At 46.7% G+C, this 72,089-nt stretch overlaps 1 protein-coding gene and 2 pseudogenes across 1 annotated transcript; all 3 read right to left on the bottom strand.

Moving 5' to 3' along the window:
- Positions 1-2,705: 2,705 nt before the first annotated feature.
- Positions 2,706-4,022, bottom strand: LOC144113273 (innexin shaking-B-like; annotated as a pseudogene).
- An 8,592-nt stretch (positions 4,023-12,614) lies between these two features.
- LOC144113272 (uncharacterized) lies at positions 12,615-49,259 on the bottom strand. Its single transcript, XM_077646258.1, has 16 exons — positions 49,142-49,259; positions 45,973-46,127; positions 44,546-44,592; positions 42,640-42,770; positions 42,267-42,370; positions 41,832-41,937; positions 39,396-39,463; positions 36,216-36,297; positions 22,425-22,469; positions 22,293-22,337; positions 21,353-21,550; positions 20,756-20,962; positions 18,130-18,231; positions 17,605-17,742; positions 15,765-15,812; positions 12,615-12,813 (listed from the first exon to the last, which is right to left on the bottom strand). The coding sequence occupies exons 3-16, from the start codon at positions 44,556-44,558 to the stop codon at positions 12,751-12,753; spliced, it is 1,350 nt and encodes a 449-aa protein (XP_077502384.1). The 5' UTR covers positions 44,559-44,592; positions 45,973-46,127; positions 49,142-49,259; the 3' UTR covers positions 12,615-12,750.
- LOC144113270 (uncharacterized) lies at positions 47,476-49,313 on the bottom strand (annotated as a pseudogene).
- Positions 49,314-72,089: the final 22,776 nt, after the last annotated feature.

Genomic DNA, 72,089 nt, shown 5'->3' on the forward strand with positions numbered 1-72,089 from the left:
TATTCTTTCGTTCTGTGCGAGCGCAAAGGGATTCCCGTTAAGCAGTGTCTGCGGCTACCTTCATGATTACATAAGTGCAACTGATCGATTACCTTGTTAGCTGTATACAAAATTTTGTCGCTTGTCCAAAAATGCTTGATTCAATTGCCAGTAATTCATATTTCTTTAATTCATTTGACTGTTCCAATTTTTCTATTGATTTAGCCTTCTCACGCTATTTTCCCCGCGCAAATACGGATCATGAATACCTTCTTCCGCAAACAAAAAAACAGGAAGTGGGCCTGGAAGAGCCCCAATGGTGAAACTAAAAATGAAATCGACTTCATACCATGCACTAAACCTGGCATCATTCAGGATGTGGGCGTCCTCGGAAAGGTGCGCTGTAGCGACCACAGAATGGTAAAGTCTAGAATTAGCTTAGACTTGAAGAGGGAACGGAAGAAGCTAGTGAAGAAGACCATTAACGAGTTAGCCGTAAGAGGGAAAGCTCAGGAGTTTAGGATAGCGCTGCAAAACAGATATTCGGCTTTAACTGAAGAAGACGCTCTTGATGTTCATACAATGCACGATAATCTGACATCAATAATTACGGAGTGCGCAGTAAAAGTAGGCGGTAGGACAGTGCGACAGGATACCGGGAAGCTATCCCAGGTGACGAAAGATCTGATTAAGAAGCGCCAAAGCATGAGGGCATCTAACCCTACCGACAGAATAGAACTAACAGAGCTATCAAAGTTAATAAATAGCGCAAGGTAGGCGACATAAGGAAGTTTAATACGGAGAGAATTGAGCATGCTCTAAAGAACGGAGGTAGCCTAGAAGCAGTGAAGAGGGAACTAGGCATAGGTAAAAACCAGATGTATGCATTAAGAGACAAGCAGGGCAATGTCATTAGCAATATGGATAAGATAGTTAACGTAGCCGAAGAGTTCTACACAGACCTGTACAGTAGCCAATGTAATCAGAACGTTAATGAGAAAGACAGCAGTGCACAGCAATGCGTCATCCCGCCAGTAACGAAAGATGTAGTAAAGAAAGCCTTAGAAGCAATGAAAAGGGGAATAACAGCTGGGGAGGGTCAGGTAACAGCCGATCTGTTGAAGGATGGAGGGGACATCGTGCTAGAAAAACTAGCCACCCTGTATACGCAATGCCTTATGACCTGGACTGTACCAGAAGCTTGGAAGAATGCAAACATTACCTTAATTCATAAGAAGGGAGACGCCAAGGACTTGAAAAATTACAGGCCGATCAGCTTACTATCCGTTGCCCACAAAGTATTTACTAAGGTAATCGCTAATAGAGTCAGGGCAACGTTACACTTTAATCAACCAAATGATCAGGCAGGCTTTCGTAAAGGATATTCCACAATAGATCACATTCACACTATCAATCATGTGATAGAGAAATGCGCAGAATATAACCAACCTCTATATATAGCTTTCATTGATTACGAGAAGGCATTCGACTCAGTGGAAACCTCAGCAGTCATACAGGCATAGCGTAATCAGGGGGTAGAAGAGCCTTATGTCAAAATACTGGAAGATATATATATATAGCAACTTCACAGCTACTATAGTCCTCCATAAAGTCAGCAATAAAGTTCCAATAAGGAAGGGCGTCAGGCAAGGAGACACGATATCGCCAATGCTGTTCACCGCATGTTTACAGTAGGGATTTCGCGGCCTGAATTGGGAACAGTTGGGAATAAGAATAAATGGAGAATACCTAAATAATCTGCGATTCGCTGATGACATTGCCTTGCTGAGTCACTCAGGAGGTGAACTGCAAATCATGATCAATGCGTTAGACGGGCAGAGCAGATCGAGGGGTCTAAAAATTAACATGCAGAAAACCGAGGTAATGTTCAACAGCTTAGCAAGGAAACAGCAGTTCACAATTGGCAGCGAGAGCCTGGAAGTTGTGAAGGAACGAGTCTACTTAGGGCAGGTAGTGACAGCTGATCCGGATCATGAGAGGGAGATAACTAGAAGGATAAGAATGGGGTGGAGCGCATATGGCAAATTCTTGCAGATCATGAGTGGCAGTTTACCAATTTCCCTCAAGAGGAAAGTGTACAACAGCTTTATCTTACCGGTACTCACCTACGAGACAGAAACGTGGAGGCTAACGAAAAGAGTTCAGCTTAAGTTAAGGACCACGCAGCGAGCCATGGAAAGAAAAATGATAGGTGTAACGTTAAGAATCCGGAAGCGGGCAGAGTGGGTGAGGGAACAAATACGGGTTAATGACATCCTAGTCGAAATCAAGAGAAAGAAATGGGCTCGGGCAGGGCATGTAATGCGAAGGCAAGATAACCGCTGGTCCCTAAGGGTAACGGAGTGGATTCCAAGAGAAAGTAAGCGTAGCAGGGGGCGGCAGAAGGTTAGGTGGGCGGATGAGATTAGGAAGTTTGCAGGCAAAGGGTGGATGCAGCTGGCAAAGGACAGGGTTAATTGGAGAGACGTGGGAGAGGCCTTTGCCCTGCGGTGGGTGTAGTAAGGCTGATGATGATGATGAAGTACCTCATTGGGATTATCTACTGAACCTTGGCCAATCCCCCTGCGTGGGTATGTGCCATGCTTACTAAGGAGAAGAAGAAGAATTTCGAGTGATGCCTGTGCGTGTGTCCGTCGTGTCGCCGTTCGACCAACGCCAACCGACCTGCGCTTCGAATAAGCACCTTTACAAGAGCATTATTTTTTTCAGATTGGCGGTGGGGCTGAATGCACAGCCAGCGGCGCCTTCATCAGCCTTCGCGAAAGTTCGTTCACTACCTGGCTGAAGACTATCGAGTCCACGTTGGCCTACAAGGCCGAGGAGGAAGACGTCGCCAGCCGACATATGGCTGACACGACGGCCGAGATGCGCGCGTTGTCCGGGTAAAGCCAGCCCAGCAGCCGACGCCCGAGGGGCGCGCTCAGCAGTAGCAGTACACCGTAGATCACCGCCAGTGCGCCGGCGACCAGCAGGAGCGCGTACCAGAACCATAGGAAGGCGACCAGCTTCTTGTTGAAGATGTTCAGCGGCAGGACGCAGATGGTCTCGCGGTTCTCGAGCGCGCCAGAGTCGCCGTACTTGAGGAACGAGCACATAGCGATCCGCGGGAAGGCAATCACCGCTGGGTTAACGAACTCACGGCCCTCACGGCGTTGCCAGCGGAAAAGGTCCCAGCCGTAGGTAAGGAGCGATCCTCCCAGCACGTAGTCCGTGAAGCCGACCTGAGCTACGACGTTGAAGATGCTAAGCGCCTTGCAGATGGGGTACTACACCAGGCAGAAACGGTTAATTGTGATTCATGTTGACCACCAGGAAGTCGACCATCTGCGACCGAAGGTCTGCTCGGTCGTGCGTGATCGCCTAGCGGATGTTGAGGGCGTCCAAAATGGCGGGCACCTTGCCGCCTTCCCAGACCTTCCAAAGCCAGCGCTGCGCGTAGAAGCAGAGCGCCTGGGCGAACATCAGAAAGCAGACCCACTGGTAGTAGGTGCGGTACTTGCGGCCGCCCCTGCCGGGTCCCGCTCCAAGATAGGCGACGCTGCCGTTGTACGAGACGTTGAACAGACTGCGCAGGCTGAACGTAGACTCGACCCAGCAGAAGTTCACTACGCTCTCGGGCAGCGTCGGGCAGTAGCACTCAATGGGGGTGCCAACGTATTCAATGGCAGTGAGGAGCATGCAAAATGCCATCAGGAAGGCCACTGTGATACCCCTGTGCGGACGGAAGACTTTGCCATCGATGTGCACCGTGCGCAACTTGAAAAGCTTGCTCAAGTGGCCCAGAAGGTTGAACATGACTGGTTGAATTTAGACTTTGGTGAACGGTCTCGAAAATACGAGCTTCCATCAGAGTTTATTTTTCTTCTCTGGTATTAACCAGAACTTACAGAACGTAGCATTTAAATCATACTAATTCTAATGCATCAAGAAAAATTAACAGACACGAAAATACCTTCAGTATCTTTGTAGATCGGCAATTCTTCTCATGGATATTGCAGAGGGCACTGGAGTGGGGCATGTAAGGATGAGCAAAGGTTTCCTGGCAGTATAAGGTGAGTGGAGAGTTTGTATTTTCTAATGTTTCGTGTGCTTGCATGCATAACTGTGGAGGCCTTTATTAAGCAGTACATATGAATCTTGCCTAGTTGTGACGACATATCTTGTGGGAGCACTAGCTGAGCTAGAAGATAGCTACAAGATCTATCAAGATGTCTAAAAATTTCTTGCAAGCAGCCGACAAGCAATCAACACATCTATAAACGTTTAATAAGAGTATCAGAGGCCAGTTGACATGTTTACAAGACGGTTCATCTTGAAGATTACAAGAAGCCTGACAAACTTTTTTGGGTGTCTATAAGTTATCTTTGGGTCAGCTACGAAACATCCTCTAAAAACATCTTGTAACTCAAATAGGTGGAGTATTAGCTGAGCTAGAAGACAATTACAGAATGTCTGAAAGGTATCTGGAAATTTCTTGAAAGCCATTAATTCGATGTCTTCCCAACACAATTTTCAAACGTTCACAAACTGTTCGAAGATTCACTCAGGGCATCTTCAAGACGGGTTGGACATCTTGCCAAGATTACTACTTGTAGCCTGAAAGATGACAGCGTTCAGTGGAGTGGGTGGAGTAATGCCGAGGTCAAGATGGCCTACACGTTTCGAAGGAAGACGTTGTGGACCCGAGTATACATGTCCCGATGAAGTATATTTTGCGTCTGGCCCTGAAAACCTCCTGTGCGTCGTCTGTCATGTAGACAGCACCTGAGTAGGTACGTGCAAACATCCGGTGTTCAACGTATATGTAGTATTCCTAACTCTGCCCATGGTCTGCCGGGGCACTTAGCTCACAACCCTGAAAGTCCCGTTGATTCTGCAGGACTACCTTACCTGCTAAGATGCGATACTCGAACCACAACCATTTAGTCCTCGTCGTATATTCTTTCTTATTGCTATAAAGAAGTCCATATGCAAATACTTGCCACAATCCCAGCAGCTTTGGCCGTCATGGATAAGTCAGCAGCCCTTTGTGTCCTCTGAAAATACGATGGACCAGGGCAATCGCCCTCCCGCTTGACCCAAGAAAGTGGGCTAAGAAGTTGAACAAGCAGTTTTCAAACATGGATATTCCCACAAGCAGTCGCTTTGCTGCTCTTGCAAGAGGCGTTATCGACTTTCCTGAACGAACTCGCACGCCCCATTCCAGCTGCAGTGTACATAGTGTTGTGCGCGTGTGCTTTCTCTTCTTTTATGGACTCGAAACGCGTGCAACCTGTATATATCTATTATTGTGTAAGTGTATTTGTATATGTCCCCTCTCCCCCTATCCTTTCTTACTGGCCCCCGTCTCTTATTTCATTTCTCAATTCTGCCTGCTATCCTTTCTTTCCGCTGCCTCAGCTCAGGTGCCTCCGTAATGATGGCGGATGCCAACTAGGCTAGCAAAATTTTTTTCCTTCCTTTTGATTTTTATATTGCTAACGCGACAGCGTTAAGGAGCTCGTGTCACAGAAAAGTCGGTGTCGGCATAGGCGGCGTTGGCCGTCCACGAAAAATCCTCCTCCTCGCAATGTTTCTTCCCTTACGGCGCAGTACGGGTGTCCTGCGAGAATTGTGAGAGAGGCGTCATCTACTTTCCTTAAAACCAATTTTCATTTCATTTTCCTTCCCTTACGGCCCGGTTCGTGTGTCCTTTCCTCAAATTGTCCAACGGGCCACGCGTCGCGCCGAACGGACGATGGCGTTCCGTGCACCCCTTGGCAACGCTGCAACACGCTGTCGCGTCTCAATCTTACACCAAATTTTTGGTTGGCGTGTTCTTTGTTTCAAACTTTTCGTATTACCCCAGGACGCGTGATACACGCTGCGCAGTTCATATAAGTGCAGTAAATAATTTATTATCGCATTATTTATACTGAGCGATTTCGGTTTCTGAGCGCCGGGTGCGCTGCGACGTCACGATCAGGGAAGAGCAGCAACCCTGGTCACATGGGCCCCAAAAGTTGTGACGCATGTGTCGTCTGCTCTCGTACACATGCTGTGCATTGCAGCGCCTTTCGAAATCATAGGCCGACAGACTTGGTCGATCGGTACTGCGATGTGCTGAGAAAAGCCAAGCGAGCGAGGAGCCGAGTCCTGAAACCATGCGGCTCGCTTCGGCCCATCTCAGTCGCCATACCGCGTATGCCAACGCGGTTTTTGTGTTGTATTTCGCTTTGCCACGCCGACGCTCGACGGACGTCTGTGTCGGTGGCCCGTAGCTGACACATTACAGCGACACGATGCCTCACTTTTCCTACCGACCAATACCCGTCCCTGTATTCACTTCGCGCAGCCGCGCTGCGAGACATGTTCAGGGTCCCGTGGCTGCTGATTACGATTTCTGCTGCTAGTTTAGCATACAGTGCATGTATTCGCTAAATGAATGCTTCCAGACAATTGTACAGGGTTCAGAATTAACCGCAAGGAGACGTAACTCCTCCTGGAATGCGCCCATGACGACTGCACCTCGGCGCTACTTTTGTTCACATATCTGCATCTGTATACATGCTCTAATTGCGCGTTAGTTCGACAAGAATTGCAAACTGCGTTCCACTTAGGTTAATCAAGCTCATCTCTTTTGCACCGGTTTCGGGTTTACTTGTTTGCGCAGTGCGATAACTTTGCAAGGATCGCCGACTAATGCGGGCGCCAGCCTGGGGAATGCTTCATAGCCCTGCAGGTGAGCCGAAGGGTGAACATATGAAACGTAGTCGCTCGTTTCACTTATTCGTATTGCAGATCTCGAAGGTCCAAACCAGAGAGTCATCCTCTCATCGACGGGAAGGTTTCGCTTGGCCGCCGATATGAGATGCCGGCTGGTGCGTCAGCGACGGCAGACGTATATGCCGATCAACACACCGATCGCTTAGTCGCCGCGGAGCAGCGCCTCGCCGATGTCGCCGCTCATAGGACGTCACGTTACTGTGTTGTGATGTCACTGCTATTCACCGATATCGTCCAGGGCTCTACGTCACCACCCATAGCGCTAGCGATGGGCATCGATCGTCAGAAGGAGCACTTAGGGACTGTTTGGAGCTCAATTCAAATATATTTTAAGCGCTTGTTGCATCCAATACATTGCCGTGGGTGACCTTACATACAGAGGAAGCCCATAACAAGCTTAAGCTATAGCCTCAAAATTTGATGTCCCAACCCCTTTAAGCGTCCTCCAATTTTTTTTTTACTTTTGAATAATCTGCTACCACTACTAGTTTAGCTGACCACCCTGCTCACCGTGTCTTCACTCAGCTCCCAGACAACGCAGAGACGTCCTAAGTATGACCTCAGGATGCCCACATCAGGATGTTCAGACGTACTCAGGTTGTCCCGAACTGGTCCTCAAGCAGTCGAACTGGGATCCATTTGTCCGCCCGTCGCGCATACTCGGATGTCTTGAGGATCATATATGGGAACATTTTCGATGCTACTACAGGATGTTTTGAGCCTTTTTTTTCATAGCAGTGCTGTATGCATGGCTAATGTAAGAGAAGCCGACCTGAACAAGCGAAAAGAGGCACAACACTGGCTTACCATGCCCAGGACTGCAGAAAACTATAGCTCTATCTGGAGTTGAATTCTGCTGCCTAAATGGCAAAGACGAGTGGCGCAAAATTTTATCTACACAGTCCAACACCATCCCAAACATGTGGTACATAAGGCCAGGTTTAAAAGCAAATTAAACTATCTTTTTGAGTCACAGGGGTTTCCGGTAGTGAGAGCAGAGTGCGACAGATGATTGGTTTGGTTTATGGGGTTTAACGTCCCAAAGCGGATCAGGCTATGAGAGACGCCGTATAGTGAAGGGCTACGGAAATTTCGACCACCTGCAGTTATTTAACGTGCACTGACATCGCACAGTACACGGGCCTCTAGAATTTCATTTGCATCAAAATTCGACCGCCGCGGCCGGGATCGAGCCCGCGTCTTTAGGGCCGGCAGCCGAGCGCCGTAACCACTCAACCACCGCGGCGGCTAGTTCGACAGATTAAGTACGTTGATGCTCTCAGTTCAGTTCCACCATGCTGTCCTGCGACAGAGCGACTGTAGGACATTTGAGGAATTTTCATCCTGAAGTCATCCAGCAAAGTAGAAAGTTAGGACATTTAGCCATGCATGCATGATGCACTCAAAAAGCACCCAGAATGTCATTTACTGGAGGAGGACATTCTGACCATTTCAGGACGTTCTCAGTACATCTGTTGTTGTCAGGGCTGCCTTCATGCATACAATAGGCTAACCTCCGTGGACCAAAACCACAGCAACATATGCACTGCTTCCATCGCATGCATATCACACCAGTGACAACACTGCTCTAGACAATGCCATCGAAAAGACTCATCGCCGTCTAGAACTAACTCAGCACCATGGAACAGCGTCGTTCGCACTCCTCTCGAAGAATTCAAACAGAGGAGCTACATCATCACACGAACCATATCTCCAATAATCACTGGGTCACATGCCGGTACCTATACCTCTCATTAACTGCGACCACCATGACAATGGACAAAATATATTAGTGCTCATGGAGGAGGTGGCCACCCTCTTTGCTGCTCTTCGACCACACCATGGATAGCGCATCATCTGGTGGTTCAGTGGAAGTGCCGAGGCTTCGCTAATGATCGAGGCTTCTGAAGTAAAACATGTCCGCATTCGCGACGGCAAGCTCAAGGCAATGACCTTCTTTACAAGAGTACGTTTGGTTCCCTACCTCATCTGTCTGGTTTCAGTCATACGATTCCCCTTATAAATTCCTGATTATCGTTGCATCGCTTCCTCCCTAAAGCTGTATACGTAAATCTGTAGTGTATGTTCAGAGCAGCCGTGGTGACACAGCTGGTTATGGTGCTCGGCTTCTAGGCGCATATATGCGCGTACTGGCGCAACGCAACTGTGCATGATCCAACTGCTGCTTGCGAGATGTGGCATGTGGCCGCTGGGCGATATGATTTGACGAGGGCGGCGAAAGCAGCGCGCGCGGGATTCCGGCGGGAGCATTGCTGGGGCGCGGTCACGCTATCGGCGGCCAGCACGAGCCGGTGGGATGTAGCGACACCTTACCCGAAGGCAGATTAAAGAGGCAGGCCCGTGCACTTTCCTTTCCTTTCTTCCTCCCAGCAACAGCAGCGGCAGCAGTGGCTGCACGCGAGCAGGCTGGTTTCTTGCACCGCTTCGAGAACCCTTTTATCTGTGCAGTTTCATATCCCATTCACGCCTCAGTGTTTTTCGCCGCGCTCAGGTGTTAGCGCCCGTTTTTGTTGTAGTACGTCCGAGCATAGCGCCTGCTCTGCTCCGTCGCTACGTTCCCTGTTGCTGCGACAAGGAGAACGCCAGCGAGCAACCAGCCACGCATTGGTTTGGTCAGGAATAAACCGGTGTTTAAGTATGCCTTGAAGTGCTTCAAACCCCAATTGAAATTCGTTTCCTTCCCGCGTCGATCATGACACTAGAGCGTGCCCAGGATGGCAGTTAAGCTTTGCGCACGCTTGCGCTCTGCGCGGATCTCCATTCCGTTCAAGCTGTGATGGCGTCAGCAAATTTAATTCAGGTGTGAACACTTCACTTACAGCACTTAACTGTATCGCCGCGGCACAGCCACTGGTTCGGCGGCAACGTTACTTGATAAGTTCCTCCAGCAGTCACGGGTACGCCAGCCGCGATGTCTCGTGTATATATTCTGACGCATGAATGCGATGCAGCTGGCGATGAGTTTCATCATCATCAGCCTGACTACGCCTACTGCAGGGCAAAGGGCTCTCCCACGTCTCTCTAATTACCTTTCCTTTGCCAGCTGCTGCACCCACCGTATGCCCGAAAACTGCTTAATCTAATCCGCCCACCTAACTTTATGCCACCCCTGCTACGCTTGCCTTCTCTTAGAATCCACTCCATTCCTCTTAAGGGCCAGAGCAGTTATCTTGCCTTCACATCACATGCCCTGCCCAAGCCCATTTCTTCCTCTTGATTTCGACTAGGATGTCATTAACCCGCGTTTGTTCCCTCACCCACTCTGCCCGGTTCCGGTCTCTTAAACTTACACCTATCATTTTTCCTTCCATAGCTCGATGCGTTGTCTTTCACTTAAGCTACCCCTTTCGTTAGCCTCCACGTTTATGCCCTGTGGGTGAACCGGCAAGATAAAGCTGTTGCATACTTTTGTCTTGAGGGATCAGTGTTGTAGGCGTTACCGAAAGAAAAAGTAACTAAATACGTTACTCGTTACGATAAAAAAGGAACGCGTTACCGCCCTACGTTAGCTACAAAAAAAAGGTAATGTGTTACCGTTACAGAATAAAAGTGGCATACATTAATTGCGGTTACTCCATGGCTATAAATTTTAATCAGTGCATCTTCACTGCAAAAACTCACCATAAAGATTTTATAAAGCTCATATTTCGCATAAAACTTCTACCCCAAACAATGATTTTAGCCGAAATCCTGATTTAACAAGAATAATTAGCACAAATGTGCAGGAGCTTAGCAATGTTATATTGGCCTAAAGTTGCCTGTAGAGTTACATGCGATGGCTTCTAACTCTGGCACATGGTGAAGCCTCTTTCTGAATGTGACATTAAACACAAAATGACACTTCATCATCAATTTTCACTTCGCAAAGAAAGCATCACTGAACTCTCAACAAATTTACAATTCTGAAAAATGAGATGCTCAAAAATCCTCGGGATGCTTCTTCTCTTTAGAGAATTGTGTGCGAGTAGTTTGGGAAGGGGAGGTAGGTAAAGGCAAGTGTGTGAATGCGTTTTCGTGCATGTGTTTCGTGCTTTATGGCCCTTCTGTTTCTTTTAGTTTGGTGCGTCGTCAAGAACAGGTGTTTCCTGGCATGCATGCGAGCCCTCAACGAGGGTCTTCGAGACCACCTGTACATTTTGTTTATTTGCAGCGTCACTTTAGGTGCTCTGCATTTTTTTTTTGTGGGAGACAAGGGGGAGACAACTGGAATTAAAAGTAACTAGTAACGGCAGCGCAGTGTGAAATGTAGTTACGTGGGTCATCTACAAAGCTTTTGTTTTTTGAGATCCACTTTTTTCCTCTTCCGTGCAGCTTAAAAGGCAGAATTTGTAGACTCCAATACAGGAGGATTGTGTAGGACCCAAGAGGCCGCCGCTGCGAAAACAGTGCAGAAACGCACGCGTGCCGCAACTTGCCCCCTCCTCGTTGCTCCCTCCCTTCTGCCAACAAATGCGAATAACCCATCGCGGCAGTTCAGGATGAGGGTCCGCGCATTCAGAGCTATCACAGGGCCACAAAACCTTGGCAAGTCCCAGCAAAGCATGTTGCGCTTAGCTTAGTCAGTTTAGTATATGGGGGTTTAACGTCCCATAGCAGCTCAGGTTATGAGGTACGCCATAGTGAAGGGAAATGTAAAAAAGTGGTAGGGTTTTAACGCAGTTAAACCGAGTAGACGTGCGAAAGCATGTGTTTAGTCTTAATGGCTCACTGTTTTGCTTTGCTGGGTGATTGGCATGTCTGGCGACGATATTACTCGGGTTAAGGTCTGATCGAGGTTAAGCTGATCTGATCTGGAAGCAGGTGTGAACATACCTAAAACTTGCATCGAATGACACAAGATATAAGCATGAAGCTTAAAAATATTAACTGCTTTCAGCACAAGCAGAACTCAGCCTAACTACACACACCACCATACACTAAACTGACTAAGCTAAGCGCAACATGCTTTGCTGGAATTTGCCAAGGTTTTGTGGCCCTGTGATAGCTCTGAATGCGCAGAACCTCATCCTGAACGGCCGCGATGGGTTATTCGCATTTGTTGGCAGAAGGGAGGGAGCAACGAGGAGGGGGCAAGTTGCGGCACGCGTGCGTTTCTGCACTGTTTTCGCAGCGGCGGCCTCTTGGGTCCTACACAATCCTCCTGTATTGGAGTCTACAAATTCTGCCTTTTAAGCTGCACGGAAGAGGAAAAAAAGCGGACCTAAAAAACAAAAGCTTTGGAGATGACCCACATAACTACATTTCACACTGCGCTGCCGTTACTAGTTACTTTAAATTCCAGTTGTCTCCCCCTTGTCTCCGAGAAAAAAAAACGCAGAAGACCTAAATTGACGTTCAAAATGTACAGGTGGCCTCGAAGACCCTCATTGAGGGCTCACATGCATGCTAGGAAACACCTGTTCTTGACGACGCACCAAACTAAAAGAAACAGAAGGGCCATAAAGCACGAAACACGTGCACAAACACGCATTCACACACTTGCCTTTGCCTACCTCCCCTTCCCAAACTACTCACACACAATTCTCTAAAGAGAAGAAGCATGCCAAGCATTTTTGAGCATCTCATGACACCGTAACTAAAGGAAATTGGAAAAAGTACAAATGGCTCGATATCACTTTAACTTGGACGTTCATGCACAAGATGCTGAAACATGATCTTGAATGCGAAATGAATAAAATTACAAGCAGCCCACATCTCATGGCAGCATACTTTGCATAATGTATTCATCGAAATTTTTTTTTCAAGGAAAAGAATGACGCACATCCTAATGCATTTTGTCGACATAAAAAAGGATTCAAATAAGCGATGCTCTCACGGACATTTGGTGCACTCAGAATTCTTTATTGAGGCACAACTTGAAAACCATGAAAAGATAAATCGGGACTACTAGGAGTCATAGACACTCAAGCTTGAGTTGACCGATCTGTGCTTCTTTGGGGACGATGCACCTGCCGGCATTCCAGTTCAACTTGAGTCCTCTTTTTTCTCCAGCTTTGATTTTTTGGACGAAGCTGGAACTGCAGATGCCTTACAGCAATATGAAAGTATAATGCATACATTTAAATCCAACACTTAAAGGGTACCTGAAATAGTTTGCACCAAGGCTAAGAAAAGTGAAAGCCAGGTGAAAATCTTAGCTGGTCAAACTGGTTTAAGGACTTCAGTGAAAGCGCAGGTAGAAAGAAGGGACAGCATAGGACACAAGAGTAAAGAGCGCTGACTATGCGCTGACTCTTCATCAATCTGTATCAATCCTGGTTTAAGGAACAAATTCCCAGTAGATTCCAAATGGAACAAGTCAAAAACGAGCCAGATATCAACTGGTTTTGTTGGAATTAGGTCGCAACTAGTTCTTTAAACCAGTTTGACGGCTTAGGATTCCTGCAGGAGATGGGCAATTCAACATCCATCAGTACTGATAGATACTGAATTGCCCATCATCCTTCTGCAAAAATTTTAGATCTAGCTTATGTAGCACCACAGATATCAGCAATTAAAAATGAACCCCTTCCTTTTCTTTTCCACTCGTACACCAGAGTGAGCCACAACAAAAATTATAGGCCGGTACTCCACCGTCTTGGCTCAGTTTACTTTTATTTTTGGCTGCTCACTCCCCTGCCACAGCACTATAGACTGGATCTTCTTCAGCTGTTCATGCCCCCGCCTCCATCATTTACAAATATCCTTGGGGTTTTTGGCAAGCCAATTACAGCCTCCTCATAACTGATGTCATGCGGGCCACATGTCATTGCATTGCAAGATTTTGACAACTTGTATGCGGCATGAATGCTCAATAGAATTTATTCTACATACTGTAAAATTCCGAGCAAGCGCCCCCATCCCCGCAAGTCGAAATTACTGGCGAAGTAGGGGGCGGCGCTATCCCGTAACAGGGCCGAAATTCAAGATCGTGGCGACACTTTCCTGCCAGAAAAAAAAAAAAGGTGCACTGCACATGGATTTAAAACATCCTGCCACTCTTTCCCGCTCGAAGAACTCTAAGAGCGCATCGTCCACGTATTCACTAAACATCCGCGCGCCGTTACTCAACTTTCTTTGAGGTTTTGCTTTCCCGTAGGTTTGCTGTAGCAACTTCCCAGCATTCTTGTCCCATTCCCGTATCCGTTTCCGGTCGAGTTTGAGTCTCAAGACGTTTGGTGCATGTAAAGTTGCGCTTCATCAACGTGTACATTTTTTTCCCCCTTAGCTTGAGGTCACTGCGGGCCTCTAGTCTGTGTGGAGAGCTCTCAGTGAAGCTCCAAGCTACCCCCTACCCACGTTCCCCCTCCCACAAACAGCGGCAAAGGCACAGGAGTCATTCGCCGCTTGACAGCACCACTGTGACGGCCAAAGACTCCTGGTTTTGTTAAAGGGGCCCCGAAACACATTTTTAGAGCATTGTTTTGCCTGTTGGTTGCATTGAATTAGTTATATTGATGCTATTAGCATCGGTCGTACCACGTATACTGTGGTTTTTAATATTTTAATTAGCTTGCAAAAACAAATTCGTGCCGCTGACAGTGTCACCATACAGTGGCGGTTTTTAGCAGCGGATATAACATCGCTTTGTGCGAGCTTGATGATTGGACAAAGAGTAAATATACTGCAAATTGCGTTAATAATTAGAGATACGTTTTGTCAAGTTTTTGTGTTTTATATTACAATAACAAAACCAACTTGTTTGCCCTAGATAAAAGCACTCAAAATCAAGTAAAACAAAAACACGCCACCAGAGGCACTGGCTACATATTGTATCAAAGGACTTTGCGCCTTTCTGTAAACATCCTACGGCCTAGCACTAAATACTTATGGCTACTCTCTATGTGTCTGAGAGCGGCTTTGCGGAATCGATCCGATCAAGCCATTGCACTCTATAAGCGTTCATTTCGGTCCCAAGGAAGGATGCATTCGTTTCACATTTAGCAGGCAGTGCGCATCATCAGCTTGTGGAGGATCACCGGGCGGTGGCACCAGATGGCGCCATGTTCCCGTCAACAGCACGCGCTCCTTGCTCGCCGTAGCCGTAGCCAACCAGCGCGCTAGGAGCGACGGGCGATGGTTGGCGGTAAGCAGTAGCGGTACGCACTATGGTAAACGTGTCTGATATCTTGCGCAGGCTGCCACACCGTCGCAGTATCTCGCACTCGAGTTCACATCCATAAGTAAGGGAACGTCACTGCTCAGTGTTCCCTTCTGCGCCGCCGACATGACAGTGAAGCATCGCTGGGTCAGCTGGGCGTTCACATGGTTGTCGTAACCATGCAAACGGTGCTGCCAGCCTTGGCATGAACGAGTTACAGAGAACAGGCAACCATGGAGTGCAAACTTACGCCACGTGCTAAGATAGGCTGTTCTGATTGGTCGCCCTGAGTGTCTTCATTGGGAGAGTGAAATGGGAATGGGAAGCTGCGCAAAAATCGAGTTGAGGGCAGCATTTTGTTTGCATGTATTTTGAAATTTCTTCATTGAATAACTCCCGTTCCTATGCATCGATTCTCGTAATTCCTTTTGAGTCAGCATCTGTGTGACATAAAGAATCCGTTTAAAGTGTAACCAGCAAGCAGTGTTTCGCAGCCCCTTTAAGCGAGGCGCACACAACGAGCACGTGGTGCCACTTGGTCTAAGGCAGCATTCCCATGGCGGCAGATCCCCATACTGCACCTGTAGGGTGTCTGCGCCCGTGTTATCCGCAATGCACATGTGCCAAAACCAGTATGGCGGCATACACAGCTGAAAGACACACAGCTCCCATGACTTTCCTGGGATGAGTCTGAGCTGACTGCAGCCATTCTTCTCCGCATGGCATTTATAATCTAATGGACCATACGAGCAGCAAGGCAAGCTAATGTGAGACACATGGAGATGCGTGCCCCTTTCCGACGCTTCATGCTGGGTAGCACTGGTATGCTTCACGTCACTTCACAGACTAAGAAATAAGAAAATACAATAGTTTTCAACTGCTAAAAAGAGCCACTTACAGTGCAAGGATGCTTTCGCTTGCATGGTGAAGCCTTTACTGGTGTTTTCTGCAAGAAAGCTTACTGTCAGATCAGTGATAGTGTGTCTAGCGATATATGCACAAAATATGCCTTTATGTCACGAAAAGAAATAAGTTTCAACTGGAAGCACACTCTCCCAGTTACTCTAAAGCAGTAACCGCATGAGGCGAAAATTCGTGGCGACACGCCGCGCGATGGCATCGCGCGATGGGCTGAGGGCCGCCGAAGCACTGTCGCTCATCGCGTCGCCCAGGTTCTGGGTTTGCAAAAAATTTCGCTCATCGCCCGGAAATGCCATGCGAGACTAGCCAATGACGGTAGGCCTTGCGGGTGAGTAACTTCCGATCCGTCTTGCGCGCGAAAGTCGATTTTTTTTTTCAGCGGGCTTTCCGCGCGGAGCAACAGCCGACGCATCCCTCACCATGGCAGCTATGCAAGAATTTAATGAAATGCTCATTAATGAAGTTATAAAGTAAAGGGTGTTGTGGGTATGTCCTACACGCACTATAAGTCGCAAGAGCGCAGGAATGTCGCCTGGCGCCTCATCGCAGCGTCCCTCGGGCGCACGTTTCTGCGTCACGTGACTTTCTGTAGACTAAAAATAAAATTATTACCTAAATATATTTTTCAATGTTTTTATTGTGTTTTATCTTGTATGAAGCCTTAAGAGCATTGTTCTACGCATTAATTAACGCAAAATGACTGAACGCTGAAGCAGCCGCAATCGAGCAACACTGAAAACGCGCCGCTCCGACGCCGAGTCCCGTCGCTTCGTGCGGTTTGCGCCAGCGGCAGCGATAGGCGACGGCGGCGTCACCGCGCGACGTATCGCGAAGGAATATCGCCTCATGCGGTTACCGCTTAAAAGTGAGGGTGCAAGAGAAACGAATAGGCAGTAATGTGGCAACATGATGAGGACCCAGAAATTGTGCTCACAGATTGCTTTAGGTTTAGCACCTTGCCAGACTTTCCTGTGGCATGGCATGCAAACAATTGTAGTAACAATAATTGACAAGATAACTTTGTATTAAGCACAGCTACCCTGTCCCCTGGCCAGCCACTACCACGTACAAAATTGAGTTTGTATTCTTATTTTTTAATGAAGTGCTCAACATACTGCACAATGCTCATGCAAAACATGCGTAATATTTCTCACTGAACTCCTTTCACTCCACTGAAACATTTGTTCGACCAGGGAGGCATGAAACCTCACAGTGACACACATATCGCTGCTGCTGGTTTCAAGACTAAAAAGGGCAACGAGGAGTCTTGTTCATGCTTTAAGGCATTTGCAGAGAAGTCATGCAATCGTTTGAAAAAAACAAAGCCATCCCTCAACCTAGATACTAAGTGATTGAGCACAACAAGGTCGAGCCCATATGGCCTAGCGGTCAGTAATCAAGTGCACAACTACTATGTGGCTGTGGTTGGCACACAATAAAAGGAAACCCTTTATTTGATTCTATGTGCACTAATGCATGCAAGCCACAGCTCCCATAATTGGTTTATGGATCCCAGCCCACATCTTCTGCATCAGTAGCCAGGCACTATAAACCAGTCAGCCACTGTGGCAGTTACAGCTCCCATGAGGAAAATAATAAGTATTAGCATTTTTCAGCTTCTACGATAGACAAGCAGAAACAAGGGACTGAGATAACAATTATAGGCACAAGTACAGCTCGACGAAACTTGATAAGAAACACAGCAGCAAAGAAAGCCTGATGACAGCCCTTGTTAAACTGCGGAATGTCTGTCTTCTCATGTGTGAATAAGGACTTTGTAACAATGAATGAACCCCACACAAAAGTAAGGCACTCACTGCCTTTTGCAGATGCTTTGATGCCTTTGTTGCAGCGACTGCATGGGATTTGGTTGAGCAGGATTTCCCTCCAGCATTACCAGTCGGAGGCTTTGGCTTGACTGGAATTGCTTCAATGATGCTAGCCAACTCAGAGAGCTGAGAAAAAAATTAATATAAAGGGTAAGTGGAAAGATTCATGAACAAATGTACTTAATCATATCATCTCACCATCAGGATGCTTTCTCTAGAAAAACACGCAATGCTCACAGAAAACAACCAAACTTTGACATCTATCAGAAAACAATGCTCTTTTACTTAAAGAAAGAGCTCACAAGTCGAAACAACTTATGCTGTACACGGGTTGGATAAACGAGATGAAATCTGCATTACAGTTTAAGGTTCTTAACTTTAGGAAAATGTCACTCTGGGATAAACCCCCACAGCTGCCACAGCATCACTCCAATCATCATAAGGCATACTATCTCAGAAATAATCCAAAATGCTCCTCTCAAACAACCTTGCGCGCAACCTTCAAGCCCTCACCGACATTTCACTCGATGTGCTTTCCTGTGATGGTTCAGCAGGCATCACCGCAACCTCAAGTCCGGGTGAAGTGCTTGAAGATGACTCAGGCTCATGCACAACCTGCAGTGTCAGTCATGGGCATTGGATCAAGCACAGAATCCTCCTCAGCTTGTGACAATGCTAAAACCTGGCTAAAACTGGTTTGGTTTGGTTTATGGGGGTTTAACGTCTCAAAGCGACTCTGGCTATGAGGGACGCCATAGTGAAGGGCTCGAGAAATTTCGACCACCTGGGGTTCTTTACATGCACTGACATCGCACAGTACACGGGCCGGTAGAATTTTGCCTCCATCGAAATTCAACCACCGCGGCCGGGATCGAACCCGCGTCTTTCGGGCCAGCCGAGCGCCATAATCACTCAGCCACCACGGCGGCTCTAGCAAAAACTGAACTCAGTGGCAGCTCGGAATGCTAGTTTAAGAGTGTGGCATCTAGTTCTATGTATGAGTTTTCATGCAAACCAATTGGCTAACATGTTGGGTGGCACATGACATAAACTGATGTTTTAATACTGAATGTACCCCGCAGAATGCTTTTCAGTTGACCTCACAAATGTGCAGGGTACGTTAGGCAAGGCACATCACTGAAAAGCCTTCCGAAGAAACTGAGTACTGCCTGACATATAAATGCGATTCCCTACTTTGCCGAGATTTTCTGAAATAGTACAGAGTGCAAACCGCAATGTTTCATTCAGCCTATGAAATGCCTGTTGCCTGTATGCTGGAAAACAACATGAACTGCCAGCCATATGTATGACTTCCTTTGTATCGGTAGCATTGCCAGTGCTGTTTAAGGCCATGAATTGCTTGGCTTGTCTGCAACATCATTCAGTGTACTTTCACTTCTACATTTATTGTATATCAATACCCAGCCTAAACTAATGCAACGGACCTACACAGTGCAGACTTCAATAGCATGATTGACATGTTTCTATCCAAATATATGCCGGCATGCATTTAATTATGATCAATCCATTATCCAGGCAGACAAACAGAGATAAGCAAAACACACAGGACAGAACCATGCATTCTTGTCTGCAGTCTTGCCTGGTTTCCTATCCTAAGCGCGAAAAAATTCTTACTCTTTTCAAAATCCTTCACTCAAACTTTCAAATGCCAAACTGATGCCCAGGAGTTCACATTACCAGGCCCAGGACTCTCATATGCACCTGCCTATACTTGCCAGCACCACCACACCAGTGGCCAGCACCCTATTTACTTAGAAAATAATATTTTGCTGCCAGGTATTACTCTGCTGCTGATCAATGCCCTAAGTCATACAGTAGGCCCCATCTGCAACACTTCTTAGTACATATCTTGATCAAAGTTACCCGATACTTTCTCTCAGGAGTGGGAGCCAATTTAGTGAAGGCTCCTTAACAGTGCTCTGTGGAAGCAGGTGCATGGCACTTCTTCAATTGTTCACATTTTCAAGAAAATTAAAGACCTACAGCAGCCTGTGGTGCAAACAGCGATAGTGCTTCTGTAACTGGGTGGTGGTAACTGTGGGCGTACGGCCTGTATGAATGCATGTAAACAAAAATTTTCGAAGTAGCTCTTTGATTTCACAGGGCACCTATGAGCTTGCCTATTCAATAACAAAACCGAAATAAAAACCCAACAATACACATAGTCTGTGCAAGTTGGAGTTACCTTGACTTGGGGGTATACAGTGTGCGAACATAGCAGATGTAAAGAAAGCTTTTCAAAATTATTTTCTATTTTCACAATGCACTAATAATGGCGGCCGTTTATTCACTGCTGACAAGTTTCTCCGAATTGCATAAGCTTCTTGTGCATTCAGACGTGCTTTCTGTGGGTGATAAAATTACTCAGAAATATAAAATCGTTCAAACTAGATAGTTTAGACAGCTCTACATAGAAGGCATCTCTCAAACAGCATAATAAGCGAACTGCGCACAATAGCAGATGACAGCACACAGGATACCTTCAGCCGACTTTGGTAGAGCGCCTTGATAGAGCTTCCTTTGGTAGGGTGGAGACACTCATTATCTGATTAAAAGGTGACGTTTTGAATCACAGGGGTTGCGCCGAACCCTATAATGAACAAAAAGATGCTAAAATTTATTCTGAAATAAATTTTCAGTGTAATGAAGCAGTATTAAATGCTCTCATGTGACAAAGACGAGGAAATGCTGAGTTCCGGAGAAATATTTTATTGTGGCTAAATGAGATTTAGCTCCAAAAACTGGAGATGTCGCCACCCTACCAAAGGAAACTATCGAAGCAACCTAGACTCCGGCGCCTGCGAGCACCCCCTATGTCTGTAAACATGTTGTTGATCTATATCCTTGAAAAAACATTATTAAAGCAAGTACAGTGCGCAGTGTCATGTACACTATTAATGGGAAGCAGGGTAGCAAGGGATAAAACTTTTGCCCATTAAGAAAACAATCCAAAAAGGGGCTGTATTGGTAGCTATGCTGTTTCAGCATTTGTTATGGCAACCAGGGTGCAACTATAGAGATGCTCTACCAGTGGCCTGTGGGGCTTCACTTTGACCAAAGCTACACACCCTGAGGAAGACGTTCGAGTGGGCGGCTAAATGTATGCTGCAGCCCTCACCACTCTGCCTCTAAAGGTGCTGCTTGCTGGCGCTTCTGCAAAAGCAGGTGCAATCAGTGATGGGGCTTGGGCCACGGAAGTGCTAGGCTTGTGTGGAGTGTGCAGAAACGACGATGTGAAAGGGCATTCCTGTGTCGGCATGCACTTGGGTACATCTTGTGGTGCTGCAGGCACAGGTCTGCTTCCCCGTTGAACAGCGGTTGAAGCCTGGTCAAAACAAAATGATCTCATTTAGCTGCAACAGGCCACCAGCGTAAACTGAGTGCAACTCTTCGTTACTTCAACAAGCTTTCATGCAAAGCAGCTTTTGAACTGTAGCCAAAGTATCAGATCAATTTGCGTAAATTGCAGTGTGAGTAATTTTGCCACCACATGTAATCAACCATTCACGACCACCACAGAAATGGATTATGCAACTTCTAGCTGCCTATATAAATTTCAGCCCACACAACCTTGTAAAACAAATTCATATTAGCCAACACTGGCACCCACCTCTCACACTTACAGTTGGTAAAATGATTGCATGCAGTTTAAGGAGCCCTGATCCAATTAGGGAACTACTATTTTCTTTCTCGCAATCACTGCTGCAGAACCTACCTGGAGGCCTGGGGTCACCCCTGCCCTGGCAGCAGTGCTGGCTCTCCTCATGAACTGGTGCTCTTCTTTGGCTTCCCGGTACAGATGCTCAATGCGCTCACGTTTCCGTGCTTCAGCGTCCCTTGTTTCAGCTATCTCGTTGGTTAGGCGGCAAACCTTCTCCTGTAGCTTCGACACTTTTGCCTTGAGGTGCTTGTTCTACATTTCAGAGAGAAGGAAGCGAAATGGCCATACCAGAGGCTTTGTGCATAGGCACTATTAAAGCAATGTGGGCTGCTTCCTGCTTCAAAGCAGGCAAGGGCTGCCACATGCAAAAAGACTCTTAGTGTCAGAGACCGGCTAGGGCAGTGCAAGTCTTCCACCTCTGTTCAGGTCTAGAGTTCGTTCTATGAATAGATTCTGACTCTAATCGACCAGACAAAGCTGCTACAGGCACTCATAGGTACAACTGGGGCAGGTGAGGGTTTTCAGAGACGTGGAAGAGAGGAGGAGAGGCAAAAAAATTGACTGATGACTACGATAGTTGGTAATGCGAGATTTGAGTGCACCTCTTCACCTGCCTTCACCTACCACCACTGGCAGGTGGCATGTTACGCTGCTAGCCACCTTCCAAGTGGCATTTCGCTTTGCTACTTGGACAACTGGCTACGCCAATATTGCCAAAGCCGAAGACGACACAGAATACAGGGAGGATGCACAAGGACTGAACTCTAAAAGGACACTAACAGTCTGGCTTTTCCTGCAACCACCCCCCTCCTGCACTTTTCCATCCTCGCAACATTAATGGCTGCACAGCACAACCCACTCACCTCCGTGGGTGCACCCCTTTCGCCCAAGCTTGCACATCCCTCAAAGAATTTTTCAGAGTGTGGACGAATTTATCTAGTGACAGCACCTTAGACTGTCAGGTTAAGTGCACAGCATGCACATGCTTGCTTACCTCAGTCTCGAGTTTAGCCAGTGCCTGTCTACTGTGCTCGGAAGGCTATGCAACAGATCAGACAATGATTGACAATGATTATATGCAGTTCTACTGTTAAGCTGACAAATGTGACATAATAATGGCACCTACCTTCTGGGCTATTTCTCCCTTTGAGGTTTTGAGAAACTGGATTTCCTGCACAAAGAGGATCGATACACTTAGCATCATGCTTGAACTAGGAAAACCTTGATGTACGCTGAAAGAACTGTATCGAGTAAAATGTGCACAAATTGCACAGGAAAGCCCTGCCCAACACAATGCAATGCACTTTCAGTTTAGAGGCCTACTTGAATTAAATTTTAAACAATCTAATCTGGCTGCAGCTTTGTAGAACACATGAAAAGAAATAAAACAAAATGACATAGTTGTCAGACGTGTGTTTCTCATTTCATCATCATCAGCCTTACTAAGCCCACTGCAGGGCAGAGGCCTCTCCCATGTCTCTCCAATTAACTCTGTCCTTTGCCAGCTGCATCCAGCCTTTGCCTGCAAACTTCTTGATCTCATCCGCCCACCTAACCTTCTGCCGCCCCCTGCTACGCTTACTTTCTCTTGGAATCCACTCCGTTACCCTTAAGGACCAGCGGTTATCTTACATGCCCTGCCCAAGCCCATTTCTTCCTCTTGATTTCAACTAGGATGCCATTAACCCGCGTTTGTTCCCTCACTTACTCTGCCCGATTCCGGTCTCTTAACGTTACATCTATCATTTTTCGTTCCATGGCTCGCTGCGTAGTCCCTAACTTAAGCTGGACTCTTTTCGTCAGCCTCCACGTTTCTGCCCCGTAGGTGAGTACCGGTAAGATACAGCTATTGTACACTTTTCCCTTGACGGATATTGGTAAACTGCCATTCATGATCTGAGAGAACTTGCCATATGCGTTCCACCCCATTCTTATCCTTCTAGTTACTTCCCTCTCATGACACGGGTCAGCTGTCACTACCTGCCCTACGTATTTCTTAATCGCTGCCGATTGTGAACTGCTGTTCCCCTGCTAGACTGTTGAACATTACTTTGGTTTTCTGCATATTAATTTTTAGACCAACCATTCTGCTCTAACTCATTGGTCATGATTTGCAGGTCACCTCATGAGTGACTAAACAAGGCAATGTCATCAGCGTATCTCAGATTATTCAGGTATTCTCCATTTACTCTTATTCCCAACTGTTCCCAATTTAGGCCACAGAATACCTCCTGTAAACAGGCGGTGAATAGCATTGGCAGAGATCGTGTCTCCTTGCCTGACGCTCTTCCTTATTAGAATTTTATTGCTGACACGATGGAGGACAATAGTAGCTGTGCAGTTGCTACGTCGAGGCGGCGTTCGACGTGCTTGGGCTGGCATCACTGACGGCGTTCGACGCGCTTGGCCTGGCGTCGCTGGCTGCGTAGTACAAGCTCCCCGTCCAAGCGCCCGTGGAGGTGATGCCGGTGTTGTTGGCGTTGGGGGCACCACCCGGATGGATAGCAACAGCGCTGGAGACAGCCCTGGCCGTAGCAGGTGGTAGTGTCCTCCGTTGACTCCCCGGAACGGGCTCAGGCACGGCAGGAAGTCCACGATGCGATGCCGTAGAACGTGAGCTCACCGGAGCAGTAGCCGGCGTCGCTCTCTTCCAGCCGATGTGTCCCTGACCCGCCAGACCCTGCGCTTCTCTGCTGTTCCCCCCGTGCCTCGCTCTCACTCGCACTTTTATAGCCTCCGTGTTAGTCCACGTAAGCCTTGTCATCGTCTTCTTCTCTTCTCCACCACCGAATGCTTCTTCTTCCTCTTCTTTATTTTTCGGTTAATCCACGTCGTCTTCCTCACACCTCTTTCCTTTAAAATTTAATTTAGGCTCCTTAATATATGTGACAAGGGCCCCCTCTCTCAAGAGTTTTTCCATGAAAAACTTCTCATGTCATCCTCATCTCCAAGCCACCCAGCCAACCGACTATCTTCTGTGGCGATTCTGGACCCAGCACCCACCACACCGCAGATGTCCGCACAGAGTCCTTAATAAACATGTTCGTGTCCACAACACACTCCCTTGTATAATCACATAACACTAACAATAGCAACAACAACAACAAGATAAATCCCAGAGATGCATTAACACAACAACAATAACAACAAGATACATCCCAGAAATACCTAGAGCTGTTCAGTTAGCTCTATCTGTATACAAGTCTAATTTGCAACATATGACCTCCGTTTTGCCTGGCCCATCCGAAAACTTCTCCCCCTTGATTTGGAGTACAGCTGTAATCCTCTGTCTGCATTCAAATTGGGCTTCTTCAGTACCTCATCCCCTCCTGCGTTTTTCTTCCCACTGAACGTGGGCACCTCGGCAGCATCACCTGTCTCCTGGGCCACTACCGCACATGCTACCTTGGGGGCGTACCGTACGGGACCCCTTTCTTCGTATTTCTTCAACATATTTACATGGAAAACGTTCTTAGTATCATCTATGAATAACTCATAATCCATGTCCTTTTTCTTCCGCGTCACAAGGTACGGGCCCTTCCATTGCATCACTAACTTATTATGATCCGTGGGTAGCAGAACGAGAACCCTGTCGCCCGCATTCAGATTCCTGTGAATGGCTTTCTTTTCATAATATCTCTTATGGCGTCCACGCTCCTTTTCCAGGCCTTGATGTGCAAGCCTGCATGTTTCTTTCAACCTGTCCCACAACTCAAGAACGTACGTGTATGTTGTTTTGAGATCTGATTCAATCTCTTCATTAGCCCACAGCTCCTTGAGTAATGCAAGTGGACTTCTAACGGTTCTCCTACACAACATCTCGAAGGGCGAGAAACCAAGACTTGTTTGTGGTACGTAGCGGTATGCGAACAAAAGAGCTGGGAGATATCTATCCCAACCAGTAGGCCACTCCTGGCTCATTTTCTTGATCATATTTTTGAGGGTACCGCTGAACCGCTCTACAAGCCCATTACACATGGGATGGTAAGGCATCGTCAGTACCTGCCTTCCTGACAAAAGGCGGTTAACCTTCTTCATTAGTTCAGATGTGAAGTTCGAGCCCCGGTCACTCAAAACTTCCCTCGAGAACCCATAACGCGAAAACATTTCCACGAGACCCTCCGCCACCTGGATACTGTCAATAGTTGTCAATGGAATTGCGTCAGGATAACGAGTGGCCATGTCAACCAGAGTAAGCACATATCTATTGCCTTTGGCGGATACTGGAGAGATTGACCCCACAATGTCAATTGCCACTCGCTGAAATGATAGGTCGATGGCTGGCATCTTGCCCAGGGGTACAGGACGAACTCTTCCCTTCGGAACTGTGCGCTGGCACACGTCACATGAGCGAACAAAGCGCTTAACGTCACTCTGAACACCCGGCCAAAAGAACTCCTCGGTGATCCTAGACACCGTTTTTAGAACAACCTGGTGTCCGGCCATAGTGGCGTCATGTCCTAAGCATCGCACGGTCTCTCGCATATCTCTCGGTAACACCAGCTGTTGGACCCGCCTTCCTGAACTAAATACGCATTCCCTGTGCAGAAGACCATTTACCAATTGATATTCGAAGGACGTACGACTTTTCTTTCTTTTCACTTTTTCCCCCGACTCTTTCGAAGCAGGCTTTCAAGCTCAGGTCTTCTTTTTGCCTAATTGCAATTTCGCCCGGTGTTACGCTCAAGCACATCATAAAAGGAGTAGAGAGCGGACGCTGCGTTGCTTGGGCTGTCGCTTGAGCTCTTGTCTCCACTGCCGACGAGAAACTGACTGCACCCGTCTGAACTGTCGCAGGCCTTTCCTCCTTTGGATGTTCTTCAACGTCGAGCATCCTCCACTCGGGATCGGGTTCTTCGACACTTCTTGCACCCGTAATGTTTCCCAAGATGAGATCGTAGATGGGTTGGTCTACGCATTTTGCCACTACCTGCCCAGTATAATATGGCGTGGACACTAGAGTCCTGGCTTCAGGAAGGTACCTTACTGTGCTATCTACAAGAGTGACGGCCGACGCTTCCCCTGTAAGATCCTCGTCCTTCACCAGGCTTCTCCGAACCAAGACTGTGTTGGCTCCGCTGTCTCTAAGCACCAATATAGGACGGTCCCCTATTTGCTCAACCACCACTGGCATTGCTGCTTTCGACTTGGGTGTTCCACTCACTGCCTCATTTTCCAGCGGCGTTTGCTCTCCTTTCAGTTGTGGAACTTCGGGTGGCGTGACAAGTTCTACCCTAGAGTCGACAACGCATGCAGCTCGGTCCTGCATTCTGTGTCGGCACTCATCCAGAGTATGACCCCTCCTCTTAAAACCTTGACACACAACCTGTGTTTTTTGGGCAGTGCTGCTAGTTCGACAGTCAGCTGCACGGTGTCCCACCTTGCCGCAGAGAAAACACCTTACTGGCGCCTTAGATGCACCGCCATATGCTCTTGGTTTTGCCGCATCTGTCTCTAGGATCTTTTGGGTTTCCTCCCTTGCCTTACTCAAATTTCTTAGCCCTTGAGCCTCGAGGAATTGGTCTGCAGTGTCGGCAAACTCTTCCAATGAACACAACTTTCTTTCTTTCAGGAATAGCGCTAGCTCTGAGCTGCAACACGTTAAAAACTTTTCTGTGACCAGCTTGTCACGCACCCCTTCAAAACTCTTTTCTGTGTTTGACATATCAAGCCACCTATCAAAATAGTTGGCCAGCCTGCAGGAAAACTGCTTAGCGGTTTCCGAATCCTCAGGTTTCGCGGTGCGAAATTTCTCACGAAAACCTTCTGCCGTAAGTAAGCCTGAATCTTTGGAGGAGCGCCTTTTTGACTTTCTCGTAGTCCATGGAATCAGCAGCAGGCATCCTTCCAAACACATTCAGCGCCTCTCCAACTAAACACATGCTCAATGCCGTGGCCCATTCATTGCGCTCCCAGCCTTGCCCCAAAGCTATCCGCTCGAATCGTTGCAGATATGCGTCCAGATCATCTCTTTTGTCATCGAAACGAGCCGTCGGCTTCCTTGGACAAACTCTGGCCGGTCTAGGAGATTCTCTACCCGCTAAGGAACGCTGATCACTGTCCGTGATCTCCTCATATCCTCCAGCGACATGCGCCTGTTTCCACAAAAGAAACTCCTTCTCCCGTTCTATCCTTCTTTTATCCTGTTCTTTTGCCTCGCGAGCTCTTCTAGCTTCCCGCTCTTCTGCCTTGCGAGCTCTTTTATCTGCTTCGCGAGCGTCTGCGCGTGCTTGCGCCCTTTCCTCTATCTGCCTCCTCTTTCTGCCTCTTTCCCTCCTCGTCATAGAGATGCATCGCCTCTTCCTTGCTTAAACCTAGCTTGAGCGCCAATTCGAACGTTTTTGCCAAATCCATACTTTCTGCCGTCGAGAGATCGGAAAGATCCGAGACAAAGAAGCAAAAAAGAAAATGAATCCTGGCACAGGCTCGCCAATTATCTTTGTCACAGATCACTCCTGAGAACACTCGGACCGAAAGAATGGACTAGGCGACAGGTGTACCCACACAAACGCACATTTAATACACCCTATGTGACACACACTAGAACACAAAACTAATAAAACTAACACAAAACAAATACTATAAATACACACGGCCCGGGCACACTGCTACCAGCGTCTACTACTAGCGTTCTACTATTAGCGGTCGGCGTTCGTGCTCACGGTTGGTTCGGTGTGGCGGCGTTGTATGGATCCAGTAGGCGGCATCAAGGCGGCGTTCGACGCGCTTGGGCTGGCGTCGCTGGTGGCTTTCGACGTGCTTGGGCTGGCGTCACTGGCTGCGTAGTACAAGCTCCCCGTACAAGCACCCGTGGAGGTGATGCCGGTGTTGTTGGCGTTGGGGGCACCACCCGGATGGGTGGCAACAGCGCTGGAGACACCCCTGGCCGTAGCAGGTGGTAGCGTCCTCCGTTGACTCCCCGGAACGGGCTCAGGCATGGCAGGAAGTCCACGATGCGATGCCGTAGAAGGCGAGCTCACCGGAGCAGTAGCCGGCGTCACTCTCTTCCAGCCGATGTGTCCCTGACCCACCGGAGCCTCTGCTTCTCTGCTGTTCCCCCGTGCCTCGCTCTCACTCGCCCTTTTATAGCCTCGGTGTTAGTCCACGGTGTTAGTCCACGTAAGCCTTGTAAGCCTTGTCGTTGTCTTCTCTTCTATACCAATCATCTCTCTCCACCTCACCGAATGCTTCTCCCCCAATCATCTCTTTCCACCTCACCGAATGCTTCTTCTTCCTCTTCTTTATTCTTCGGTCAATCCACGTCGTCTTCCTCACACCTCTTTCCTTTAAAATTTAATTTAGGCTCCTTAATATGTGACACCTACGTATTCCTTTATCGCTGCCAATTGTGAACTGCTGTTCCCCTGCTAGACTGTTGAACATTACTTTGGTTTTCTGCATATTCATTTTTAGACCCACCGTTCTGCTCTAACTCATTGGTCATGATGTGCAGGTCACCTCCTGAGTGACTAAGCAAGGCAATATCATCAGCGTATCGCAGATTATTTAGGCATTCTCCATTTACTCTTATTCCCAACTGTTCCCAATTTAGGCCTCGGAATACCTCCTGTAAACAGGCGGTGAATAGCATTGGCAGAGATCATGTCTCCTTGCCTGACGCTCTTCCTTATTGGAATTTTATTGCTGACACTATGGAGGACAATAGTAGCTGTGCAGTTGCTATAGATATCTTCCAGTATTTTAACAAGGCTATTCTACACCCTGATTACGCAATGCCTGTATGACTGCTGAAGTTTCCACTGAGTCGAATGCTTTCTTGTAATCTATGAAGGCTATATGTAGAGGTTGGTTATATTCTGCGCATTTCTCTATCACCTGATTGATAGTGTGAATATGATGTATTGTGGAATTCTCATTTACAGGTGTTCAATTCACTAGACGATGCTTGCCCTTTGTGTTGGGTCACTGAGTTATCCAACAAAGCAGACATGATGTGGACTCTTCTGCTTTACTCGTCGCTAGCCCTTCCACTCCTTTTCAGTGTGTGCCCCTTGTTTGGAAGTCATTTTCTTAGGTAAAATATTAATGCGACATAAAGAGGCTCGCAAATGCAAAAGACGGGACTACATACTACTGACAACCGATTATTTTATTGAAAAACAGATAATGTAGGGGTCATTTCACACCAAACGTCTCAGACGTTGCGCTCGACTATCTCCAGATTTTTCAAAAAATTCATGGAAACTTATCCTAATGTGCATAATCAAAGCCCTGAAATATTTTTTCCGAAAAAAATTTGTTCGTGACGTGATGACAGTTTGAATATTTAAAAAAGGCAAGAAACCAGGCACTGCTCAATAATTAATAAAAATTCAAATTTTTAGAAAACCCTTCACAATTTTTTTTCATTCATATTTGCAGATTATGGCTTTTGATATAACTCGGGGCATGCAGCTTTAGAGACCTGCATGTTTGCAAGCAAACGAGGTGGTGCGGCAGTTGCTAGCGGGCTCGCGGTAGGCACAAGACAGGGAGTAGCGTCACGGAGAGGTGTTGAGTGCTGGTTTTCAAGACTTGTAGGCGCGTTATCAGTTTCTGAGAATCACAGCAATGGTTGATGCTTTGAACTTACTAATTTCTCGAAGTACACGAACTCGCATTGGCCACATGCCGCGTATTCAGAGAAATAGTTCGCCACTGTGTATTGTTTATATATGTGGTTAGTATGGCTAGTAGCAAACAGAAAGCATTTCTGACATTGATTTCTATGCTAGGTATTGAATAAGATAAGTTTTTGACACTCTGCACTTGATGGAATGATTTTACTTTAGGACAGTACAGAGGGGAAAAGTTGGCATTGCTTCGGCGGAGCAGACGTGCGCTCACCATCTGTTGACACACATGTCGTGCTATGCAAAAAGCAGAGACAGCGTCGTGTCCCCGATCTCCTCTGTCTCGCTTGAGCGCTGTTTTTAGCCGCAAGATCATGCACCAGCCAGGCCGACTTCTCCCCTTGTTAAACTGGTAGCTTTGGTGAAAATTTTTTGGTGGAATTATTTTCTTTGCTAGCCCTGGGGTTTGTGATGAAATATTATAGCAAAATATTCAGAGAAATTTAAAAATTACGCTTTTCAGATGCGTGGTCATCGAAAATTTGAGGTAATTTCTTTGAGGTTTTGTTAGATTTCAGTGCTGCATTTCTTTGATCAAAGCGAAAGTGAAAATGCCATAAACGAGGGAATAAACTTTAAGGTCCGTTTTCTGACCTTTCACATTTTCTGCGATTTTCATCACTCACCCCTTCGTAATTTCATAACAGATAAAAATAGAATGTTTCTATTTGTGGCAAACGATTCCTGAGACACTGAGGAGTGTAATAAATCTCTTGTTTTTTTTTTCTACATGTGCAGTACTGTGCTAGTTATTTTTGTAAGAAATGTTTCATATAAATGCATCCATGCCCAAGTACTGATCATCTAAAAAAAGAAATAATAGCGTCATCCTATAGAAGAGAGCTTTGTGAACATGCTGGCATAAAAAAATTTCCGCACTTTCTACTCAATTATTTAAGACCTTAGGGTGACTTGATGAGGGTGTTAATTATAATTACCCAAGAACTGCACCAGACATAGCTAAAAATAAAACGCATTACTGAAACTAGTGCAGCAATTTCATAGCTGCACCAAATTTCGTTACATATAACATGTATAAATAACGAAAACACCTTTCACTGCCGTGTCCCCTCTCAATCTCGCCGCATAGTCTGTTAGTAGCATGCCTGCTTTTTTCCAAACAAGCTTCACGATCACGTACTACCTCATGAAACATGACACATGACATGCAAGTTTTATAGAACTTACGAGACTTCTTTCTACTCGAATTAAATAGTTACATCAGTCATATTAAGAAACAGTTTCAAGTAGATAACAAATGTCATAAAATGCACCATTAAAACACGCTGTGCTATTAACAAAAGAATGCATTCCTTGGGGGCCAGTGAACCTGCCGGCACCTCCGTGCACACCGCTTAAGGTGATAGATATGTGTGCAGTTACATATGTGCTTTTTTTCCTTGCAGAATTATAAGCATACTATAGCGATGTTCTGGTGAATGAATGCAGTAACTCACATGCTATTAAGTACATTGAGTGGCAGTGCCGATCGACGCCCAGACTTCGCGCTTTAGTACCGCAGTCCATTGTCTGTTAACCAGTTTCCTAATGCGGTATTTATCTGTGAGAAACATATCAAGGCTAATTTAAATTTTTTTTATGCTACTACGCGGATCCAATTGTGATGCAGCTAGTCAATACACACTGCCTCTGCAGTGTGCAGGCATCATGCATCCGCCGGTAACTGCGGCAGCTGCGATAGGCACGGGCAGGCAGAACCTGTTTTGCCTACCGTGCGAAAGTCGCTGCTGAAATCAGCGCCACGGCACCTTCACGACGTGGGGTAAAGGAGGCCTATAGGGCATAAATATTTTTCAAAAATTGGAAAAAAAGTATGAAAATGTTTCATTTTTGTTGTTTCTTGTTTTAAATATGAACTTTCTCTGCTGTCCCATAGCACGTCGTTCTATCGTCATCCTCCAGCGAAATCCCGCACTCCGCAAACAGCCACATCATGACATTGCGTGGAACAGCTGAAAATTTTCCTCGCTGCAGCTGCCACACCTGTATCACCCGTTGCGAATGTCGAACTTGCGGCCCGACGCGCGGCTGTTCGTTTCTTCAGCACAAAAAATGGCAGCCATCTTGAATGTAGCCATGAACAAGTGCCGGTCGCATGCCAGACCTGGCAAATGATGACTGACAAAGCACTACATTAAAAACTTGTGAAACATGGCCGGCAGTAGTCAAATGCATCAGAGCCAAAGAGAAACTATTCGTGAATGGCGTCGGCTCTTCCGTCGGCTACCAACACTCCCCGGCACCGCTGCCGTTCCAAGCGGGGGTGCCACCTCAATTGCAACAGTGGCCCTTCCATCAACTCTTAACGCTCCCTTCAGTGCCAAGCGCGCATTTGAAAGCAAAAAGAAAACTTGTTGGATGCTTGAGCTTCCCGTAGTTGTGTTATCGAGCCGCCGCCGCATATCGGCAACCGCAGTCAGCAGCCACGTATGGGGTGCCAGTTTGCTTCTTATCGATAGCAGCCATCGGCCGCCGCCCGCGCACATCGGGAGGGGATGCCAGTTTTGCGCGTTGACATAGCAGCTGCTCAAGGCCAGCACCAAGAGCGATGCGATGGAGCCATGCAGCAAAAATGCAACCACACTGTAGCAAGCCTGATATCTCGTTTCCCTCGCATTTACTTATCGTGTGATGTTTTCGTTTCGATTGTAAGTTGACCACAATGCTTGGGACTTTCAAAATTTAAAATAGGTCGATTACAATCGTGTAAATACGGTATATCTTACCATAAAGATCCAGAAAAGCAAATCACAAATCTTGATAAAGAATGCTGACATAACCAAAGAATTCAATACAGAAAAGTAAAATAAAGGGAAAAATAACAAAAAATCATTTGTCTGCACGTCAAGAGTAGCATCTGAATCCACCTGTGTGCAAACACACACATAAAAAGCAAATCTGTACACGTTCTTCAAATTTCAAAGTAAAAGAAAAACAATGGCATAAAGCTCCACAGAGAGTCTGTACGTATCACAATCAGCTCCAGTAAGCAAATTTTGTTTCTTTAAAACAATGGTGTCTCCAGCACTAAGAAAGAATATACTAAACTCGATGCTTCAAAATTGAAGCACATTTGGCATTCATTACTTTTAAATGGCTACAGTTGAAACCGATTAACTCGAACCCAATTATATCGAAGTCGATTCGATCGAATTATCATTTATATAGAATAATTTCTGTGCACTATAAAGCTGTCACCTGAATGTATAGGAAAATAAACGGCTACATCATACAAAAATTAGCCACATCTGATAGATCGAACTTTGGGAAACACCAGGCGACTCAAGGAGCTGGGTTTTCCTCAACACACTGGGGATTCACTTTCCCACTGGCATGCTCCGACCAATGATGAAGCGGATTTTCCATGACAAGCAGCGGATGCGTACAAATCGTGCATTGCGCCAGTTGTGCCCACGTTGTCCCACAGTTCGCATGGTGCATCGTGCTGGCGCTGGCAGTTTTGCATGGTTTTCGTTAGTCTCCATGTGCACACGATGACAGCCGCGAAACAAACGGCAGAACCTCCCCTTTTCCACGAAGCTGGAAATTATCACGCGAGTTGCACAAGATGAGAAATCCTAAGTCGCCGCAGCGCACAGGATTCCGAGAGGCATGCTGAGCAACATTCTAAAGAACAAGGATGACGTTAGGGCCAAAGTGGAGAAGAGGCCTGGCACTTGCGGCAGATGTGTACATACAGCACCATATGAACATGATTAGGCAGCTGCGTACAAATGGTTCCTCGATGGCTGCCTCGCTATAGACAACGGCTGTGCCTAGCGCTTCAGTGCAAGTTTCAGCAACATCGCACCTGGTTTCCTGCCACCGAAAGCTACACTGGTGCTAAAACCCTTGGACCAGGGGGTAATCTGCGTAGTGAAAGTTAGTTGTAGGAAACAACTGACTGAATGGCTCCTGCAGAACCTGAGGACGGGAAGAGACCTAAAATCGACCTCATAGGCACCCTGCCTATACTGGTTGAATTGTGGAATGATTCCAAAACCAAAACTATACAAAACTGCTTCCAACATTCAGGTCTCTGCTTTGCCGGAGCTCGTGGGTTATGATGATTTGTGTAACCAGTTGTCCAAATTTTCTGGTGCTATTTATGATCGGGCAGCCGTAGATGAATTCGTCTCTGCGGATGGTGATGTTAAGACTGTGGAAGAGCTTGCAGGCGAACACATCATTGCCGATGTTAAGGTAACCAGAACAGCACTAATGCGAATTGTGATGTAGAATTGAGAGAACATGTGCCCGCATGCTCTGTGCGCTCAACATGGTTCGTCGACATATTGCACATCAATAGCAGGCTGAGGTCTCAGCTGTTTAAAGTCCATTGGTAACAATGAAAAATGAGTTTTCTCCTAGGCAATGATGAAAAACATAATAAATTCACAACTATTTCACTTGGTAATCTGCACACAGTAAATGGCTACCATAGAGATACATCTTTTTCCATCTCAATGAGTTTGTGTGTTAAATTTACTTCAAGTTTTACATCGAATTACACATTATATCGAACTTTTAGGCTTTCTTGCAACTTCGATATATATGGGCTTAACTGTAACTGTGCCATAGGATGCAGTTAAAGCTCAGCATTTTCAGGCAGCATTTTTTTTTTACAGAAAATTCAGCTTCTCGTTTCTTAGAATACTTGATTTACAGTGTACAGGAACCCAATATAGCTATCGGACTTTCATAAAGCATTACTTCAGATCTGGATTGAAGAAACCATAGTAGCTGGCATTCATAAAGTTGTGTGGATTCATCATCGCTCGTATGCATGCCTCTGTGTTGCAGTTACTTGTTACAGTGCATCTCATCCAACTAGTGACATAAAATGCTGTAGTTCCTTTTGCCGCCTGTGCTGCACATAGAAAATTGTAGTAAATGTAGTACATCAGACAAAGATGAGCTGGTCCCATGGGTGAATAAGCTTTGCATCAGGTAAACCTGATAACCTGATGCAGTAAAAGCTTGTTAATTCGGACTCGATGGGGACCGGAAAATTGTTTGAATTAAGTGAAGTTTGAATTATCGAACGGGCACTGGAATGAGTAGCATTACAGAATCCAAAGCAGTCACATCTAGACTCGTTACTGCGAGCTAAGCGCTACTACAAGTTAGTGGCAGGAGATTCTGAGAATTAAATTCATGCAGTCCTAGTGGCAAATTAAATAAATTGATTGGCCAGTTATGCGCCAGAAACAAGTACTGGAATGCATTCGCATGAGCAGTGAGCTTTAGTGCTGGAATACAGGATGCTCTTTATGCTTCAAAACATGTCTATTTATGGGGAAGGGTTGTCAAAATTAGAAGGAATCAGTGATGTCCATTTGCTTGCGTTTCTTCTGCCGAGACTCCATCAGCATCATTTGCAGCTTGCCCAAGAGCTCCAGCGCAACGTCCGGGTTCTCACTGGCAGAGAACTAGCGTGCGGCAACATCGAGCGCCGATGCTACTTCACATGCACTTGGTTATGGCATAGGCTCATCGCCACTGTCGGACTCATCCCTGTCAGCTGTGCTCACCGCCCGTGAGCACCGTGGAGTCTGCTGATAACATGCTGCCTCAATTATATTGGCGCCACTCGAGGGCTCCAACATCTCCACACTGCTGTCAACATAGCTCGTGGCACCAACAAAAAGCATGTCGCCTGCGCTCGAACCGCCATACTGTGTTGTGTGCACCATATGATCACGACCCAGTCACCGCGGCAGAACGAACACCAGGAACGGCTTGTGCCAAAGCATCGGTGGCATGGGCTCCGCCAGCCTTGTGCACTCGGCTTTTTTTTCCATTTTTTACATCTCTAGTAAACTTGCACCACATTGTACTCGCTCTGGGTCAACTTCTATCTACGAGGAGCGGTGTCAGCCAGTGGCTCCTATTCGAATTAACCGTAGCGGACGTCGACTTGTTCGAATTATCAACAGTTTTCCCCCCATTGAAATACAGAGGGCTATGCCGGGACACGGGCATCAGTTCGAATTAACCATCAGTTTGAATTAACGAGCTCTTGCTTACATTAGCGAATGTTGCCCTTTTCATGACCAAACATTTTGAGCTGAAGACCAAGATGTCCTTTGCATTCAGACTTCTTTATTATTACAAATTTGCAATTATTTTTCCTCTGAATGTTTTTCAGTTTTTATTTGATTTCAAGAACGCAGAGGTATACATCCTGCACAGGACCACAAAGATCTCACTTCTAAGAACCACCACTACAGAAGGCATGCACAGATAAAAATGCAACTTACCATGCTCTCCCGCCAGTTCTTTTCTTGCTCAAGCTTTTTGGAAATGCTCGATACAATTTCTTTCCAGTTTTGATTACACTCCCTGCAATGTGATGATGTTTAATTTTAATGCTGCAATCTTTCCTTGAGGGTTTAGAAATAGTTGCATAGCGTCAATCAGACTTCTCTTTAGTTTTAACAAATGACCTGGCAAAAAGACCATCCTGCAGCGTATTCAACATGTGTTGCAGTTCATATCACACAGACAATGAAATTACAATGTCTATTTCCCTCATTTGGGATTTCCTGTGATGACACCCATCATGGCTTTTGCTATGAGCAGGCTACTGTGAGCATAGATGACTTTTATCCAAATAGTGCAGTACACTGCTGGCACACATTACTGAGGTCATAACCAATGCGCAGACATAGCCTCGGTGTCACCTTTAGCAGTTGTGTACAGGCAACAAAACTGACCTACGCTTGCTATACAAAAAATGACGGATGATTTAGTGTGGTTAGGCCAAATCCCAATTGGGTGTGCTAGCACTTCAGTCTCAAGCTGAGGCTCAGTTTTCAAGCTCAAGCAGGTTTTAAAGATTGGCAAAATCGGTGAGTGGGGTCCTTAGTGCTAGTGCACTAAGCTCTACCTTAAGGGTGTATGCAGAATTGGTCATTCTCTACTTTACATTCATAGATCACTGGGAGTGGCGCAGCGGTAAAGTGATGCGCCACTGCCCTTTTTTTACTAGAACTAAACAAGAAAGTCACGGCAGAAAACAACATATCATTTTCTTCCCAGATGTTTCTCGGTTATTGTCCCAGCTGGTACACTTTTTTATGCGGTCCCATGAAAAACGTAACTGTAGGGTTCTACTGTAGACCTTTTTTTTCTGTTAAATAGAGAATGTAACTGAGCAGTCATTTTATATAGCAGACGATTTCACAAAGTAGAAGAAAAGACACCATGCTGCCAGTGGACAATGACTTAAACCAGTCATGTCCCAACAGCAGAACTTTGTCTATTCTTTTATCTTTTGCATGCCACCCTCACTTGGGATTTCTCTATATGCCAATGACATTTACTTCAGTGCTCTGGAAATACAACGCACATTACGTGCTCATGTGCAACTATGGAGGGCAATCAATCTGTCAGAGGCATTTGACTGCAAATAAGGCTTTGTGATGCCTTCCAGTATGCATGCTGCAATCACATTCACCAAGCGCAATCTTTTGTATTACGTACTGAAAGTTGCCAACAGACTCATACCACAAGTGAAAACCCACAAATTCAAAATTGCAGTAGAAAAAGCATCTGTCATGGTCACTACATGCTCGTGATTTATTCAGCAAACTCTTACTTCTATGTTTTCACCATCTAAGCACCCTCCAGCGGCATATGTCAATACTCCATTCACCCTTTCATGCACCTGTGTACAATGCTCTAAAAGAAAAGTCTGCAGTAGTCTCTGCTATCTGCAGAGTTTCTCATAGGCTCCTATCACATGGAAAATATCTCAGTGCCTATTGACTCACTGCCTCAATTTGAATAAGCTGGTGCCACATAATGGGTTTGCAAAATGATTATTACAATCTTAAGGACCACATACTATGAGAGCAGACTTGCATTGACCACGCTTAAAAACAGAAATCACAATAACTTAAAAAAAGGTTACTGCTTCCCATGATACTTTTTGAAGGCCACACTGCCTTCATAGATTCATTTTCAATCCTTAAGTTGAAATGGCAACTCCACAGTGTCAGATGTTAAACGAGTGGTGCCATTTTTGTTGTGTACCAGAGCCATGTCTGTGTCTTTCATCAGTCTTTGCCTCTTAGTGCATTTTGCAGCGACCAAGAACCAAAATTGCACCATCAGAGTTGCAGTAGTATCTATGGGCAGGACATAGATGGTCACTCATTTGTGGCAATTTCACTGGGAAAAAAATTGGCTGTGGTTTAGCTCTGGTTAAACCTGGAGTGACGCGATGGCTACAGCTGGCCGAGTGTAACTCGTTCAGTCGAATTGCAAATTCAGTTTTTCGCCACTCCGTTTCGCTGGGCGTTCCTTCTTCATCTTTGTCCATGGACGTGGGTTCACTCCCCACCCCCCTCTAACTCGGTTTCGCTGGTCATGCCGCCTGCAGCTGCTCTGCACCACATGACCAGCCACGGCGCCGCCACAGAGCTCAAGGGTGCCACGCTGATGGCTCGAAATGCTAGCGTAAGGTAGCTATCGCTAAAAAAGAAAATTAAGAGAACACCCAAACTCCGCGTTAGGGGTTTGACGTGATAGCTCAAGGGGTTTACGTTCATATATGCCGAATTAGTCATTCTCTACTTTGTATTCATAAATCCCTAGAAGTCTTCATACCACTCCTGGCACAGTGGTGTAGCGGTTAAGTGATGCGGCACTGCTCTGTAAAGCAGGTGCTTCTACTGGTGGACCTTGTGCATCACAGACTGCTCTTCCTGAGCAGCCAATCATTAACGACCACCTGCTATTGTGAGCAGTTTTCTCACAATCCGGTGGGTAGGTAGTGATGGCGCTGCAATATCACATTTCCTAGGTGGCCTGTTTGCATCCTAGTTAGCTTCTCTGGGGATTTTTTGGTCACGGTCAACAACACCATCGCTGCCGACGCTGGATTTTCTGGAACACGAGCTCCTTAACACTATCACATTAAAAAGCGTACTACGAATCCTTTTCAAGCAAAGTGCACAGCACTGCCTATCATCACCGTATCATTGTGATTTATGAGTTGTGCATAAGCAGAAGATATTTTTTGTCCACTAACTTTTACCCGCTAAATTAAGATCTAATATTATACTGTATCACATGCTTTCTGTGAACAGCATGCGTATGATGGTACGCATCGCTTCATGTTTCACCACTTCCTTTGGAGTAGCCTACAAACTATGATATTAGGCAAGCATACTGGGTTACCATTAGAGAGTGTCTCCTCCTTCTTTTCTACTAACGGCCAGAGGCTGTTCTAACAAAACTTGCACAGCACAATGTATTCAGCAGTAAAGAATGCCACATAATATTGCAGCAACCAATATAAATGTATAAACATGCAATCCTGTTCAGTTTCAGTGTCTGCAAACTTCGTAGAGCAAACAGATTTGCAAAGAAGCCAAGTGACCAACAAAGGGCTGAATAAACAAAAGATGCAAAAAACAACTGCTGCCACACACCTCAACCTCTCTGACTCATCCACTGCTGCCTTTTCCTGGACAAGACTGGCAAGCTCCTCTCTCTTTTCCTGATAGTTTTTCAAGAAAAGACAAGGAAGCATTTAGTGCTGTGCACAATCACAATCAACAATTTTGAGCATCAGTGAAATAAACAAAAACATTCAACTTCACAAAAACAAAGTAGTTCAGAGTGAACCAACTCCTCAATATAGCAATGGCAATCTAAACACTCACAAGGCAGCAATACAGGTCTCTGGAAAACATCGCAAGTGAAGCATGCACAAAAGTGATAACTGGTTTCATAAACAAAGCTTAAAGAGTTAACCTTTTATACTTCAAGGGCTAACACAAAGTGAGCTACTGTAAGCTAGCCACAACCATGCTAAGGTGCAAACACCCTGTAGAGACGTGAAAACAGTACCCTGCCACTGTACATATATGTGAATGGTAAACATTGAGAAGCATGCCCTGCAAGATTATTCTTCAGGGTAACTGAAAGCATTACTGTTATGAAAGCCGCTTTTGGTGATTTCTAGGCTAAAGAAAAGTAATGGTTGAGGTATATCGCAATATCCAACACCGACATCGGTTTCCCGTGTGCAGCTGTCAATTATGCTCACACATTTTACACACTTGAGTGATGCAACAAGTGACAACCCAGGTGCAAAAGATTTGACTCCCCACTCAGCAGTGAAAACTGCAAATGCAAAGGTGGTCACAGTTAAATAATTGTAGCCTGACAGAAGGTTCAGTGCACATACACTAAAACCTCAATATCTTGAAGTCACAAAACCAAAAAATAATTGAAATAAACAGAGCCTTGAGGTCAACAAAGCACAAAACTTTCAAATGTACTGATCATGCATTTTATAAATGTAAGCCTGGATCTATCTATATCTAGCAGTGCTAATTCCCTTCTAAAGAATAAGCAGTTGACCATTTAATAGAAGAGTCTCGTGAGTGGCACAGCGGTGCAAGAAAACCAGCTGACAAAGACCAGTGCGCTAGCTTGAACCTGTTATCGTGCTCATAATGTGGAGGCAGTAAGGTCCACCACCATCTCTGCCATGTCACAAATGATACTGCTGCTCATGGGAAAGAAGATTCTGAGATTCACCCGCATGTACCCTCTTCCTGCCTGCCCCACCGTCATTGTCCTAGGAAGCAGACTCTGTACATGCCTCGTGTGAAGTCAAAATCGCACAAAATCATGCAGGGAAACAAAGTGGCAGTAATGGGCGCACACTCCAGCCCACTGGTGCAGACCCACCTGTTCGTCAGTAGCACGACTTGTAGGCTGCAAGAATCACTGGCCAACAACTCTCCTTTCCTTTACCAAGTACTCACAAATCATATTCCAAGATATCCAAATTTCGTCATAAAAAGCTTCCAAGATACTAATATATACAGTACATAATGCTCTCCAATGCATGACATGGAAAAAGTTGCTCAACTGCGATCACAGATATATTTAAAGATATGTGAGTTGAAGTTAGTGGAAATTACTGTAATTGCACTGATAAGACCAAACAGGAACAACCACTGAACTAGCAGCAAACTGCTTTGCAAGACAGTCTACAGAAGAAGTGGTCAAAACGCACTGTTTACTTTCTTACCAAGCAAAATGCTGAGCAAAGTATACAGCACAAACTTGCTGAATTTTTAATCCACATGAAGCCTGAAGTCCGCCCACTGATGCTCACAATGACACACCCGCCCACTCCCCCAGTAAGGCTACACAATGAGCCGATCGTTTAAAATCAGGGCTGAGATACTGATCAATTAACTGCCCAAATGAGTAAGGCTTCACCACGATCAAACTTATTGACCAATTGTTCCACAGGAATTATGTCAGCCAAAGTGGCAAATAGAAAGTGCATTGTTTGCTGACCAATTCAGAATGTTGGTTGATGTTTGGAGGTAATAAATATCTTGTCAAACAATGGACGACCAAAATGCACAAAGTGTGCCTTCTCAAAGTTATGCAAGTACATGCTTGAAGTGAATTAATGCATTCAAGTAGTCAATCTTTCACTGCAAAAGGATATGCCAAGCACAGTTACAATCTCTTTCCTAGCAACGTGTTTAGCATGTTTAGAAAATGCAACGACTGCAGGCTTGCACTTCTAGCAAAGATAGACAAGAAGGTGGCTGTTGTAAGCATGCTGTTCCAGAGAATGATTCAGAACGCTTGATATGCCAGCAAGCAAGCCAAAAAAAAAAACTTTCTGCCACAGAAGCGTGTGCGATCTGTGCCCACACAATATGCTCGGTTATTGAACTATTAAAGGTTACTAAATTATTTGAGTTAAAACTGCACCCAGTCCTGCTTGATAGGCACAGATAGCAAGCCAAGTCTGCAGGTTCTGCGCCTCATTGTTACACAACTGCATGCCATCAAATGCGTGCAAGCAATTCAGCCAGCCCCTGGACTACCTGCAGCTCTCCTTCCAGCTGGGCTATCTGTGTGTCCTTTTCGAGAAGCAGCAGGGCAGCCTCCTCTCGTTCTTCAGCCTCCATCTGGGCTGCAGCCAGGGACTCCCTGGTGGCATGAGCACAGTGCAATGTACTCAAAAATCATTCACACTGCAGCAGAACTACAGCATTCAGTCACAGAGCAGTGAGTTGCAGTAAACGCTTCAGGCTCCCCGTGAAGTTATGCCTTCCACTAATTAACATGCGAGCACACAGCAGTGAGTACCTGTGGTTATGGCCAAGGATCATCAAAGTTGGGAGACTGAGATATATTTGCAAAAGGTCCTACAGCCAGGCTATGCGAGATCCAAACACAACAAAAAGCTTCAACTGTGCGGCTCTCAGTTATGTGCAGCTAAGTGCAAGTTGCAATTAAGATCACAAATAAAATCTCACTTGAGGGACTCGGCTTCAGCCTGCACTCGTGCTAGCTCATCAGCACTATCTGCAGCAAGCTGCTCAAAGTTGGTGATACCACTGCAGAGGCCTTCAATTTCAGCCTGCAGGTAGAAACCAGACATTCAGTGGAACTCACACATCATGTGGACGTCCCGCCTCTAAGAAGCGGTGTGGTGACATTGGCTCCGGTTTGCTGTGCGATATCAGAGCACATAAAAGAATTCCATGTGACTGGAAATAATTTTCTGTTCATGCACTACGGCATCTCTCACAGCTCACATGCAGCATCGGGATGTTGAAATTTCACTTACCATACACAACCGTCAATCCTAAGCTCTCATGCCCAAAGGAAGCATGGGAAACAGCCTACCATCTGCTCCCTGATGACAGAGTCCATTCTTGCGGACTCCGCAGAGAGTCTCTTAACTTCTTCTTTCTTCCTGGCCAATTCGTCACTCATGTCAGAGGTCACTCCCTGGGAGCGGCTCCAGTGATCATAGACTGTTTGGGAACAAAAAATGCCCCACCTTGCACTGCAAATGGATATTTCCGCACAAAAACGCTCCAGACTTAAAATCAACAAGCCCCCTGCACAATAACAGCAACAGCATCTCTCTCCTTTTGGAGACGTTCCATTTGAATGACAAAGAAAATAATATTCAGCTCAGAGCTCGTCTACAACACCTTGATGTCATCTTCCCGAGAGAAGATTGGTGTATTTTTCACTTCTTTTCCTATGCAGCTGCTTTGTTTTCCGACTATTCACAACTTGCATTCTGATTTGTCACACAGCAAATGCAAAGATATTAGTACAATGAGGCCCACCATGCACATTCGGAGGTTGCACACATCCATTATTTGTCACTGTACTTGACACAAGAAAAGGCTATTAGAATACATTTGTCTAAACAATAACGCTGAGAGCGCCGTTGGGAGGAACGACCCGAACCAGTCGGCTGCAGACTCAAGAACAAGTTTTTTCTTTTAATCCCTTGTCATTGCCCAAGTGCCATCTCGAAGCCCGAGCATTCTAGCATGTGGCTCATGTCTCTTGGTCATTTTCAGTCGCTCCAATCGTCCAGGCAGGAAGCTTCTAGAACCTAATTATGTGAGTCATCTTTGGGGGGGGGCTAAGACAAAGAAGAAAGTTCTGAAAAGTGTTACAACTACCAATAAAAACACAGCCTCGACTTCCGGCATCAGTTTAGCTAACCTGATGCGGCTGACTTAAATTTTCCATTATGGAATACGAGAACCTGTTGACAGGTGCATTTAAAACTGCCATCCAGCAAGAAGTGGTGATGTTTCCAAAACCTGGTAGCGCTGAGAGCCAAACTGCAAAAAAATATCACAATGGGCTATTCTCAGCTGCCCCACATAGCACCAGCATCATAGCTACCTCCATGTACAAAATAAGTTTTTAGGTATGCATTTCCTATAACTCCAACAGCAGTCCAAATAGCACTAAAAACAAAGTGTAGCACATGTGTTTTCAAAAGTGCAGGCATCTTCCTGCAGTGAAGAAAGTCAGTGCACCTTGCCTAGAAATTGAAAATTGGTTTTTGGAGAAAGGAAATGGTACAGTATCTGTCTCATATATCAGCAAACCCTGAAAGAAGGGACTAAGAGAAAGGAAGAAAGAGGTGCCATAGTGGAGGGCTTCGACCACCTGGGTATCTTTAACGTGCACTACACATTGCACAGCACACGGGGCACCTTAGAGTTTCGCCTCCATCGAAACGCAGCCGCCGCAGTCGGGTTCAAACCCAGGTGCTCCGGATCAGTAACCGAGCACCCTAACCACTGAACCACCGTGGCGGGTGGTACCTTGCCTGAAAAGAATACTTAGCACATGCTTATACAGAGAGCAAATTTAGTGCAATGACTAATTCCTGGTTTCTAAAGTGAATGAAACCAAACAAAACCAAAGGTCATGCAGCGACACTGCAAAAGGAAATGGCATGGCAGCACATTGCAGCTCCATTGCAATGGTATTAAAGACTATACCCTCCAATAGCAATTCCAGTCTATCCACAAGTCAAAATAACTTCATGGCATTAAACACCACGCAAATATTTATGAAAAATCTCTAGTTGTATGCTTCCCAAGAGCACCCTTGTTTCGGAGTGCACTGTTCTTAGTACGGTTTGCATGAGTCAATATATCCATGTGAATGTGGATATCATACAATTCAAAACATATTGACAGAAACCGAGAAATCAAAACTTCGACATTAGATGTTAAAAAAAAAAATGAGGATAAATTTGTAAGTATACCTCTCTCTCCCATCAGAGCTTCTATAGTGGTCTTTGCCGCTCTTTCTCTGCAAAACAGAAGCAAGGCTGTCAGATGCGCCGATAAATTTGTTGGGAAAAGATGAAAGCTGTAATTAGAAGAATAGATCTTCAACATTGATACAGCCAGCCACCTGAATATACCGCCCCCAGGCAACAGTGGTTTGCCCTATCCAATCCAATCCTGCTTTTCAAGCCATTCGCAATTTCACAAGCTCGTTTGCCACGCGCCACTTGTTGACTTGTTTTGGCGTTGCCAGGTTGGCAATGCATTCGTAAAAGTGGCAAAGAAAATTGAAGTCATACAATGGCATCGGGAATACGGAAGGAACGTGCCCCAAATGGCTCGAGACTTCGAGCACAACCAGAAATGGATATGGGACTGGGACAAAAATTTCGAGAAGTTGCTACGGGAAACCAAAACTTCGAAGAAACTTGAGTTAAGACGTGTTGCTGTTTAGTGATTACGTGGAAGATGCGCTCCTCGACCGGGGAAGAAAGGCAGGACGTTTTAAGTACATGTGTACTTTGCTTTTTTTTTCTGTCAGGAAAATGTCGCCGCCTACTTGAATTTTGGCACCATTCCGGGATAGCGCCCTCTCCCCACTTTGCCAGTAATTTTGACTTGCAGGGTGGGGGCGCTTGCTCGGAATTTTAAGGTAGGTATTCAGAAATTTTCATGCATGGGAACAAACATCATCTGAAATTATTTGTAGAGGCACTTGTCATCAGAGTCCAAAAAAAAAAAAGGCTAAACAGAAGTTGCCCCTTCAAACAGCAGAGCAGAGCAAATGGCAGCCAGCATATATGCTTCCTACTTTCAGTGGTGCTGGCCTGTTGTTCTCAGGTGATCTTTATTTTTTTTTCTGCTCATTTTACTCTGACAGTCGTGCTTGACCTAGTGCCTTTATCCTAATTTGGTAAAACCCTCTCTCATTTATATGTTACGGCCATTAAAAGTAAGCATAATGTAGGTTTCTATCACAACCTTATAAGTGGGGATTAACTTTTGTTGAATCAGTAGACTCGGCCCACATCCACATCACGGCTGAAGAAAGGGATACAGGAGACAACTGCTAAGACAGATAAACAAATATACTTTGGGTGTATATCTTGGCCACACTACATACTGAACTCCCATGCTGAAAACTTGCAAGTGCCTTAAATAATGCCTGTCCTCACAAATTAATGAGCTTAAACATATCGCCAGCAAGCAAAATAGAACTCAGAATATTGGTAGTACATCACTTCATTTTCCCTAATGGCAGCCACACACAGCAAAACAAGAAATGTTGAAGGTTATTGGTAACAATATCCTGCACTGGAGTCCTCACTGAAGGTGAAAACAACAACATATCAGGGGTGGGATGACAAGCTCGTGGCTGCACTGAACCCTGACCAACTTTTACCTATCATTCAAGGAGCTGCGCTCATCACTGAGCTGCTGCACGGCACTGCTTAAGGCCTCAAAAAGTTTCAGGGCCGACCCATCGTCCAAGTCAGACGGGTCGCACAGCTTGCTGGCCAGCGTTCGCAGTTGTGCAATGAGCTGCTCCTTCTCCTCCTGGGGTCAGGCATAACAAAAACAAAAGGTATTTCAATTGCAACCACATCCGAGCAAACAACAGTATAGAGATTACTCATGCATATGATGTCCATAGCACGGAGAACCTATATGCAGGTAACTATGACTGTAAAACATGGCATTTGAACACATAGCCAGTCGCAGCTCATATCATCGCATGGCAGCCTCAAGAGTGTCACAATTTTTGGAATAATCTGATCAGGAGGCCCACCTCCCTGTAGGCTGCAAGCATATTACAGCACTGCTGCGCAAAAGCAGAAAACCTGCTCCTGCTGCTCAAATACTGGGTTCTATGTTGGAGCTTTTAGAGAGAACACTCTACTCCATGTAAAATTTGATCTCAGATTCAGTGTCTCCAGATGACCTTGAAATAACCTTGTGATGCCTACCATAGGAAAAGTTTGTAAGCTGCATAAGGTGTACCATGTCTGCAGGGTTCACCATGACCACTCTGGTCCACTATGGTGACATGGTCTTTGATCTTGACCTCTGTCCACCCCAAAAAATTGGCCCACCCACCCCCGAAATTTGACGTCGGCAAATTTGAACCAAAATCGATGCCTAGCTATAACTGACCGCACACAACACTATGGTGACCTCCAAATTTGGCCTGGGCTACCTCAAAAATGCGGTCCACCCACCCCCAAAATTTGGCCTTAGCATATTTGGACAAAAATCGATTTCTAGCCATAACTGACCGTGCCAAACACAACGGTGACCTCCAAATTTGGCCTGGGCCACCACCAAAATTTTACCTTGGTCAATTTGGACGAAAATTGATGTCCAAACATAACTGAGCAAGCCTGACACGATGAGGACCTCCAAATTTGGGCCACGCCATTGCAAAAATTTGACCTTGGCAATTTGGGAATGCTTTTGCACTACAGTAGGTTTAAGGTATGTCACCACCTTTTTGAAATTTTGACCATTAAATTTTTATTTCACACTGACCTTATAAAGCATCGTTTTATATGATATTCAAAAGCAAATAGGAGTTTAAAATATCATGCTAGAATTTGTTATTGACAAAAAATGGCCCAAACTTGGCTGTTATGCAAACATTCATAACTAGACAATGGAGTGCAGAAATTCTAAACTTTTTTTGGCACAGAGTTAGCCAACTAACCAGGCTGTGCAACCAACTAGGATCTTTGCCATCCGATAATTGGGAATCAAGTTATACAAAAAATTCCAAAGAAAACAAACAAATGTGTCATTTTTGTTTGCATTCCTTGGCATAAAACATGATTACATCAAAACTTACCATTCGATTTCATTCATCCTAGTTCATTGCACAGGTTAGTAATAAAGAAATGAGCGTGCAAAGTTTCATTGAAAAATATTTATTCAGTTCGAAGTTACAACTGTTTGCGCAACAAGAAAGTGCAAGAAATCAAGTTTTGAGAAAAACACTATTAAAGTTTTTCAATCCTTGTAGAAACAAGATCACCATGCCCAAGGAAGTTAAAATCCACCAGGTTCATAGCTAGGGCCCTCCTTAGCTGCCACGAGCTCTCTTTTGGCTTTTGTTGCTGCCCGTCTTTTCTTGCGGAGATGTTTTACCACACCCGTTGATTGACGCTGGGCCTTCTTCACACGGTTCTGGTCACTGGTGCAAAATGCTACGAGAGTGTGGTGGCCAGGTTTGATGCCTGCTTCCCTCAAAATATCTGCTGTACTTCTGTTACCATCATTGAAGTGGCACACAGCATCATATAAACCAAAAAGTAGGATGGGCAGGCTCACGTGGACGTCTTTGGGAACCCGTTGCCAAATCATACCGTTGAAACTCTCGTTGGCATTTTGGGTTTTTCCATGCAGGCACTTCTTTAAGAGCTCGTCCGTACAGAGGTCAGTATATACCGGCTTCACTTTGTTGAGTACCTCTTTGGAAAGGCCTCCCTTGTGCTTGTAGCATCCACCACCGAGTGCACTCCTTCGGTTAAACCCGCACCAACTCTCAGTGCCAAGAGGGCACAGACCATGCCTTGGTGTTTTATCTGTTGAACTACAGTGAAAGAGGCTCGCTAATGCAGCTTGCTTCATGGCTCGCAGGTCTCCCACGTTCGCTCTGATGGCAATACCATAATATTTCTGCAGCCGGTCGATGAGGACATCCGTTAACTTTCCTTTGCCTCCAAGCCCAGGAACACTTTTTTTCAACTTTCGTAGTCGGCATCCTACACGCTTCTGTACGTGCCCAATGCACTCCAGTTTGCGCACACTATTTGTGCCATATATGTCCTTTATAGCCGCGTGGCTCTTGGAGTCGCCATCTCCATAGAAGTCTACATATTTTAAACCACGACTTCTTTCTGCTCGCTCGAACATACGATAGAAACCTACTGCCTCCATACCACCAGCACTACCGGTGTAGTTTGCTTGGCACTGGGTATGATTTGCCTTCCACTCCAGATATTGAGTGCTTGAGGGATTCAACTTGCTTTTCGAATGGCATGCCCTACATTTACTTGACATGCCTTCTACGTCAATAACTTTCCCAGTATCAATGGATATCAAGGTCACACATCCATTCAATGATGAATGTCCACGCCTTTGCCATGTGCCATCACCTGACACACCACACTCAGTACTTTGCACAACACAACGCAATTCAGCAGCGGCATTCATCATTTACTTAGACGCAACAGTCTCTGCCGCTTTATAGAGCTTAGCAGATATCTTTTGGTAGGCAGAATGCCAAGGCGGCGGTGGCATGTTCATCACTTTCGTCAGCGTTACAGCTCCAGAATATCCCTTGCCCAGCTGACGCATTGCGTAGACAAGACGCAGGTTGTTCTCAATAGCAATTCCAACCTTTTTCGACGATTGAAATGAATATGCATATGCGCACGCATCACACAGAACAGCATATGCACATGATATTATAAGCTGCGAGCATTCTTCCAATCTGAGCGACGTCTTCTTGCATTCCGGGCAGGCCAGTTTTGCAAAAACAGATGAGAGGATCTCCATATCAATAATCCTATTACCTTGCAGTAGAAGTTCTTGCAGCGGCACTTCACAATTGTTCTCTAAGTTCCCAAGCTTTGCAGCACTCGCCGATACATTAACGCCCGCATGGTCTTCGGTCGGAGCATTCCTTGTATGTCGACTGCCAAGAAACTTCCGTTTCAATCGCCTTTTTACCCTGAACTTGGCCATGCTTTCTTATAAAAACGTCCAGCCTATGTTATTACTGTTGCTACTAAAAATAATGCCTATAAAAAGGATGAATCCGGCAGCATTCAAAGCGGCAGCACAAAGCGCACGCAAAGTAAACAACAGAGACGCTCGTAGCGTCATGCATCCCCCTTGCGGAAATTTAAAGAAATGTTTAAAAAAAAACGAAGCCTTACAAACTGCCTTTAATAATCTTTTACACATCAGACTAAAACATAATAAAAAACTTTTATTATACGTCGTTGATTATCGCTGAGTTATCAGTTTTTGTTACCAAACCACATTTGTTTCGGTTTCGGAACTGTTCATCACCTGTTCGAAAGTTAGCTATAACTTTTGAACTAAATAAGATACGAACATGATTCTTGCTGCAAAATATTTTTGAATGTTAGGGAACTCTCTAAATCTAAAAAAGAAAAAATGTCATTTTTACAAAAAAAAAAAACGCCTCTTCAAAGGTGGTGACATGCCTTAACCAAGTTGAAACTGACAATTTTTTTGTTCAAAACTTGCTAGCGGTGTGCCTGCAAGTACACAGAGTTGCCACATGCCAACTTCCAGCCGCCTGCCAAACCTGAGAACGAATACAGTCTCTATAGGTTTAATTACTCAGCTGAAATCATGATGAACAAAACTTTTCAGTTCTATGCCGGAGTACCAGACTTTCGTTGTCCGCAAGCACATTTGAATGCTCTTCAACAAGGCGCTGCATATTCAGGCGGCACTGAGCTGTACGAGTGAGAGAGTATGAACAGCAGTTAGTCACTTCATTGAGCAACAACATGAGTGAGGCTGCCATATGTGCAGTGTCCAGACGGCGAGGAATGAGCAATGAGGAATGAAGCAAGTTTGACAACGGTACTTACTTAGTTGAGCCGTGCATGATGCGAAAACGTAATCGTCTACGTAGAGATCGGCGAACCAAACCCCGCAGACGACGTTTTTTCGCTAAATGGCGCCAGTAGCGCCATCTGTTTTTGGCAGTCGAAAGCCTAGTCAACCTAGTTGTGACGCTTTCCGCTGCCGAAAACAGATGACGTCACTGCCGGTTTTTAGCGAAAAAGCGTCGTCTGCGGGTTTTGGCTCGCCGATCTCTCGTAGACGCTTACGTTTTCGCATCATGTGCGCCTGAACTAAGTAAGTACCATTGTCAAACTTGCTACGATACAAAAGTTACCATAATACGCAAGCTCTGTGTGCAGTTTCACCGCGAATGAGCCAGCGGTTGAGGCGGGGAAATTTTTGAAAGTGTCAGCGATAAAAACGCACAATGCTGTATGTAAGTACATGGAACATCCAACTTGTCATTACCACATAAAAAAAGCAATTTAATATATTGCTGGGGGAGCAAAAAGCTCGATCAATAATAAATACGGCGCACTAGCATATGAAAATCGGAAATATAACGCAACATCGAGATGCTCTACAAACTGACCTGTCTGGCACGGGCAATATACGCTGGCGCTCCAACGCACACTCGATAAAAAAAAATGCTTTTCAGTCACGAGCTGTTATATACACGACTATCGCATATATATTCTGCACCTTTGTCGTCTACACTGAGACCGAAATGAAAAAGGCTACAAAGTTTACGAACTATACTAACGGAGCGAAACTGCACAGACGGTTCTACACATCGTTTACAGCTAATTACTACATGAATAATAACGCGATACCTAGGACTTGCCGTCGTTAATGCGGCGAGGATGTCGCGACTTACGAAACTCTGCGATGTCCGGCGATGTTTTCACCTTATTTTCACTCTCGTTCAACGCGCTGGCACCACAAACGCAGCCAATGAAATATGCAGCGAACCAACTGTGTACTGGGCATACCAGACGCCTTGCAGACGATCGCCGTTATAATTTGAAAATTAAAAGTTATAAGTTCAGCTACAGACATTTAGTTAGATAAAGTGGCAACATAAAAATATTACTCTTTTTTTTCGCAAGTCACAAAAGATACTTGTTTCTTTCTTGTTACTGGCAAAATTTGAAAACCCGGAATTGCCGCTGCTGCCGCCACTGTCGCATCGCGAAGTGGAGCGGACTTCTGCTAGGGCGGCTAGAATGAAAAGGTGTGATGACCGCGGCGCTTTCTCTCGGCCGAGAATCCAATCCAATCCACGGAGCTGTGCTGACGTGTCTCGCATGGGCTCCCGCCTCGAAGCCACTTTTCGGCAGAAAGAGTCAGCCTTCGGGCTCGAATATTTTGGACGACATCCGGGCCATTGTCCAGTGCCTGCTGCAGCCGGATTTTGCCAATCTACGGACACCTAGGCATATTGCCGGCTGACTGCCGGCCTAGCCATCGAGCTCGACCTAGCTCGTCACCTCTCCGCCGGGAACTGAGCGCCCAGGGACCCGCACAGATGGAGTACGCCGTGGAAGGCGAGAAAATATCACCGTCGGAGCTCGAGGCCGGAAAATGGGCAACCATTCTTCGTTACCGCGACCGACAACGAGGCCTGAAGAATAAAGGGCCCGCATCAACCGACGACGAGCCTGCGCAGGGGCACGGCCAAGGCAAGTCTAATTCCAATTTTCCATCGCGAAAGAACGGGAAGAAGCTATTTGCACTCAGCAAGAAAGCCCTTCTCCCGCGCTTACCGACCGACGACTACAAAATCGTCTGCCGACCACAAGGTTGGAATCTGAGGGACTTTGCGCCCGGACTACTACTCTTCTGCGCCTGCGAGGTGGCCAGGCTGCCGTATGATACGGTGAAGAATGAAGACATTATCAGAGTCAATACGGCCAACAACACCTTTACGCTATGCACGCCCGATCGTCAACGGGCGACTGCATACGCCAATATTGAAAAACTGAACCTCCAAGATCAAACCTACAACGTAACGTCGTACGTGGCGGCGCCCGAAGACTCGGTAAAAGGGGTCATTTACAACGCCTACGCGGGAGACTCGCCCGAAGCGGTTCGCCAAGGCTTCGGAAACCGAAACGAAGGAATAGAAGTTGTGGATGCCCGAAGGATCGGGAAATCCAGAACAATACAAATCACCTTTTTTGGAAAGAAGCTACCCAGCCAAGTAATCTATCAGTGCGGCGTCTTTCGGGTCCACCCCTTCAGGGAGCAACATGAGGTATGCTACAACTGCAGGAGAGTAGGACACCGGGCCGATGTCTGCTACAAACCTACAACGAACCTTTGCCGCCGCTGCGGAGAAAATCACTCGCCTCCACCTGAGGGAGAACAGCCAACCTGCCAACCCGTATGCATCGTCTGCAACGGGGGCCACAACACAGGCAGCCGGAACTGCAAATTCCGGCTGATCAACAAGAACAAACAAGGAACGCCCCATGGCAACCAGACACCCAAGCAAGGGGACAACGACTCATCACTACACGGACACCAGTCTAGGCCCAGGAAGAAGGAACACGGTGCTACCGGAAAAGGAGGAAGCCACAGCCGGAACAACTCCAGCTCCTTCCCGCCCCTGGGGAACCCTGCAGGGAAAGACAAGAGGAGCTCAAGCCGCGGACGCAGCGATAGCCGCTCCAATAAAAAGGTGAGCTGGCCAGCAGAGGCCTCCCAATCTATTGACGCTCGAGAGAAGGAGTTTCAGATCCAACTACAATCCCGAGACAGAGAAATTGCCAGCCTTAAAAAAGAGTTGGCTGACATTAAACGCCTGTTACAAGCGCATCAGGTACAGAATGCCACTGCGGCTAGAATGCCACCCACCGCGTCCCAGGATTCGACCAATAATGCGATGGAAACAGACGCTATTTGCCACACTCCCTCCAACGCGTCCCAGTCTTCAGCCCATAACGCGACGGACACAGACGCCAGAATAGCAACTAAAAGACCGCATCCTACAAAAGAAGGCGAGGAATCCAAAAGAAAGGCCGAGGCTTCGGAATCCGACACCCCGCAGCCGTCGAAAGCGCCTACCAAACTCAGGGCAGACATCAATACTCTGTCAGAGAGAACTAGCGCTATATCAACAGAACAAGCTACCTTCCAAGGCCTCGTTACTACCAAATTTGCAGAGATAGATATTCGCTTTGCAACACTAGAGGGACAGGTATCCCAAATAGCCACCTGCATGCAGCAAATAATGGATAGGCTTACAACTATCGAGGCCCGCCTGCCCCCCACCGTGGATCTGTCCACGACGCCACAACCATCTATAACCCAACATGGCACCACGCCAAAAATTTGAAATTTGGCAATGGAACTGCAGAGGCTTCCGCCGCAAGCGGGCCCACTTGCAGCTCCACATCCAACAAGCACCGTCTGTTCCAACCCCAGACGTGATTGCATTGCAAGAAGCTAGCGGCAGGGCTACACTGCCAGGCTATAAAGCATATCTGCCACCTCATTATGATACTAGTAACGCAGCCGGCTCCTTCACAGCCACTCTGGTGCATAGAAATATCACCGCAATTCAACATTTTATAAATGATTCGGAAGAAGATTACACCCTACTTGAAATAGTACCAAGGCAAAAAGGAGGCTCAAATCTCTTCATCCTTAATGTATACAACCCTCCCAGAAACAAAGGCAATGGACTCCCACACTTGTTGATAAACACAGTAAAGCTGGCTGCTAGGGCTCAACTATTAATTGTGGGAGACTTCAACGCTCAACACCCAGCATGGGGATATACCAAAGCAACTCCGAAAGGGAACCTGCTCTGGCAAATCATACAGTCACTAGGGCTCACAACGCTAAACAACCCGAGCGACCACACACGCATGGGTAACAGTGTATGTGTAGACACATCTCCAGACTTATCCCTCTCTAAAAACGTCAAGGACGCAAAGTGGGTCAACACCGGGCAAAACCTTGGCAGTGATCACTTCATCCTTAGCATCACGTTCCCCACGACAAAACTTAAAAACAAAGCAAAAGAAATACGAACCACGGATTGGGACAAGTTCAGGCAACTTCGCGACAAAACAGCTCCAAAGGAGATCTCTAACCTTAGCGACTGGGTTATCGCCCTGAATGAGGATGTCAGCTCCACTAGCGTTGTGGTGCCAGTTGAGAAGGAGGAGCAGATTGCAGACTCAAAACTGTTACACCTGTGGCAGGCACAAAAAGGCCTCCAAAAACGCTGGAAGCAGCAAAAACACAACAAGCGACTACGCAAAAAGATTGCTGAAATCGAGAGGCGAATCGAGGAACATACACTTACTCTCCAAACACAACAATGGAACCAAATATGTGAAAGCGTCAATGGACAGCTCGGAAATAAGAAGACATGGCATCTTCTAAGACACCTGCTCGATCCAGAACAAACACGTCCCGTGCAACAAAGTCAACTGTACAGACTCATACATAAATATGAGGGTACAACTGAAGACCTAATCAAAGAGCTAGCAGAACGTTATCTAAACACGGATGATAGTACCACACAACCAGACTACCGGGGGACTCCTAATCCAAATTTAGACGCAGACATCACAGACGCAGAGGTCTGGTACGCAATTGGAAAACTGCGGACAACATCTGCGGCAGGACCAGACAAAGTTACAAATAAGACTCTCAGGAACTTAGACGCAACGTCGATCGCGGCGGTTACAGACCTTATGAACAAATACTGGCATGCAGGCAACATACCACCAGAGTGGAAACACGCGAAAATCACTTTTATTCCTAAAGCGGGTAAGAAACTCAGCACTGAGAATCTACGGCCAATTTCATTAACTTCATGCCTAGGCAAACTCATGGAGCATGTCATCCTCAATAGGCTCCAAAACTATGCGGAGGACATGAACCTCCTACCTGAAACAATGTTAGGATTCAGGGCCCAACTATCTACCCAGGACATTCTCTTGCAGCTTAACAAGGACATAATTGAAGCTGACGAGGGAACAGGAACGAAAGCAATATTGGGTTTAGACCTTGTTAAAGCTTTCGACAACGTCACCCACAAAGCCATCTTGACAAACTTGTCAGAAATCAACCCCGGAGAAAGGACGTACAACTACATCCGATCCTTCCTCACTAACAGAACAGCAGTGATAACGGTCGGAACAATAGAGTCTGCCCCAATCAAACTAGGAAGTAAAGGAACGCCACAGGGCTCCGTCCTGTCCCCTTTCCTTTTTAACCTCTCCCTCATCAAAATTCCCCCCAAACTGGCACAAATACCAGACCTACATCACACGTTCTATGCAGATGACATCACACTTTGGGTAACCAAAGGATGCGAAGGCTACATAGAAGACACACTCCAAGCAGCAGTGGACATCATCGAGGCATGCGCATGGGATTCTGGCCTCACTTGTTCTGAGCAAAAATCTGAACTCTTCGTGATCCGTCGTAAACAAAGCGGTAGGCGTACCACGACATCCCCCCCGCAAATAAACGTCTATGTTAATGGACGATCTGTCAAAGAGGTACAGACCATGAGAATACTGGGGTTGTATTTACAAACAAATGGAAAAAATACTGACACACTCACTAAGCTAAAACGCACGGTAGAAGCGACGGCGCGATTACTCCGCCGCATAGCTAACCGCAGACAAGGGGTGAGGGAAAGAGATTTATGCCGCCTAGTGCAGGCCTTTGCGCTGAGCAGGATACTCTATGCCACCCCTTATCTGAAATTTTCGAAAGCAGAAAAGGACAAATTGGATAGCATGATACGGCAGGCCTATAAGGCTGCGTTAGGACTCCCACTAAATGCCTCAACCGAAAGGCTTATGAGGTTAGGAATACATAACACCTACAATGAACTGAAAGAAGCCCATTTAATGGCTCAAACAGCGCGATTAGCCAATTCCAGAACTGGCAGGAGTATTCTTACCAGGCTCGGAATTAACTTTCAACCTACGAATAACGATGCTAAAGTAGACTTACCCCGCGCCTATAGGACGGCCCTACTAATCAAACCACTCCCCAAAAACATGCACCCCTTACACCATGAGGGTAGAAGACAAGCACGAGCCAAAGCCTTGTATAAGAAATACAGACAGTGTGCTACAACACTTTATGTAGATGCGGCAGAATACAAAAATACCAATGCCTTTGCAGTTGTGGTTGTGAACGAGAATGGTGACCACATCGTCTCGGCGACAATCAAAACGAAATCCTCTGAAACGGCAGAAGAGGCGGCTATAGCCCTCGCCCTAGCACATACCCAAGGGAGCATCATCCTCAGCGATTCCAAAATGGGTATCAATAATTTCGCTAAAGGGCGAATTACAAACACCTCCCTTAGAATCCTTAACGCAACCAAATTCTCACCAAATTATTCCGAATTGATATGGGTCCCAGCCCATTCGGGGAATCCGGGGAACGAGGCAGCCCACAATAAAGCCCGAGGTTTCGTCGACCGGGCAGTGGATGAGTCTGGCTCCCTGAATTTCACGAAGGACTCAATGATCACATATCATGATCTCACCAATCATTTTAAACTAGAGAGGAGAATTTTCCCCCCTCCAGACAAAAGCCTTACTAAAGAACAAGAGGTTACGTGGCGTCGTCTACAGACGAGATCGATACGCACCCCATCACTCCTCGCGCACATTTATCCAGATCTTTACAACCCAAACTGCCAACACTGTGGCCAACGTGCTACCTACGATCACATCCTGTGGGACTGCAAAATAGAGCCACCTCCGGGTGATCTAGTTACAGCCCCTTCTCTCGAGCGGTGGGAGACCGTGCTGGCTAGCTCTGACCCCAGAACGCAAGTTTTGGCGGTGGAGTGGGCTGACAAAGTCGTCGAGGGCTATGTACTCTCGACCACTTAACGCGACTTCTTGCCAAGCTCTTCCCGGCGAATAAAATGTTTTACAATCAATTTCTCTCGGCCGCGCGTGACCCCTCTGCTCATCGATGCCGCTAGGGGGAATGTAGCGCTGCTTCTAGCGGCGCGGTAAGCTCAGCCGCGTCAGCCTTGCACACGCCGTAGCAGTTCAGGTCGTTTCGTTTGTAGCAGCGTTTTCTCAAGCGAGGGCGAGGTGCCTTCAACAGCAAAAGTGGCTGTGGAAATAGTGGAAATGGCTGTAAACCATCACAGCTATGTTGAACGACACAGCGATGGTCGGCTGATTCATTACATTGCAGCCTATGTGGCTAGGAAGCGTGTTTTGACAACTGCATTGTCAAAGCTGTCAAAGCTTTGTAAGCTTACTCAGACTTGTGGTACACCACGTGTGCATAGCTCCAAAAAACACCGGTCTCCGTTTGTACCTTGTACCAAGGGTGTGGTGTATCAGATTCCGTTAAGCTGCGGGAAAGTCTATATAGGACAATCGGGCCGATGCCTTAACGACCGACTCCGAGAACACAACAATAATGATGACAATCTGCGCAAGAGAAACATACGAGAAGGAAATCTCGCTGTACACTGCAGCGAATGCAATAAGTGCATACCACGGTTCCAGGACACTACGATTTTAGGTAGAAGCAGCGATCAGCCCACGAGGGAGATTATCGAGGCAAAAGCCATCCAACAGAAAGGGGACATGTGCGTCAGCGCTGTGTCCTTAGTACTCCTGGATAAAGAACTTGGATTCTTGCAGGCCGCAGGCGCGCACCTGTAAATTTCAACACTCTTTAAATAATGGGTCTTATGCTGTTTTAGTTAATGTGTTTTATACCGTTTCAGCCCTGTTTTTGTCAATGTATTTTCTTTTATCTTTTATTTTTTTTTGTGACAACGGGAGCCCATATACAGCTTCACCCTGCTTTTGCATTTTGGTATCATAGTTTTTTGGTAGTTTTTCGAATGTTGTTCCTTCACCGTTATTGATCATGACACCCTTTAGGTGGTTTAGGCGGCACGTGTCTTTCAGTGTTTTCCATTCGTGTTTTTTCAGGGTTTTTATCTAGAGTATCAGTGATTTTAGATGGCACATGTAGTAGGACGTTTTGACATCTTCTGAGTCACATGTTAAAAAATTTTTGTATAAAAGTCGCTTATTTTTCTAATAAAGCTCAGTTGAAAGTCAGCGCTGTGTTTCGTTCTCTTTTCTGTCCGTCCGTGTTTCGTGTGCGCTGCAAACATCTACAGCCAACCTGAATGTGTGTGTGTGAGTACTTGTGGTCTGCCATCTCAAGTGCATTAATGATGGACTCCTTGTGTGATGAGTGTTTCGACTGTTATTTGCTCGCAAAGAGAAAAATATGTAAATCTGTGAGTGTAGATGCATGCAACAAGATATCCTTGGGAACATACTCTTTTCGGTATTGCCATAAGTAGGATGTGAAGTGCCCCTCCTTGGTTTTTGTTTTTCTTTGTGCTGGTACTGAGGCCAGTGGGGGCCCGGACCCTTGTGCTTTCGCGCGTTTTGTATGTTGTTGAAGGCCGCATCCTTCGTGCTATTGTGGGCTTCGGTATGTTGTGTGTACAGCTAGTGTCCCCCCAACATTCTTGGTGGGGACGGGTTAAGTGGAAGCAGACAGGGCCGATGGGACCCCCCCCCCCCCCCGCACCTGTTACCAGGAGCGGTCATGCCCGGGGGGAGGGGGGGGGAATCGAGGAATGTACGTCGAGGCGTGACGCCCGCGCTTAGGGTGAGCTGCGGCACTAATCCTTTCTGTCCCGACGCGTGGCAATCGGTGGATCGAATGCGCATGCAGCGAGCTGCGCATTCCACTGGGCTCGGACCGGCGAGACCTGGGCTCCGCCCACTTGCACATACGATGCTATTGCTTTGCTATTGGTTCAAATTGGGCGAGAGCCGGTTACTAAATCTCCGCCCAATTATCGAGGGGGTTAAAACCCGCTGTAAAGAATGACTTTGGACGAGCGCGCCGAGTCTCAAGCGCGGCCGTTTTTAACCACCTTTTTTTATCATCCTTTTTTTAAACTGCCTTTTGCTCTTATGCCTTGTCATCACTACATTGTATTTCAATCCCGTCTTTCATAAATAAGTTTTGTCGTAAGAAGTTGGAATTGCTGCCCCAACCGGCAACGTGTCACCGGACGAAGACCTGAAGTGCCCTTCGTACTGCTAACCGCCGTTCCCATCAGTAGGAGGGCAGAGAAGCTTAACTGACCCCATTGGTCTTGGCCGCCATTCGAGCTCGCTGAACTAGGGCTTGTTGGGCCGGTAGGTCCCGGCAGCTGAGCAGGGCCGCCTCCCAGTCGTCTCGGGTAGGGGAAGGGGTTAGGGGCGGAAGAGAAGGATTGTGTTGGCATGCCCAGACCACGTGGAACGCGTCAGCCACCTCCCCACAGAAAGAGCAGAGGCCAGAGAAAGAAGTGTAGAAATGTTTGAGCACTGCCGGGCAAAGTAGAGTGTTAGTAAAAAGTCTAAGCAGTATTCTCTCGTCCGCTTTTCCTAGCCCCTTGAGAGGAGCCGGATACTGACGGTGCGAGTCCCGGTAATAAGCGGAGATATCTTTGAAAGTTAACAGAGGATACAAGTCCTGGTCCAGATCGGTAGGGTCTACGTCGGGGGCCCGGTTAGTGAGTGCGCGGGCGACCGAGTTGGCGGCGTCATTCCCTGGTAGGCCCTGGTGGCCTGGAGTCCAGATGAGAAATCGGGTCTTGGGGTCCTGATCCCGAGCTGCCCTCCGAAGTATTCGTTGCGCTGCTGGCGTTATCCAGCCCAGTTCATAATTCTGGCAAGCCCCTAGTTAGTCAGATATCATGAATTTAGATTCACCGTGGGAGGCGGCTAGGGCGATTGCTACCCCCTCCGCATGGGTTGTGCTAAGTGCCTTAAAAGTGAGACCGTTCACCTGTCTTCCCTCGTGAACGACTGCGGCCGTGTTCCATCCTCCCTTGGAATGATGTGGGCCCGCAACGCCTACATAGAAAACGCTATGTTTGGAGCCATAATGGCGGTGCAGGGCATTCGCCCGCGCCTGACGTCGTCCAGTGTGGTTCTCTGTCCATTTTGGTAGGAAGGGGTCGAACACGGAGGGCGCCTCTCCATAGTTCTGGCACTCGTACCCTTTCCTCAATGTGATGGTCATGTTGTATATGTAGCCAGCCTACTGGGCCGGCTACATCCCAAAGGCACCTTCATCCCAAAGGCAGGCAAGCCCATCAATACCGATCATCTACGACCCATCTCTTTAACGTCTTCTGTGGGCAAGCTTATGGAGGCCATGGTTCGAGATCGCCTCTCCCAATATCTGGAGGCCCGTAACACTTTCGCAGACACGATGTTTGGATTCCGGCCTCACAAGTCAGCACAAGACATTTTGCTTCAACTCAGCCACGAGGTAATCACGCCTGTCGAGCACCCTCATAATGACAAGGTGGCTCTCGCCTTGGATTTAAAGGGTGCCTTCGACAATGTGGAACACAGCGTCATTCTCTCTTACTTCAGCGAGACACACTGTGGACACAACACTTTTAATTACATTAAACATTTCCTAACGGACCGCGAAGCCATTATTCGCATTCAGGACAAGGAGCACGGTCCTTACACTATGGGTACACGGGGCACACCACAAGGCGCAGTGCTGTCTCCACTACTCTTTAATCTCGCAATGCTCCATCTCCCTGCCCAACTGGCTGAGGTTGAAGATGTACAGCATGCGCTACATGCCGACGACATCACCATTTGGGCAACATTGGTCAACTGGAAGACCGCCTGCAAACAGCGGCGAGCGTAGTGGAACGCTATGCTACGTACTGTAGTCTCCAGTGCCCTCCTCAAAAATCAGAATTTGTACATCTCCGCCCCTCGCAGAGATGCAAGACCCCAATACTTCTCTCTCTGGCTAGCGGACCCCTACACGAAGCCACTGAGATTAGATTCCTCGGACTATTTATTCACCAGAACCGTCGCGCTGACACAGCCATAGCCAAGCTTCGCAAGGTTGGGGATCAAGTGGGCCGCATGGTCCGCCGCGTCTCCAACAAGGGTGAGGGACTCAGAACTAGGGATGCGATGCGACTCGACCATGCTTTTGTGACGAGTCGAATTCTATATTCGACTCCATACCTGCACTGCGCAAGCATGACGCAGACATCTTGGAGGTTACTTTCCGCAAGATGATCAAAAGGGCGCTCGACCTCCCGATCTCTACCTCAAATGCGAGGCTCCTTGAACTGGGGGTGGTGAACACCTATCGGGAGCTGCGCGAGGCGCACCTCACTAATCAATACACGCGTCTTGCCCAGACCGTGTCCGGCGACTGTGGACGGGCTCCTCAAGTGCAGGGCCCCAGCAGCCTTTGTCGTCTTGCGGACCCTGCCAATCAGCTCTTGCTGATCTTCAGCTGAACAACGCAGCTTCACACTGCTCCGGCGTTGGTGCGTTCTTCATCGGGGCTGCCGCGGTTTCTGCGCAATCACATGTGGTGTATGCCTATAATGGGAATCAAGAATAATAAATGCGCAAGTAAGGCGAAGAGAAGATAACCAATGTTCCATTATAGGCAACACAGTGAATTCCAGGAGAGGACAGGCATAGCAGGGAGGCCGCCGCGGTAGCTGAGTAGTTACGGCGCTCGGCTGCTGGCCCGAAACACGCGGTTTCGATCCCTGCCTCGGCGGTCGAATTTGGATGGAGGCGAAATTCTAGAGGCCCGTGTACTGTGCGATATCAGTGCACGTTAAAGAACCCCAGGTGGCCGAAATTTCCGGAGCCCTTCACTACGGCGTCCCTCATAGCCTGAGTCGCTTTGGGAAGTTAAACCCCCATAAACCATAAACCTAAACCAATGAAAGATTCACTATAACCGTATACCTCGAATCTGTTTCTTACACATTTATCTTGCCGCTGCATTCCGCCATGGAGGAAGCTACCTATTGGTGCTGTTGATGCACACATCTCATGGCTAGGACGCTACCTCTTCCTGCTGGTAATGCACGCAAGTAACCAAAAGGAGGCTGGCTGATATTGCGGACAAGTGACAGGATGGCGCACCAAATAGCGGACCAACCAGGTCACTTTGGTATCTGCTAATGTATGTTTATTAAAATCACCTCAAAGCTTGATATCTACATCGTTGTGGACTTTTTGCATATATTTAGCAGGACTTTTATTTACTAGTATTGGCAGATTTGAATGTCAGTCTTAAGACAAGGTAAGTACTCTTTCACTGTGAGAGATTTTTTAGCTATTTAGAGAAGTAAACAATCACATCCTTAGAAATATTGAGTCTAAATGCGCATATTGTAGTGCTGTCAAGTGTTGAAAAAAGCATGTAGCTTTGATGCTTGTCAAAGGTAAAAGTCCACATCTAGTTGCATGGAGCAAATCACATGTCTGCAGCTCTAAGTGGCTGCACTTTAAGCTCGCTACAGGATGCTTCACATCTTTCATTTTGTCACGAGTTTATTTGGCTGCCTCGGCTGTTCTGGACTGACTGGCATGTCAGGAAGTTTCAGCCTTGATTTCTTACTGTTTAAGCAATAGTGCTTCACAATGTGTGTATGTGTGTGCATGCAGTTTTTTTTCAAAGGTTTGTTATGTGGCTCATGGAACCTACATGTTACAGGAGAAATCATTTCACTTCTCTGTTGTACAGGAAAGTGAGCAGTAATAGTATATACACCAGGTGTTTCAGAGAGAACCAAGTAATTTTCAAAAATATGCTTTTTGGGTTAAAATATGGCTTTTTCAGCATAGTATTACCAGTGTTGGCGGACACCGGAAAGCCAATGAATTGTATTTAGTAGCTGGTTAACTAATTTCCGATAATAAATTTTACCTATCACTGTTAAGTGACTGGTTGCAATTAGAATTTCTAGCCTGTAATTAGTAGTAGCCATATCAGTATTTCGAATTTACAAAATGCGATTACCCTCGCCACTGTAGCTCATCAAAATTTGACTGCACCGTGCGAAAATACGTGCGCTTTTGAAAGCATGCATGCAAAGCAACTGCTCCAGCGCATTATACTAGTCCCCGAGTCTAGCTCCGTGCGCTCAATAGGGGACACAATCTGGGCCAGAGGGCGCTGCGGACGCCAGTGAACAGCGCCCTCTCCGAGCGATTCCTCCTTATTGATCGGGCAGGACGACGAGCTTCGCCACTGACTTGTGTGCGCTGCCTGGCCCGCACGTGAAGAAACGAGTTTCGCGTGCGCGCATTTGTTCTTTCAGGCTTGCGCTTCGGCGCCGTTGACAGAGGAGCTTGCTTCGAGCGCGCTGTGCTCTCTCCGTTCGTGCATGGACGCTGTTGTGAGAGAAGAGCGCGCCCGCTCGAGGGTTTTCCGCACGCTTTGACACTGCTACGAAAATGTTTCGCGCGCTGGAGGGAGCAGCTCGTGTGCGCGGCGTCAAGCAAACAGTCCAAAAGGGCGCTGCTTTCGTCACGCCCTAGTTTTGTGCCCAGAGCGCATAACCACGTGGTGTACGAAGTGAAAACTGAAATTTAGCCTACCTTCCCGACCGCGGCGGCTGCGTTTTTATGGAGGAAAAACGCTAAGGCGCCCGTGTGCTGTGCGATGTTAGTGCACGTTAAAGATCCCCAGGTGGTCGAAATTATTCCGGAGCCCTCCACTACGGCACCTCTTCTTCCTTTCTTCTTTCACTCCCTTACGGCGCGGTTCAGGTGTCCAAAGATATATGAGACAGATACTGCGCCATTTCCTTTCCCCAAAAACCACTATTATTATTACTGCCTTCCAACGAAGCTGCGGCACGAATGCGTTTCGCGTTTTTTTTTCTTCGTGTCTTCAAATAGTGCTAGCTCGGCTCGATCTGCTTGCTTCCGCCGTGCGTGCTGGTGACATGTTTCTGCTACCTTTTTCTCTTCCCTTTGCGCGGCGTTTCAATGGATTTGGCGCTATGCTGCTCACCCGAGTGTCACAGATCAAATTGCGCCGCGTTTAGATTTGTGCGAAATACGAAAGCGTATTTCGCAATATAGGTGCGCATTAATGAATCCCATTCTGTTGAGCTTTGAAAGTGTTAGCATGGGCGTGCGGCTGATGCGACCAATATGGTAACGCATTGCCATGCCTACCGGTGTCGCGCTTGATTAGGCGCTTCTGCCATATGGTAGTATTTGCAGCATATGGCGTATTTACCATACGGATATCTAAAAATATTACCTGTTATTACGGAGCCCTTCAGAAACGGCTTTGCGCACAATCTACGTACAGAATAAGGACGTTAAACTCACAAACCGCTGGCACAACTCAGTTTCGATGCGCATCGACGGGGCACGTAACACTATTGCGCGGCCGCCCGGGGTCAAGCTCAGTGTTGTTGGCGTTACCGAAAAAAAGTAACTAAATACGTTACCGGTTACGTTAAAAAAAGGTAGCGCGTAATCGTTACCGTTACCGAAGAAAAGTACCGTACGTTACTTTGCCGTTACTTCATCGCCATAAATGTTAAGTTTTCGTCACCTTAAGAACTTACGATAACAATTTTATAAAGCTCACATTTCCCAAATAACAACTAGCCTAAACAACGGTTTTACGTGATATCCTGATTTAACGAGAATACTTTGCACAAATGTGCAGGAGCTTAGCAATGTTATAGTAGCCTAAAAATGTCTGTAGAGTTACATGTGTTCGATTCTAACTGTGTATTACATGATGAAGCCATCTTATGAATGTGGCATTAAACACAAAATGACACTCCATCATCAATTCTAACTTCACAAAGAAAACATCGCTGAACTCTCAACAAATTTAGAGTAATTCTGAAAAATGTGAGGTTCCAAAATGATCGGCATGCTTCCACTCTGTAGAAAGTTGTGTGTGTGTGAGTAGTTTGGGAAGGGGAGGTAGGTGAAGGCAAGTGTGTGAATGCGTGTTCGTGCAGGTGTTTTGTGCTTTATGGCTATTCCGCCTTTTTTTAGTAGGGTGCGTTGTCAAGGGCAGCTGTTTTCTGCCATGCATGCGAACCCCAACACGGGTTTTCAGGAGCACCTGTGCATTTTGTTTATTTACATCACTTTAGGTGCTCTGCGCTTTTTTTTCTAAAAAAATGGGGCGGAGTGGGTCACAACTGGAACAAAAAGTAACTAGTAACGTGGCACCTCCCGTTACCGAAAAATGGTAACGTAAGTACGTTACCCGTTACGGATAGATTGAAAACTAAACATTTTGACAGATTTACCTGTCTGGTTGGGTTTGAAGACATTTAATAAACTGCACATCTCCAACCAAAAATTTTAACTTTTACCCAACGTTTCGAAGCCGACTCGGCTCCTTCATCAGGGATGACTGAGGGCAGTAGCTAGCGTCTTTTAAGTATGGAGGGGAGGGGGTGGGGTGAAAACGACAGCTGTGTCGCGCAAGACGCGGGGGAGGGGGAGGGGTTTTTGGCTGTTAGTCACGCTGGCGCACTGCAGGGAGGTGCTGAATGGCGACTTTTTTTCGTTGCGTTGAAGAGCGAAGTCCATGGGCGTATGGACCTCCTGCATGTTTGTAAACAAACGAGGTGGCGCTGCAGTCGCTAGCGAGCTCGTGGTAGGCAAAAGGTCGGGGAGTGGCGTCGCGGATAGGTGTTGTGCGCGGGTTTTCAAGGCTTGTAGGCGCGTTTCCAGTTTCTGCGAATCATATCAATGGTCGATGCTTCCAACTTAGTAATTTGTCGAAGTACACGAGCTCGCCTTGTCCACGTGCGGCCTATAAAGAGAAATAGTTTGTCACTCGGTATTGTATATATGGTTAGTAGTAAACATGTAGAAAGCGTTCCATCCGTTTATTTATGCGCTAGTCATTGAATAAAACAAGTTTTGACACTCTGCACTAGCCGGAATGATTTTACTTCGGGACAGTAGTGAGGGGAAGTGCTGGCGTTGTTTCGTCGGAGCAGACATGCGCTCACCGTCTGCTGACATACGTACGTGTCGCGCTGCGCGAAAAGTGGGGACAGCGTCGTGTCCCCGATCTCCTGTCTCGCTTAGCGCTGTTATTAGCCGCATGAACACGCACCAGCCAGGCCGACTTGTCCTCTTGTTAAGCTGGTCGATTTGATGAAAATTTTTGGTTTCTAGAATTATTCTCTTTCCTAGCCCTGAAGTCTAGTTTCGTGACGAAAAATTATAGCAAAATATTGAGTACAAATTTATAAATTACACTTTTTAGAAGTGTGGTCGTCAAAAATTGTGAGGTAATTTCTTTGATTTCAGTGCCGCATTTCTTTGACCAAAGCGAAAGCGAAGATGCATAAACGAGGGAATAAACTTTAAGGTTCGTTTTCTGACCTCTCGCATTTTCTGCGACTGGATCACTCACCTTCGTAATTCGCATGAAAATCAAATGATTCCATTTGTCGCAAACTATTCCTGAGACATTGAGGAGCGTAATAAATCTCTCGATTTTTTTCCCTACACGTGCAGTATTGTGTTAGTTATTTTTTGTAAGAAACGTTTTCATGTAACTATGCATGCATAAGTACTGATCATATAGAAAAAGAACTAATCGCGCCATCATACAGAACAGGGCTTTATGCTCATGCTGGCATAAAAAAACTGCGCACTATCTACTCAATTATTTGAGACCTAGCTTGGGGGGACTTGACGACGGTGTTAATTATAATTACCCAGAACTCCACCAGGTATAGCTATAAATAAAAGGAATGACTGAAACTAGCGTAGGAATTTCATATTTGCACCAAGTTTAGTTACATATCGCATGCATGAATAACGAAAACACTTTTCATGCCGCGTCCCCTCTCAATCTCGCCACGTGTCTGTTAGTAGCACGCCTGCGGCTGCTTCTTTCCAAACAAGCTTCGCGATCATGTATTACCTCATGAAACATGACACATGCATGATGCAATGAAAAAGCATATGGCGTTTAGCACACTTAAGGTACGCTATTCTAAGCACACCAACGCGACCGCGCAAGATTGACACAACGTACCAGACTTGTTTCTGCTCGAATGAAATAATTACGTCGTCATAACAAGAAACAGTTTCAAGTAAATATTAAATGTCACAAAACGCGCCATTTAAACATGGTGTGCTATTAACAAAAAAACGCATTCCTTGGGGGCGAGTGAACCTGTCGGCGCCCCGTGCACTCCGGCTCAAGGTGATAAGTACGTGTGCAGCTACATATGTCTTTTTTTTACTTGAGCAATTATCAGCCTACTATCCTGAAGTTCAGGTGAATGAACGCAGTAACTTGCATGCTATTAAGTGCATTGAGTGGCAGTGCCTATCGACTCCCAGACTTCGCGCTTTACTACCGTGGCCCAATGCCTGTTAGCCAGTTTCCGAATTCGGCATTTATGCGCGAGAAACCTATCGAGGCTAATTTAATATTTTTATGCTACTACGCGGATCCAGCAGTGACGCAGCTGGTCAATACACGCTGCTTCTGCAGTGCACAGGCTTGAAGCAGCCGCCGGTAACTGCGGCAGCTGCGGTAGGCACTGGCAAGCGGAACCTGTTTTGCCTACCATGCGAAAGTCGCTGCTAACATCAGCGCCACCGCATCTTCGTGGCGTCGCGGGGTGAAGGAGGTCCATACTGGGGGCAGGTTTCCTTTTGTGCGGTTGATATTGTTCGGGGTGGTTTGGATATGCCAGGATTCCAGAAGGAGCCTCTTGTGGTAATTTGTTTCGGTTCCGAGGATGCGGGTCTCTTCAAAGTGTATTCTATGGTCGGAGTCCTCGGAATGTTCGGCTACTGGATTGCGCTCTCTTGCGAATTTGCGGACGTCGTTCTTATGTTGCCGAATTCTTTCTTTGAAATTTTTGGTTTCGGCGATGTAGCTTGCGTCGCAGTCGGCGCATGGAATTTGGTAGGCAATGCCTTGGGCTCTTTCTCTCGGCGGCCGGTCTTTGGGAACAGGTATGCAAAGCGCAACAGTGTTTGTGGGCTTGTGCGCAACCTGGAGACCCGATTTTTTCAGGATTCGGGCGATGGTTTCGCTGACACCTCCAACATAAGGTAAAGTGACGTATTTCGATGGTGGCTTTGGTCTTTGTGCGTTATTTCTTGAAGAATGTTGTGTTTTTGACGTCGAATGGTTTTTTGAATAAAGTCTTTTGGGTAGCCGTTCATGATCAGTTCTTTGAATATCGTGCGTTGTTCTTTTTTTCTGTCAAGTTCTGTGCTGCAGTGTGTCTCAATTCTGAACAGCGTCGTCACCACTGATGCTTTATGGACTGTCGGGTGGTTCGAAGAGAAGTGGAGATACCGGCCTGAGTGGGTTGGTTTGCGGTATACGGAGAATTGAAGGGTATTGTCGTTTCGGGACACGAGGACGTCCAAAAACGGCAGGGAGTTTTCTTGTTCCACCTCTAGCGTGAACTGAATGTCAGGTTCCACGGAGTTTAAATGACGAAGGAAATTTTGAGTCTCAGATTTTTTGATGACGGCGAAGCAGTCGTCGACATACCTGAGGAAAATCTTTGGTTTCGAGTGGAATGAGTTGAGGGCTCGCTGCTCGACGTGTTCCATTGTTAAATTGGCCATGACGACAGAGATGGATGCTCCCATTGGTGTTCATTTCATTTGTCGGTAAAATTCCCCGTTTGACGAGAAGTATGTGTTTGATAGGCGCAACTCCAGGAGGCGGCACACATCATTTACACTCAGCGGGGTTCGTGCGCTGAGTGTGTCGTCGCGTTGTAGGGCGTCACGGGTAGCGGCCACCACAAGCTTCACGGGGATTTTTATGAAAAGGGACACCACGTCGAAGGAGACAAGGCATTCGTCAGCCTCAAGGGTGGCTTGGGACACCAGTTCGATGAAGTGACTGGAATGACGGATATGGGTCGCTGTTTTTCCTGCGATTGGGGATATTAGTTTGTAAAGGTATTCTGACAACGAGCGAAGAGGGGAACACCGGAAGTCGACAATCGGACGCAAAGGGATCCCCGGTTTGTGGACTTTGGGCAGGCCGTAGAATGCTGGAGCCGATCCGTTGGTGCTCAATAACTGAAGGTAGAGGTTTCGGAAGGTGGGGTGTTTTTCGAATACTTCTTTCAATGTTTTGTTTAGCCTTGCTTGGGTAGTGGTTGTGGGGTCCTTCTTCAATTTTGCATATTCTTGACTGCTGAGTAAGGTGGATATTTTCTCTTCGTAGTCCCGTCTGTCCACAACGACTGTTGTGTTGCCCTTGTCCGCTGGGAGGATCACTATATGTTGGTGTCTGTCTTGAGGTCTTGCAGGGCTTGCCTTTCGACCGGATTTAGGTTTGATTCTTTTCAGTGTGCTTGCACTGAATTGAGTACACCTATTGTTTTGAGCCTGACCTCTTCTCCTACACCAGGTTCCAGTTGCCGGATACCGACTTCAAGCGCAGATACGATTGCTGGAACAGAGGGTCTGTTAACCTGGAGGTTGAATTTGTGTCCCTTGGCTAGGATTGACGTTTCGGCGGTTGTGAGCTTCCTGGAGGAGAAGTTGGCGACCAGGTCAGGATGGTCCGGTGGGGGTTGTTCGGGCCGGCGTTGAAGTTTCGACAACTTCTCTGTCTGCTTGGTGCGGTGTTTGTCGGCTTCCGATTATGCGGTTTCTTTGGCAAATGCCTCGATAGACATCCCTAGGTTGGGCATCTTGTGCTCGAGTTGTCGGCGGGCGAAGAAGGCGTCTATTTCTTTCTTCCTAATCACGCTACGGCACTCATGTATCCGTGCCGTCACTAGGTGCTGTTCTGCCTTGTTGATGATGTTTCGTCCTTCCGGTGTGGGGACCAGGCGTCGTAGTCGTAGGCTCTGGGGTACAACAACCTTGTTTTCCTTGCATATCTTGGCGAATTCCAGGTGTACGTGTCTTGAACACCTTGCATATGTGCAGCTTATTATAAGTTACCCGTTACAGCTCCCAATTGGTAAAGACTACGTTACTAATTTACCGAAAAAAGTAATGCGTTACCGGTAACGCCGTTACTTGTAACGCGTTACGGACAACAATGGTCTAGCTACAGTGTAATTTGCAGAGCCACACTGCTACTCGTGTGTACGACAGAGACACAAGGTTAGTTCACATGTAGAATCGTGTCTGCCATCTTCGCCTGCGCAGTTGTATGCGCTGCCACTTTACATGGTGTCGGCCGAGTAAGTGCGCATATATTAAGTGCCCGCCGGCGCTCTTTCCTGTTGCCGCCGGTGATGGATAAGTAGTACTATTTTTAATCAATAGTGCAGCGCGCGATAATGCACCGGTACTTCGCATTGAACGATTCCTGCCGCCTGGGTAATTTCTGTTGACAGCACACACGTCAGTAAGCAAATGCGTCATTCCATAGAAGCCAAGCAACACGCCTCCCCACCTTTATGCAACCACGTGCCACTTCGATCACCGCGTAAAAACTGCCCAGCGATGGACATAAACGGCGCACTGTGCAGTCGTCAGGCTGAGCTCGCATCCGCCGCGCCCGCGAGGAGACGGGCACGAGGAGCACGCGGAAGGAGAAAGAGCGCGCAGCACGCGAACACGGCCAGTCAGAGCGCTCCGGCGCCGTCGTGCCCTATCGACGCTTCAGAATTCCGCCGCTACGGGAGGAGCATGGCGCTGTCGTCGCGCGCAAAACTTTAGGTTGGGGTCCCTATATCGGCGAGTTCGCGTCACAGTCCAACGTTTCCCTGATTAGCTCCATGTGCATAGGAATTCCGTGTTTAGCATCGCCGTACGTGACGTCATCATTGCGGCTTCTGCTTGTAGCTGTGCACTGCACAGAAGCCTGAACGCCGACGCAAATTTAGTCGGCGATTACGTCACCATTTCAAATGACAGCGGAAAAATATTTTGCATGCTTTGTCTCCAGGTTTCACACATTCGGCTCGTTTAAACTCATCGAATTGTAAAACCTCTTCAGTTGCCCTATATTAATTTAACCGCCACCTGGCAGGGTGGACGCGTTGCCTACCCAGTGTGCGGAACGCACTCAACGTGAGAGGCTAGGCCTCGTCTACTTACCCAATACATTACAGCTTTCGCTCTCTAACCAGGTTCAGCAGTAGTTGATCCAGACCTAATTTCTCTTCCCGTCGATTCGGGCAATCCCTTTTTCCAGGAAGTAGTTTCTCCTCCGCCCTCCTCTTAGCGCCGGTGACTGCTGCATTCGCGGGTCCCCCTCCCGTTGCGTTTCTTCGCAGAACGCGCAGTGCAGTGAGTGACTGTGTGACTATCACAGTTCCAGCGCATCCAGACTTCCCACAGACGGAACGTGTTGCATGGGAGAGCGGCCTTCCGAGAACGCGCACTGCACTCATACAGTTCAAGAGTGTCTGGGGTCCCGCAAATGGAAGATGTCGCCGAAGACAGCGGCCCTCCGAGAACGTGCAACGCACTGCCACATCAGAAAGAAAGAAGCTGTGGCTGCGTGATGCGAACGAAAGGCGGCTTTTTTCCCCAGTAATCGTTCATTTTTCCTCCCTCTTCGTATCGCTTTTAAAGAAACCGCAACCGGAGAAAAAAAGGCGCTTTTCTTTGCCGTCACGCAGCCACATCAGTAAAATTTGTCACGCGTGTTCCTGGGCAACCATATCCTACAGATAACTTTTTTTTCACTTTTTCGATGACACCAGCAGCAGCAGGGATGCAGCAGCACGGATGAAAGCTTGTCGGCCGTGTTCACTAGCCCGCGTCTTCCTGCGCGCTTTACCTGAAACGGCGTTTTCCAACTAGCCCAGACTCCATCCTTATTGAGAGATCAATTGCCTTGCCGACGACTGTCGAGTGGGACAGCAAGCCAGTGTGAAGCAGACGGTTCCGCGGAGGGAGTAAGGCGGCCTGCGTTGCTCCGGCTACTCTGTTTTAGTTTAGCCTGGCAGGGACAATGGGATTCAAAATGTAGTTATTAGGGGCTAATTTTGTGAGGTCTCTGTGAATCTATCGCTTTTGATTTTTCTTCATGTTTTGAAATTATTTAAATTTGTCCTCGAATAAAGCGACTTAGTCATTACGAATTAGGAATTCGTTGCATCGCATCATCACTCTACGTGAT

Source organism: Amblyomma americanum, chromosome 1 (assembly GCF_052857255.1).
Source record: "Amblyomma americanum isolate KBUSLIRL-KWMA chromosome 1, ASM5285725v1, whole genome shotgun sequence".
In the NCBI taxonomy this organism is placed as follows: domain Eukaryota; kingdom Metazoa; phylum Arthropoda; class Arachnida; order Ixodida; family Ixodidae; genus Amblyomma; species Amblyomma americanum.

What these genes read in the sequence shown, in the direction of transcription:
- LOC144113272 (XM_077646258.1), bottom strand. An exon ending in GATGAGTCAGAGAGGTTGAG is followed by an intron (nt 36,298 to 39,395) that starts GTGTGTGGCAGC and finishes ATCACATTGCAG; the next exon opens with GGAGTGTAATCAAAACTGGA. An exon ending in CAAAGCATCTGCAAAAGGCA is followed by an intron (nt 15,813 to 17,604) that starts GTGAGTGCCTTA and finishes GCTTTCTTGCAG; the next exon opens with AAAACACCAGTAAAGGCTTC.